The 72,089-nt window shown below is 36.6% G+C and overlaps 4 protein-coding genes across 4 annotated transcripts in view; 1 reads left to right on the top strand and 3 right to left on the bottom strand.

Annotated features, from left to right (window-relative positions):
* The window catches only part of LOC109156633, a 10,615-nt gene extending 9,511 nt beyond the window's left edge, over window positions 1–1,104 (top strand). The window contains exons 11-12 of the mRNA XM_019304487.1: window positions 1–180; window positions 545–1,104. The exon at window positions 1–180 is cut by the window's left edge and continues 348 nt beyond it. Of these exons, the coding sequence (XP_019160032.1) occupies window positions 1–180; window positions 545–769 (405 nt within the window). The 3' untranslated portion in view covers window positions 770–1,104. The remainder of the gene's footprint in view (window positions 181–544) is intronic.
* A 1,339-nt stretch (window positions 1,105–2,443) lies between these two features.
* On the bottom strand, window positions 2,444–2,824 carry LOC109155912. Its single transcript, XM_019303617.1, has one exon. It carries the CDS (start codon window positions 2,822–2,824, stop codon window positions 2,444–2,446), a length of 381 nt encoding a protein of 126 aa, XP_019159162.1.
* Window positions 2,825–24,081: 21,257 nt separating this feature from the next.
* On the bottom strand, window positions 24,082–26,411 carry LOC109155906 (glutamic acid-rich protein-like). The gene is made up of 3 exons (XM_019303604.1): window positions 26,280–26,411; window positions 25,465–26,123; window positions 24,082–25,153 (listed from the first exon to the last, which is right to left on the bottom strand). The coding sequence occupies exons 1-3, from the start codon at window positions 26,409–26,411 to the stop codon at window positions 24,082–24,084; spliced, it is 1,863 nt and encodes a 620-aa protein (XP_019159149.1).
* Window positions 26,412–29,126: 2,715 nt separating this feature from the next.
* Window positions 29,127–36,280, bottom strand: LOC109155899. Its single transcript, XM_019303591.1, has 4 exons — window positions 35,969–36,280; window positions 30,316–30,450; window positions 29,454–29,536; window positions 29,127–29,397 (listed from the first exon to the last, which is right to left on the bottom strand). Exons 1-4 carry the CDS (start codon window positions 36,278–36,280, stop codon window positions 29,127–29,129), a joined length of 801 nt encoding a protein of 266 aa, XP_019159136.1.
* Window positions 36,281–72,089: the final 35,809 nt, after the last annotated feature.

The following is a 72,089-nucleotide window of genomic DNA, read 5'->3' as shown; positions in this document are numbered from 1 at the left end:
TCTGATGGCAGCAGTAGTGGGAGAGTACAATTAAGTTCATATTTGTCATCTAGTCCAGTAGCTGTTGCACCTGCACGAACAACACAGGTTTCCGATGTGGAAAGGAACACTCCTCCCTGGGCTTCCTCTGGAACCTCTCCACTTTCTCGCCCATCTCTCAGGGACATCCAATTGCAGCAGGTATGCCAAAGATCCAACATTATTATGTGTGTTAGTCTCTACCAAAATTTGTCTTTGCTCAATAACACAGCGTTAGAGACTTAGAGTTGCAGCAGGGAGACACCAGAGACTTAGGGTTAGTATTAATGCAAGTCAAAGGAAACATTTGCATAAAAGATACTCAAAGCAGCTATAATCATGCTAATATCTGAGGTGTCTCCCTGTTGGATTCTATTTTTTGTTTCCAGAAGTTTATTTGTCTGCTGAAATCTTATTGCTGGGCATTAACATGTACGGCAGGCAATATTCACATCTTTATCCCAAAATCAGATAGCATATCTAGTTACACCTTAATGGCTTAATGTGTATTTCTCCTTTCTTACAGGTGAGACACTACCATGGCCTATCTCAAAGTCCAAAGGCAAAAATTGCAGGATTCTCCCTTATGAGTGGACAAGGCTCGCCATCAGACTCCAGTGGCCTGAACCGCTGGTTCAAGCCAGAGGTCGAGATGCCTTCCTCTATCCGTTCGATTCAGATAGAGGAAAGGGCAATAAAGGACCTGAAGCGCTTCTATAGCAGCGTCAAGGTCGTTAAGAACCAGTCATAAGAACATCATAACCATGTGATGGTCTTTCTGTAGTAGTTCCTAGGTTTCTTTTTAACCTTATGTGACCATATCAAGATTTCCATGTAAATTTCTGTACAGACGGCCCAACTTGTGCTCCAGAAGGCAGTTCGATTTGACCATATAGGCAGAACTAGATTTTATTGCTTCATTCTTCTTCCAACCCAATTTGATATGCATGAGATGGGATTTCATCTGCCTGTATTTATTTTCAATAAGGAGCCATTTCTGTACATAATTCTTTCTTGAATCTGCAGATTTAGTTATTCTAAACTCTGCAAATTAATAAAGATTCACCGGAGATAGATTAAACTTAACATGTATTTGCTATATGAACAGATTTGGGAACATTTGTTGCAAGCTGCAAAGACTGATGTCGCCTTTCATTTCAACTCTCTATTCAAAAAAAAAAAAAAAAAAATCACTCTTTATTAACATATTTGAATATCAGTCAGATGAAACTGCTGTTTTGTATTTTTAAATTTGGCATAAAAGCATATTCCAACTTTGGTTCTGGTGACTGTTGGTGGGAACTGGGAAGCCATTAGTATCGTTAATATCTGCTTAATGTATTTGCTTTTTCTATATATAAGTCCACATCACAGTTCACAATCATTCATTTAACAATGCAAGATTAAATAATCACTACCTTAATTACCAATTTAATTCTATGCATCAAATAATACAATGTTAGATTGTTAGATTAATATAAGATTTTCTCAAATTAGTAGGGATTAAGCTAGGGTACTTTATACTTGATGTATTTAAAAAAACCACCTTAAATCCTTGATGGTTGAAAGGAAGATTTGGGGGATTAAAGAGCATCACCCGTCCATATTTACAACTATCAATTTAGTACTTATTTTTAAATTTAAATAAATTTGGTCTTCGAATTGTTTAAAATTTTGTCAATAAAATGTCAAAAGGCATTATTTCGTCACATCACCATTAGGACGTAACCAAAAAGTGTCAGAAGCATCTCTCGGGCGTGTGATCGTGCAGTAAACATACCTTTCGATCACATGCGAGAGTTAACTTTTTGACCTAGTCGAGAAGTAAGTTTAGAAGTTTACATTTCGGTTGCCCTTATATGAGTGCATACTTTTGGGATGTAATTGAGAAGTAAATATATCTTCCGCTCATAGGCAAGAGTTTACTTTTTGGCTTAACCAAGAAGTAAAAGTCCTTATTTGAGTGTGCACTTTTCGGACGTAACTAATTAAGAAGTGTCAGAAGCACTTCTCGCTCTTTGTCCGAGAAGTAAACATACTTTCCAAACAAGAGTTCGAGAAGTAGGGAACTCAAATAAGGGCAACTAATGACTCAATGATGGAATAGTGTCAAATGTATTTAATTGACAAAATTTAAAACAATTTAAAAATCAAATTCGTTTAAATTAAAAAGTAAGAACTAAATTGACAACCGCAAAATAATTGAGAAACTAAAATAATGATTTTTCCTAAATATAATATGGAGTATATTCCAGCCCAAATATTTTTAGAAACAGAATACAGTTTCCCACGCCATAACGTATTTATTACATAAGCACAATTTAAAAAGTTCATGCTTATACGATGGACGTCACGCGGAAACTATTCCAACATACAAGTTTACATTATAAAAAGGGGGAAAAAAAGTTCAAACATCAGCAAACGTTTAAAGCCGTGGATCGGTACCGGGAGTGGATATGTCGGTGAAATCGGAAGCGAGCCTCGAAGCGATCGCGGAGTGGTACATGACGTCATGAAACGACGAAGTCTCCGTGGTGAGACGACGGAGCTGCTTGGCTTTCTCCTCTGTGAAAGCGCCGGGAGCGAACCGCGTCCTCGCCGGTTTCGGATCCGGATCTGTTTTGCTCTCAACGGTCCTCAGGTCGTCGGTATCAACGTAGTCCGGTTCGCCGGACAATCCGAAGAGCGGAGACCACCAGTTAGAGGAGCTACTGCTTTTCCTGCTGCTTGCGTCAGTCTTCCGGTTGCCGGAGCCAGCACGGGCGGCCACTACTGGTGGCCGTAACGGTAACATGCTCGTCGCCATATCTGCTAACGCTATACGTATTAATTGTGTATGTATTTGGAGAGAGAAAAGTTGGGGGTTTACCGAATTACTGGTTTAGATGGAAAAGTAGGGGGTTTAAGTCCCTAAATAGGGAGTAGCTTTGAGTTACTTATCGGGCCGGGCGATAAAAGATAAGATACCTCACGTGTTGAGGAAACTTTCACGTGCGGTGGGGGCCCATGCTTGGTATTTTAAAAATCATAAATATACTCTTATTACAAAAATGTTTATTATGTCAATTGAAATTACTATTAAAACTTTAAGGAAAAAATGTTATATAGGTGAACTTTTATATATTATGCAAATTAAATTATTGAACAAAAAAAGTATGTAATTCGATCATTAAAATTTAAAAATTGTGTAAATAACATTTTTTACAGACTACTTTTAATTTTTCTTAAATATGATATCATAATGTTAAATTATATATAAAAAATTATTTTAATAATTATTTTTAATAGCACTCAAACCAAAAAATAAAAAATTAAAAAAAAGATAAGCAAGCTATGTGCCCATGGGAAAATTATGTTGTGGAACCGTATCCATCTTGTAAAGTGGACACGGTTCTAAAACTGTTCATAATTATGAATATATAGTTCAAAAATTATGAACATATAGTTCTATAATTATGAACGTAAAGTTGTGAACATAATTATGAACATATAGTTCTGTAATTATAAATATAGAGATTCGCTAGTTGTAAATATGAAGTTCAAAAATTATGAATATATAACTTTATAATTATGAACATATAGTTCAGTAATTATGAACATAGAGTTCTGTAATTGTACATATAAAATTCAATAATTATGAATATGAAGTTCAAAAATTATATATAGCTTTATAATTATGAACAAATAGTTCAGTAATTATGAACATAGAACCGTGTCCACCTTGCAAGGTGGACACGGTTCCACAGCATAACGATTGATGCGCATGCTTGTTGGTTTGAGAAAGAAGAAATATTGAGAAGTTCATGCCACCATAAGGAATATAAGATTGCATTTGTTTATCACTACATGAGAGCGAAGCTTCTTTTAACCTATCTTGCTGTTCTTTGCTTTTGATGAAAGGATTTGAATGCCCAAATTTCATTGCTGCTTGCGTGAGTCGTTGTGCAGTCTATTGTGCTCTTTTTCTAGTGAAGTGCAAATTTTCCTCCTAAATGTTGCATGAGAATATCTGCTAACAAATTCATTTATTTAGATAACTCTCTCTCTCTCTCTCTCTCTATATATATATATATATATATATATATATATATATTGCTTTCAACATTTTTACTTTGTGTTAGTTTTTATTCTTATTTTTAATCATATGTATATCTGAATTCAATAGACGTAAATCCTGTTTGAGTCGAAGCAATCCATGTAGTCTAGAAAACCTTTGGGGAAGAAGTACCAGAAAGGGAAAAGAGTACCCAAATAAGGTCCATAGATGTTGTTAGGATTGTAGACGGAGAAATCCGGTAGTAGGTTAGGGGTGAAAAGGTGATGAGAGTTTTAGATAAAATATGATTAAATAGTAAGCATAAAAACTAACATGAACTGATAAGATTAAGAAAGATCATATCTGGCAGTAGTAAAGAGAAGAAGGAGCAAAGCTTTAAAAACTGTTTGAAAAAAGTAAAATTTTGCAATATAAATTCTCAAAACAATGCATGCGGAAAAGACAATTTGTAGAAAAAATTGAAAACATGGACAAAAAATTTATTCAAGACTATTTTGGAAACAATGAAAATTTTCAAGTTGAAAGAAATTTTGGAAACATATTTACTACATATTATTTAGATGAAAAATCTAAATAAAGAATTTATTGAATATACAATAAACATTCCAAATTTTAACGAAAAATTTATTATCTACTAAAAAAATTTCCCTACCCAGACTTCGTAAAACAAATTATCAAGTATTTAAAATTTTTTACATTCCAAGAAAATAGACAAATTAAAAGAACAATTGGAAATAGATTTTGAAGAAGAAAAATTAGAAAATTTGGTTGAAGAAATAATCGAATTAGTTTCTCAATCAAAACACATTAAAAATTTTGAAGCGGAATTTCATCAACAACATGCACACATAAATTATGAAATAGGAGAATCCTATAGACATTAAACTCCTGTTTATCCCGTAAATTACGACTCTGAAAATTATGAAAATTACTACAGTGGAGATGAAACTGAATAATTTTAGCAATTTTAAAATGTTTTCAACTATCATTTTTAATCCTTACACCTTAAATTTAATTTTTAACTCCTACACATATCCAAACTCTTCATCCAAATTTATTCCCGAACTAATAAATTCGAACAACATTTCTACTTTGTATTATTTTCTAACTAATCCAAAAAATATCAATGACATGTACTATATGTCATTGGTTAGTCATTTCAATTTCTACACACACCCAAACTCTTCATCAAAATTTATCTCCGAACTAATAAATTCAAAACACTATTCCACTTTGTATTATTTCCTAACTAATCCAAAAAATATTAATAACATGTACTACATGTCATTGGATAATCATTTCTCAAACTATTACATCATTTATTTTTCACAAATTACTATCCTAATTTTCATATCTTTTATTTTTCACAAACTAAACCTCTGCGGAGGCATACCACCCCCATATTTGGTATCAGAGCTTATTACGATTCTGAGAAATTAAAATGCTTCATCCATGGTTAAAATTTTTTGTTTGGAAACTTAGAATAATATATGAATATAATCTTCAAATTTTTATAGCAGAAATGCAAGAATATTGTCATTTACAAAATTGGGAACAATATCAACATTCTTATAATAATTATGAATTTTATCTTTGGAACATTTGGGAACTTAAAAGTTATATTACAGAAATTTCGGCATGAATTTTTCTGAAAAAATTTCACCTTTAAAATATTACCAAAAATGTTATAAAAATAGAGCATTAGAATCTAAAAAATGGTTAGACACTGAAGGGAAAAATTATGATCCAAATTCCTCTTTTTATAAAACAATGAGAAACACTTATGAATCCCACAAAAAATTTTTAGAAGAAATTGAAAATTGTATAGCAAAACTAATCTGTTAATATGAATCAGTCAAATGAAATAATTTTAAAACAAATTGATTATTTAAAAACTATGATAGAACAACAAGAAAAGAAAATTTCAAATTTATTAAAATTAATTGAAAAATTTAACACAAAATTTGACTTAGTAATTAGAGAAAAACAATAATTGAAAATCCAAAATTAATTGAGATAAATAATTCCATAGATTTGTTATCCAAAAAATTTTCTAATATTCAGATTTCTTCGCAAATTAAATCCAAAACAAAAAAATTTTTGACATACAATTTAGAAGAAGTCAAGAAAAATTTAAATAAATAATGAATCCTTTTTCGGGAAGGTCAAGGACATTAACTTCAGAATAACCTAGTTCTTCTAGAATTAGCACATTAAACCAAACCAACAGTCCCTCTTATTTAAACAGACTTTTAAAATTTAACTCAAACAAAAATTCTTTTAAATTAAAACAAATTGTTGACACAGAAAGAGATTTAGAAATTATGTCAAATGATTGCATTAATACATTAAGACCAAATATGTTATACAGAACTAGAGTTTTAGAAAACAATTCCAGTTTAATTAGAACACATAGATCCGAAATGTTAGAAATACCTGAAGGTAGGACTGAAACGATCGGATTATTAACAAATGAATGTATAAATCAAATTTCTTCCAAAAATTTAAATTATATACATTTAGGATTAATTACAATTGGAGTAAGAGGATTACTAATAAAACAAAACGGGACAAAAGTCTTAGTTGCTGTTTTAGATACTAGATATCAATCCTCACTAAATAAACAAATTATTGGGGTAATAGAAGTAGACATGAATAATAATATTGGAATTCATTATTTATGTCCAAATTATACTATTGCCTTAAAAGACATTAAGTATTTAAAAATTCAAGTCCAAACAAAGGGATTTGGAAATTTTAAGGGATCAAATATTGTGTTAGACGTAATCTTAATGGGAAGATTATCCACACAAGTTTGCCCAAGATTTAAAATTAAAATTGATAACATAATTAAGACAATTGAAAACTTAACCAGTGAAATTAAGACTTTAAAACCAACAGAGGTAGTAACTTATACCAATGAAAATGGATCTTTATTATTAAGATTCAAGAATTATGAAAACTCTAACCAACAAGATCCTGAAGAAGAATAGACTATGGATTCAAAAATTTTAGGAGCACTCACATTAGAAGAATTTCAAAAAATTAAAAATGATGAATTAATTATGGAAAAATTAAACCAAGAATTAGAAATGAGAAATTCAGAAAAATATAATTTACTGGAAAAATATCTAAATGATATCCACAAATTAAAACAAAATTTTGAAAAAATTGAAGAAGAAGAAAACATGAGTCTAGAAGAAAATTCAATAAAAATTTTTATGAATACATCAGAAACTAGTACAAACCAAAATACTGCCACATCTTCATATTATCCATCTGCTACTCCTGAACAGATGGCTTACCCAGTAGGACATCCTCCTAGACTACCTGTCACAATTTACAACCAAAATAATCCTAATAGGAGAACTTTAGGAAAAAAGAACTCTTCATGAAATTCAAATATTAGGAAAAGATCCTATAATTTTAAACATTGCTAATATTCATCCACAATTATTAGATAATTATTTAGAGCAATGGACTGCCATGATGATTAGAGACTTTGAAAGTAGACATTTCAATCTCAAAATGCTTTTTAATTCAATTTGAGCAAATTTTCTTCATACATGTCTGGCACTTCCATCTTTTGTTAAAAGCTGGATACCAGTTACATTTGTGACACATAATATTGTCACATCCTGATTTAAATTTCCAATTATGTATGCAATTTTCCATTTAGAAAATATTAAAATTATTTAATTTTTCTGAAAGGATTCCATTGTTTGGAAAATTATCTTCTTGAATTTCAACTTCTTCAGTTTCCATTCCTTCTAAGGAACAAATACTCCAAATTTCAGATCACTAGAAATATCAGATGTTATTTCTACCAAATCTTCATTTATTGTGGAAACTAAATTTGATTCCCTGGTAAATAAATTTTGTCTGTTTGGACAGACAGAAGATAAATGTCCAGGTTTGTTACAAGCAAAACAAGTAATTGTTCTCTTGTAAGTTTTATTAGGATTGTATTTCCTAACATGTCTTGTCTTGTTTATGTAAGGTTTTCTTGCATTTGATTTTCTCAAATAATTTCTCTTATCATAGTTTTTCTTTTGTTTGGTTTGTTTTTTTTGGCACCCATCATCAGGATGTTTTCCATACTGTTGAGGAGTGTAAATTTGTTTGCAAAAGCCTACATTCTTTTGTTTTAATTATTTTTGAATTTGAATGTAAGTGCATTTCTTTTTTTTTTTTTTTTTTTTTTTTTTTTTTTTTTGAAAAAACCAATCTGCCGATTGTATTAATTGATGAAAGCTATAATAGCGCCAGGTGGGATAGAATCCCAATACATAGAATGTTTTTGAGTAAAAGCTAACGAAGCTAAAATATAAGCATGTAAATTAAACTGTCTAGGCACATAGCTTAACGAAATAAAATTAAATAAAGACATCATTGTCTTGCACTGGTCAATTATCAACCCAGCATACGAGTAAATGAGTGTAATTTGGTGGTGTATGGTGGATCGCAGAACCATACAGTCCGTGAGCACACTGGCCGAATTAATATTCCTTTCAGCTAACCAGGACAGTGCCTCTTTAAAAGCCATAGCCTCCGCCATGAGTGGTGAAAAACAAACGGGTGATCTGCCATTTTTTGCTGCCACAAACAAGCCACCGGGCTCTAATAACACAACTCCATACGTAGCCTCCCCGGTTTCTTGTCGATACCCCGCATCTATATAGCATCGCATGTGATTGTCGGGCAATACCGGTTCGGATCGTGGCTGTAAATCTTCTCGCGTGGCCCGGCCGTGTACCGCACCATAAGCTTTCAGCAATGATGCCGCCCCCTTCACAACAGTCTGCGGCCGTGACATGGCCCCTTCCCACACGGCGCCATTGCGGCTTCTCCAAATATTGTATAGGACTCCCACCAAAAGCTGTGTTTGTTCCTCGGTTAGAATCGCCATAGCCTCAGCTAACCATGCTGCAAACGAATCTGTAATAATATTCGTGATAGGTAATTGTGTTATATTCAAAACTAATGCAGAATATTCACAATAACTAATGCATGCAACACATCTTCATTATTTAATCTGCACATAGGACAAGCCGGGTCAATCTCCACCCTCTTTTCAATTAGATTCGTGATAGTGGGTAAAATATCACATACTGCTCTCCATAAAAAAGTCTTCCATTTTGGTGGTACTTTCAATTTCCACATCTTAACCCATTTATCAAAATCACCTGGGTTATTCTCATAATCACCAACAATACGCCTGTAAGCATTCTTTACTGAATACATACCTTTTGGGTCACCTATCCAGTACCATGAGTCATCATAATCAGGGCTAACAGGAATCATAACTATTCTGCTCACATCCTCAGGGATAAATAAATCAGATAAAATATGTGGATCCCATGTTTGTGTTTGTGGGTCAATCAAACCTGCCACTCGTGCCTCTCTTAACTCCTCAGGCATAATTGTTTGTACCAAGGGACTTGGATTATCCTGGAGCCATGGGTGCCCCCAAATAAGAGTTGTCTCACCATTTCCAATCCTGCGTCTTATCCCAGCTACCACTATTGGATGTGCTGCCATTCTACTTCTCCAACAAAAACTTGGGCAATTACCAATAGTAGCATCAACAAAACTAGAAGTGGGGTAATACCTAGCTTTATATATTCTTGCCACCAGAGACTCTGGGTTTGTCAAAAATCGCCATGCCTGCTTGCCCAGCATAGCTAGATTAAAAGCTCTCAACTCCTTGAAACCCAAACCACCAAACTTCTTGGGGATACATAACTTATCCCATGCCTTCCAGTGAATTCCCTTATCCCTGCCACTTCCCCACCAGTATCTATTCATGGCTCTCTCAATTGATTGACAAAGTGTTTCAGGTAACAAAAAAACACTCATTGAAAAAGTTGGCGTAGATTGAGCCACACTTTTCAATAAAACTTCCTTACCAGCCTGAGATAATAACTTTGTGCTCCACGAACCAATCCTCTGCTTGATCTTTTCCTCCACATAGGAAAAAACTGCTCTTTTATTTCTGCCCACAAACGATGGGAGGCCTAGATATTTCCCAAAATTACTTGCCTGCACTACCGCGAGACAGTTTGCCACCTGCGTTCTGACCATGTGGTGGGTATTTCGGCTAAAACATATATTTGACTTGTTATAATTTACCACCTGACCAGATAATTTCTCATACCTCATCAAACATTCTTTAATCACCGTAGCCTCATGAATATTCGCTTTAAAGAAAAGCAGGCTGTCATCTGCAAAGAATAAATGAGACACCGGGGGAGCACCCCTGGCCACTCTACACCCATGTATAGATCCTGTCATCTGTTCCTTCTGCAACAACATTGAAAGTGCCTCAGCACAGATAATGAATAAAAAAGGGGAAAGAGGATCTCCCTGTCTGAGTCCACGAGTCGGTTTGACCCGTCCCCCCACCTCCCCATTCATCATTACAATATAGCTCACTGTTGTCACACACAACATTATCAAATTAACCCATTTATCACTAAAACCCAGAACCGTCAACATTTTTTCCAGAAAACCCCATTCCATTCTATCATATGCTTTTGACATGTCCAACTTCAGTGCACTCCAGCCTACTACACCACACTGCTTCCTGTTCAAGTAGTGACCCACCTCAGCTGCCACTAAAATATTATCTGTAATTAACCTGTCAGGAATAAATGCACTTTGGGATTCCGAAATGATATCTCCCATCAAAATTTTCATTCTGTTTGCCAACATCTTTGCCATTATCCTATATATGACATTGCTTAATGCAATCGGTCTCAAATATGCAACAGACTCCGGGGTCTCTTTTTTAGGAATCAATACTATGTTAGTATCATTCAGTCCTTCTGGAAATACCACAGAATTTAAAGCATGCAATATAAAACCTGACACATCATCCCCCACAATAGACCAAAAGTGCTGATAGAAACCCGGATTCATTCCATCCGGGCCTGGTGCTTTATCCGGGAACATAGAAAATAATGCTGTTTTTACCTCTTCTACCGAAAAAGACTGATTCAACATTTCATTATTCTCATTCGACACATGGGGGGCAAAATCATCAAAGAGGGGATCATCACAACTCAAATTATTGGATGCAAATATGTTCTTAAAATAATCCATAATGACCGAATGCATATCTGTATCCTCCACCCAATCCCCACCCTCATTCTTAATACTAGCAATAAAATTCTTCTTTTTACGGGCAGAAGCATACCTGTGATAGAACTTGGTGTTAGCATCTGCACCCCGGAGCCAGTGTTGTTTCGCCCGCTGCCTCCAAAATACATCCTCCTGGGCCTCCAATTACTTTAATTGATTCTCATTTTGCTGGAATTCGGCCAAAGCGACCGGATTCGTTACATCACAGAACTTCTCTTGCTGCTTCCGCAACTGCCCTATTCGGTGACCAAACTTATGGAATTGGTCCCCCCCCATCGCATCAACTTCATACCACAATACTGCTGACAGTGCAACAAGCCATTCGGCCTCCCCTCCTGCCAGGCTGTCTCCACCACCGCCTTGCACCCCTCATCTAATAACCATGCATTTTCAAATCTAAACCTCCTCGGTCCTCTTACTCTACGCATGCTGAGAGCATTTATACTGAGGAATAGAGCCGAGTGATCTGATTCTCTAGTTTGCAGATTCTCCACCCATGCATTCTCATTCATACCACCCCACTCATTCGTAATAAGCACCTTATCTAGCCTCTCCTGTATCCAATTCACCATTCCTTTACTCTTATCCCATGTGAATTGGCGGCCCCGCATCGGCATCTGCACCAACCCGCACACATCAATGGCTTCCCCAAACCCTCGTAAGAGGCTATTCGGGTATGAATTTCCTCCCCTCTTTTCATGTTGATAGAGAAGATTATTACAATTCCCTATCACCACCCAGGGTAATTCAGTTTTATTCCTCAACATACGCAGCAGCTCCCAGGTTTCCTCCCTCCTATTTCGATCCGGACATCCATATAAACATGTCATATGCCATAACTTACCATCCATACTAACCTCAATATCAATATGGTTGAGCGAGTATCTCAACAATCTAGCTGTGTTGTTCTTCTTCCAAAGGAGTGCCATACCCCCACTCAATCCTTCATTATTCACATAAAACAAACCATCATAACCAAGCCTGACATGGACTCTTTCCGCATGACTCCGTTCCACCTTGGTTTCCATCAAGAACACAAATTCTGGCTTCTTACGGGACACCAGGTCCACTACTTCTCGAACTGTGCATGGATTGCCCAAGCCACGACAGTTCCAGCTTATCGTACTCATGATGATGGGCGGGGCTGGACACCAGCTCCCGCCATGGACAAGTTTTTTGAAACATCAGTGTTCATTACCTCATCATTCCCACCTTCCTCTCCGGTCCCCGTACCATGCCTACGACGCTTTGCTGTAGCCACCATCACCTCATCCTCAGACATACTCGTGGGTGTGACTTCCCCACCTCCCCGACTCCCATCTACTGCCTTAAACAACCGTGGTTTTACTACCAATGGACGTGGTTTCCCGCCTACCGGGACGAGCCAGCTATCCCCAACCGCTCTAGGAGCGCTCCGGGACCCACCAGCCCGCATATCTGGACCGTACAGGTACCTTTCCACTGGAATTCCCGCTTCCCTAGCTTGTAAGCAGAAAGTATGCAAGTGACCCATATAACCACAAAAGTAGCAAAACTTATGCAGCCGTTCATACCTGAAATTAACCCATGTTGTAGTCCCGTCTCTTTTCATCAACCTCATCCTCCTCCTAAGCGGCCTATCAACCGAAATTGACACCCGAATGCGATGGAAGGTTAACCATGGCGCCCCTTCAAATCTCTCATCATGCTTAACAAAAGAGCCCAAAAAATTCCCTGCCTGTTCCAGAATTGTATGAGACGTGTACCCCTTTGGCATGTCATGCAGCTGTACCCACATATCAATCATATCCAACTCCACAGCCACTGGATTCACCCCATCTTTCACATCCCAACACACAAGTGCATTATTTTCGAAAGCCTAGGGACCCCCATTCAGTACATAATCCATATCTGTTTTGTGGAAAAAAACAAACAAGAACAAACCCCTTTGAATCTCCGTTACCTGTACCCCACGCACCGGTTGCCACTCTGATGCTAACACCTGCCTCATAAAATCCAGTTTTATCATCTTTTGCGTCAAAAATCGGCCGACAACCCTCCATGTCTCCTCCTCACCTTCTCCACGACCCTCTACACCGGCATCGTCTCCTTCCGGCATAAACACTGCACCCTCCTCCTCCAACAGTGCCCAACTCGCCCACCTATCTGTCAACTTCGCCACATCCACCCCCACCCCCACCCCCGGCTGGCATACAGCCCCCTCCTCCTCCCACCCTCGCTGCCCCCCACTGCCAATTCCCCTTCCACCCAAACCGCTCACACCCTCGCCATCCTTACTGCCCACACCGCCCACCCATCTGCCATCCATGTTACCCCCATCACCGCCCACTCTTCTACTTTCCATACTGCCCACACCGCCCACCCATCTTCCATCCACATTAGCCACATCACCGCCCACCCATCTTCCATCCACATTAGCCACATCACCGCCCACCCTTCTACACTCATCACCAGCCAACGCATCATGCAAACGCCGCCTCTCTCCATTACCCCTACCCCCTCCCTCGTGCTGCATGGTTTCCGTAGACACGCCATCGTAACCACCGAAAAACCTTCCTGCCAAATTCCCTTCGGCAGTTCGTTGCTTCTCCATCCTCCCCTCCATCGATCGGCACAACATAGGCCCCTCCGACAGCTCTTCACCGAATTGATCATCCTCGGCATTCGTCCTCCCCTCTCTCCCAATCAATCCGTCATCCATAGCTACGTTTCTGGCCATCGTCCAGACAAAAAGAACCGATCACCGTTGAAAACCTAGGAAAACCCTAGTAGGAATCGCAAAAACCCTAGAGAGAGAATTTGTTTTCGCCTTCATAAAAACGCATAGTGCATTTTTTCTTTAATTCACTAATAATGTGTTGAATTCTTATTCTTATATTGTCAAAAATATCATTGGCTTGTACCAATTTCCATGATTCATGGATTTCTTTACCCAATGGTCCGGGTAACTTGGTAAAAAGCCTTTCTCCTAATTCTGGAGAAAAATAATTTCCTGAAATACTTGCTAGAGCATAAAAGTCTTGGAGGAATTCTGTTACATGATTCCAATCAAATAATTGAATTTGTTCCAAGTCTCTCATAGCTTCTGCTTGTCTAATTGTTAGTCCAGTGTTGGCATCTCTGCATGTGATAATTCTATGTATCAAATAAGCAAAATTATGTATATTGCTCCCTTGAGCAATTAATTCCGCTAATATGTCTGGAAAATTTGTTTTAAAGGCTTCCCATGCAGCCCTAACAATATCTCCCAGATAATTTCAGCAATTTTAATCATTTCATCACCTTCTGTGATATTGAAATGTCTACTTTCAAAGTCTCTAATCATCATGGCAGTCCATTGCTCTAAATAATTATCTAATAATTGTGGATGAATATTAGCAATGTTTAAAATTATAGGATCTTTTCCTAATATTTGAATTTCATGAGGAGTTCTTTTTTCCTAAAGTTCTCCTATTAGGATTATTTTGGTTGTAAATTGTGACAGGTAGTCTAGGAGGATGTCCTACTAGGTAAGCCATCTGTTCAGGAGTAGCAGATGGATAATATGAAGATGTGGTAGTATTTTGGTTTGTACTAGTTTCTGCTGTATTCATAAAAATTTTTATTGAATTTTCTTCTAGACTCATGTTTTCTTCTTCTTCAATTTTTTCAAAATTTTGTTTTAATTTGTGGATATCATTTAGATATTTTTCCAGTAAATTATCTCATTTCCAATTCTTGGTTTAATTTTTCCATAATTAATTCATCATTTTTAATTTTTTGAAATTCTTCTAATGTGAGTGCTCTTGAAATTTTTGAATCCATAGTCTAGTCTTCTTCAGGATCTTGTTGGTTAGAGTTTCATAATTCTTGTATCTTAATAATAAAGATCCATTTTCATTGGTATAAGTTACTACCTCTGTTGGTTTTAAAGTCTCAATTTCAGTGGTTAAGTTTTCAATTTTCCATTCTTCTCCTGCCAAAAGAGAAGAACAGACTGGTTCTGGTCCAAAGAATTTGATTCCTTTAGACTCAGTTGTCTTAATTATGTTATCAATTTTAATTTTAAATCTTGGGCAAACTTGTGTCGATAATCTTCCCATTAAGATTACGTCCAACACAATATTTGATCCCTTAAAATTTCCAAATCCCTTTGTTTGGACTTGAATTTTTAAATACTTAATGTCTTTTAAGGCAAAAGTATAATTTGGACATAAATAATGAATTCCAATATTATTATTCATGTCTACTTCTATTACACCAATAATTTGTTTATTTAGTGAGGATTGATATCTAGTATCTAAAACAGCAACAAAGACTTTTGTCCCGTTTTGTTTTTATTAGTAGTCCTCTGACTCCAATTGTAATTAATCCTAAATGTATATAATTTAAATTTTTGGAAGAAATTTGGTTTATACTTTCATTTGTTAATAATCCGAACGTTTCAGTCCTACCTTCTGGTATTTCTAACATTTCGGATCTATGTGTTCTAATTAAACTGGAATTATTTTATAAAACTCCAGTTCTGTATAACATATTTGGTCTTAATGTATTAATGCAATCATTTGACATAATTTCTAAATCTCTTTCGGTGTTAACAATTTGTTTTAATTTATGGGAATTTTTGTTTGAGTTAAATTTTAAAAGTCTGTTTAAATAAGTGGGACTGTTGGTTTGGTTTAATGTGCTAATTCAAGAAGAACTAAGTTCTTCTGAGGTTAATGTTCTTGACCTTCCCGAAAAAGGATTCATTATTTATTTAAATTTTTCTTGACTTCTTCTAAATTGTATGTCAAAAAGTTTTTTGTTTTTGATTTAATTTGCGAAGAAATCTGGATATTAGAAATTTTTTTAGATAAAAAATCTATGGAATTATTTATCTCAATTAATTTTGGATTTTCAATTACTTGTTTTTCTCTTATTTTTAAGTCAAATTTTGTATTAAAATTTTCAATTAATTTTAATAAATTTGAAATTTTCTTTTCTTGCTGTTCTATCATAGTTTTTAAATAATCAATTTGTTTTAAAATTATTTCATTTGACTGATTCATATTAACAGATTAATTTTGCTATACAATTTTCAATTTCTTCTAAAATTTCTTTGTGAGATTCATAAGTGTTTCTCATTGTTTTATAAAAAGAGGAATTTGGATCATAATTTTTCCCTTCAGTGTCTAACCATTTTTTAGATTCTAATGCTCTATTTTTATAAAATTTTTGGTAATATTTAAAATGTGAAATTTTTTCAGAAAAATTCATGCCGAAATTTCTGTAATATAACTTTTAAGTTCCCAAATGTTCCAAAGATAAAATTCATAATTATTATAAGAATGTTAATATTGTTCCCAATTTTGTAAATTTGACAATATTCTTGCATTTCTGCTATAAAAATTTGAAGATTATATTCATATATTCTAAGTTTCCAAACAAAGAAATTTAACCATGGATGAAGCATTTTAATTTATCAGAATCGTAATAAGCTCTGATACCAAATATTGGGGGGGGGGGGGGGGGTATGCCTCCGCAGAGGTTTAGATTGTGAAAAATAAAAGATGTGAAAATTAGGATAGTAATTTGTGAAAAAGAAGTGATGTAGTAGTTTTTGAAATGACTATCCAATGGCATGTAGTACATGTTATTAATATTTTTTTGGATTAGTTAGGAAATAATACAAAGTGGAATAGTGTTTTGAATTTATTAGTTCGGAGATAAATATTAATGAAGAGTTTGGGTGTGTGTAGGAATTGAAATGACTAACCAATGACATATAGTACATGTCATTAATATTTTTTGGATTAGTTAAGAAATAATACAAAGTAGAAATGTTGTTTGAATTTATTAGTTCGGGAATGAATTTGGATGAAGAGTTTGGATATGTGTAGGAGTTGAATATTAGGATTAAAAATGATAGTTGAAAACATTTTAAAATTGCTAAAATTATTCAGTTTCAGCTCCCCTGTTGTAATTTTCATAATTTTCAGAGTCGTAATTTATGGGATAAACAGGAGTTGAATGTCTGTAGGATTCTCCTATTTCATAATTTATGTGTGCATGTTGGTAATGAAATTCCGCTTCAAAATTTTTAATGTGTTTGATTGAGAAACTAATTCGATTATTTCTTCAACCAAATTTTCTAATTTTTCTTCTTCAAAATCTATTTCCAATTGTTCTTTTAATTTGTCTATTTTCTTGGAATGTAAAAAATTTTAAATACTTGATAATTTGTTTTACGAAGTCTGGGTAGGGAAATTTTTTTAGTAGATAATAAATTTTTCGTTAAAATTTGGAATATTTATTGTATATTCAATAAATTCTTTATTTAGATTTTTCATCTAAATAATATGTAGTAAATATGTTTCCAAAATTTCTTTCAACTTGAAAATTTTCATTGTTTCCAAAATAGTCTTGAATAAATATTTTGTCCATGTTTTCAATTTTTTCTACAAATTGTCTTTTCCGCACGCATTGTTTTGAAAATTCCTACACACACCCAAACTCTTCATCAAAATTTATCTCCAAACTAATAAATTCAAAACACTATTCCACTTTGTATTATTTCCTAACTAATCCAAAAAAATATTAATAACATGTACTACATGCCATTGGATAGTCATTTCAAAAACTACTACATCACTTATTTTTCACAAATTACTATCCTAATTTTCACATCTTTTATTTTTCACAAACTAAATAGTCTTGAATGCCTATGGGGGGGTTTTCATTAGGATGCATAAGGTAGATGATTGTTGTGTGTGTCTTCGGAGAGATCATCACACCTATTTATACAACAGACTGAAGGTTCTAGTATGTACAGCTAACTACTATCTACAGGATGGAGATAAGAACGAATCTTATCTCATCAGCTACTTTGTACATATACTACATTTTTCACATGTTGTAATAAAGATGAAGATAAGAACGAATCTTATCTTATCTTTTTACAACTCAGAGATAAATTGGATTTATCTCTTGGAAGGGGCAGACTCCCATTCCTTAGCCATTAAGTCTTTAATTTTGTCTGAAAGTTGGGACCCATGTATGGATACCAATTTTCAATAGTAACTGTCTTTTCAAATTTTCACCAATAGCCTTTTTTCCAAAATTACTGCTGTAGGAAAACTTCCTTGGCGGGTCCTGAATTTGTTTTCTTTATCATTTTTAGAGTGACAAATCTGATGAAGAATTTCTTGAAATAGCAGCTTGCACTGAAACTTCTGAGTACTTCTTTGTGCTTCCTGTAAGTTTGAACCAGCTTTGGTCTTGGGTGCTCAACTTGAAATGGGAAGAAGAACTTGGATGCTATTGAAGATTCACAATAGATCTTTCCTTGTTTATCTTCTCTTAAAATATTCATTGTAGCAAATTTTGTCTTGGACCATCCAAAATCATTTGCCAGAATTTTTGCCCTGACAATTTCCAACTGTCTTTCCATAGGGTCTTCAATTTTAATCATTTTAATTTCAGAATTTTCTTTACAAAATTCTTGATATTCATCATCAATGTCTTGGAAGAAGATTTCCAGTAAATGATATGCTGGAATTTTTCTTTCAAAATCTGGATAGATAGAATTGAATTTTATCAAGAAATTTTTTCTCACTTATGGGATTATGGTTTCAAATATATCAGATAAAAGTGAGACAAAAAAAGGGTGAATAATCTGGAAGTGGTGGAGAATTTATAGAGTTTACCAGACCATGGTTGATAAGTGATGGAATTGTGACTGGATAATCTCTAAATTTGAAAGATTTAAAATTTGGAATCAACAAATTTGCCTTTCTAATGGCAGAATCTAATTTACAAAAACATTCATTTTCAGGACAATTTGGGTATTGACTTTGACAAATTTTGAAAATATCATAAGTAAATTCTCAAGTGGTGGAAATTCATTTGGATAGAACTTGGTTATTGGTAATTTGGGCTAAGCAGTCTTGAAGAAGGATGAATGTCTTTAAATTTACTTCTTCAGCAGAAAGAAAAGGCTGCTTTGGTGGAGAAATTGGTTGAATTTTTGGTTTTTCCAAAATAAGTAAATTTTTCTGTTTTGGAGTAGAAGTTAATTGTTCTCTAAGGGTGTCTGCAAAAGTAGGTGTAGAGAACGGTAGAAATTTTCCCGTCTCAGGAGGAGTCTGTAATTTTTCATTCTTCTGATAAGAAGATGATGTGCCAATTTCGGGGTCTGAAATTTCTTTGAGGAATTCTGGATCCTCAAAATTCTCCAAATGTTTCAAATATTTCTGATATTTAAGAACTTTTAGAGAAATATAAGATTTTTCTCTGTAGTTCTCAATAACAGAGTTAATTGCTTCCTGAATATCGAAAAATCCCATGAAAAGGAGTATTCCGAATTTAGGAAATAATTTAATTTCTTCAATTAAATGTACCATTTCTTCCGATTTTAGATATACTCCAGCCTTAGGGCCGTTGTATAAAACATAACAGGTAAATGGTTTTTTCTTAAATTGTTTTCCAGAATGGAAATATTCTGCTAAGGCATTGAGAATAGCAACCTTTTTAGGGTTAGCTTGCCTTTCAGTAGCCAAGTTCCAAATATTATCTAGAAGACATGTCTCCTTGTCATGAAGCCTGCTTCTGAGAGGTGTCTTAAATTGATTTTTCTCCGGAAATGTCTTTAATTCCGTCTTGTCAAATGTGAAAATTTTCTCCATGTTCAGAGTCTGGAATTTACTGCTGAGAGTCTAAAAGTTTGTTCTACGTGTCTCAAATTTTCTGCACAACTTAGCAAAGACAGATTAGTCGCACAATAATTTTCTTGATAATAAATCTGAAATCTTATTATCTTTTCCTTTAATATGTTCCCATTTAATTTTAAATCCTCTATTAAGGACAAATTCTCTAAATTTTAGCCATCTATTAGAAGTTAATTTTCTTTCATTTTTAGTATCTGCAAATTTAACACTTGATTCGCAATCTGTTCTGATAGTAATTTGCCTTTTTGATAAAATAAACAGTGCGAATTTCTCAAGTACATAAATTATTGCAAGTAATTCAAAGTCCAAGGATGTTAAATATCCTTTTTCTTTGAATACTCCAGATGTATATCTACAAATTCTCTCTGTAGATTTTAAAGCAAATTCATTTGGTTTTTTAATCAAAATTCCTCCCCAACCCATTTCACTACCATCAGTTTCTATTATCAAATAGTCTGATTCAAGAGGTAATGCAAGGGGTTCAAGTAATTTAATCTTTTCCTTAATTTGTTGGATAATTTTAATGTCTTAGTCATTAAACTTTCTTACTCCTTTACTTTGAGCTTTATTGTATAATGGAGTAGTTAATTTTGCTAAATTTTGGAAGTAAGGTCTTACATAATTTACTAATCCTAAAAAGGATTGTAATTGTTTTAATTCTTCTGATTTGTCAGGAAATTCCAACATTTTTCTAGAGATGTGGGGTTGTAATTTAATACTCCTCTCTCCAATTTCAGCTCCTAGGAAGGAAATATAATTTTTTCCTATTTCCATTCTCTTTTTGGATATTATTAATCCATGTTTTTCAAAAATTGTGAAAATAGTGTATAAGTGTGCTTTGTGTTCATTTTCTGTTTTTGAAAAGACTAAAATATCATCAATGTAAATACAAGTAAAATTGTAGCAATCTTTAAAAATTTCATCCGTCATTCTTTGAAAAATTTGTGGTGCATTTTTCAATCCAAATGGCATTACTAGCCATTCAAAATGTCCTAATGTGCATGAAAATGCAGTCCATTCTATACTATTTGGATGCATTTTGACTTGCCAAAAACCAGATTTTAAATCAAAATTTGAAAACCAATTATTTCCTTGAATTTTGTTAATTAGAGTGTCTTTATCTGGAATGCAATACCCATCTTCATAAGTATTGTCATTAAGTTTTCTATAATCAAATACCATTCTAGATTGACCTCCTTTCTTTTCTACTTCTTTTTGGACAATAAAAGCAGGAGTTCTATGTCTTGAACTTGATTTTCTAATTATGCCTAATTTTAATAATTGTTCAATATGCATTTTAAATTCTTCTTGTTCCCAATTTCCATATATAAAATTTGGTGATTTTATTGTGATGTCTGGGTTGATAATTTCTAATTTACAAATTGTTTTATTTCTTTCCCAGAATTTAGTAGTATTTTCTCCTATAATTTCTTCTTTTTCTAATTCCTTTATTAATTGGTTTAAGTCATTGTTTTTTAATTTTCTTTTAAAATCATTTGTATCTATTAACTGTAGATTTAGTTCAATCCCTTCTTTTAAATTTAGATTCTTAAGAATTTCTTCCTTGATTTGTGAATTTTCTTCAATTTTTAGAGAATTGCAACTGCACTTTTTGTTGGTCCCGGTAGTGTTAGAACGAGAGTCTAGAGGGGGGGGGGGGGGGGAGGTGAATAGACTCTTCTCAATTTTTGGCAGATAGCAACCTTTCAGGGTTGTAGCGCAGCGGATAAGTTAAGTTGGTTTTAGTTGCTTTGCACAGTTTGAGGTTTTAAGATAAATTTCGGTTTGGACGAATGATAATGCAATGCAAAAAAGTAAAACACGAAAGTAAAAAGATAGAGAGACGAGAGTTTTTATAGTGGTTCGGCCAACTTTGCCTACTCCACTCTTCTTCCACAACTTATGGAAGGTTTGCACTATCACTCGTTAGTACAAATACACACGAAAGCTTCCTTGATCACTAAGCCGGACAGCTTCCTGTAGGTTTTTCAACTCTGCGAGTTTACTCTGCCTCTATCAACGTCTTCTTCAGAGTTGAGGTTGGTAGAAAGTATTTTCTGATTTCTCCAACACGGTGAAGTTTTGACTGAAGTGGGATGACTGCTTCGTACAAGATGCAAGACTTCTTCAAGGTGGAAGATGAAGATTGATGAGTTTCTTTAAGAAATCTTCACGCCTTGAAAACTGGTTCGCAAAAGCTTGGTAAGAGAGTTAGCTTATACAAGAGCTTTTGGTTGAGAGTAATGATCGAGTGAAAAGAACCAGCACCTTCTAACTTGATGAAGGTGGGTATTTATAGGTTTAGAAACTTTCATCCGTTGGAGGGAGATGAAATTTCAAACCTATTATCCAGTGGGTAAGAACTGGAGAGCTTGGCGCAATAAATGCTCTATTAATGCAGTTTGTACCATGTAGCCGTTGTAGACATGAACAACCTTAGGGTTTTTGTCTTTTAGCTTCTGAAGAGTAGTACAGCTTCATTAAATGCTCCTAGGTATATGTGTCCCACACTTTAAGGTCCTTTTTGCCCCTATGATGGTTAATCAACTCAGACAGTTGAGACATTCTTCTCGTTATGGGAGAGAATGAGTGTCTTGATAAATCTTCATAAAGGTTACTGTCTTGTCGAGAGGGTTGATAACCTGAGTTGATCTTTCGTTGTTGAAACCTTTGATTTTGTGCTCTTTGTCTCTTTTCGCTTTGGCAGACCTAACTAATAAACATAACTCGTTTTTCGTGTGTTTGTCTAACTTAACACGAATTACAGGATGAGTTATGGCAACTTTTGTCTAGAACAAAAGCAGCGATGGAAATAACGAAAGTTAGGGGTCTACATTCTAAGTTACATTGGTATCATCAAAATCCTAATACAAGAGTTCCTAACAATTTCCCCCTTTTTGATGATGCCAAAACCTATACTCTTCTCATAAGGCTGGTAAATATCCCATAAAGGATTCTTTATTTCAAAACAGCGATTATCGAGAGTTTACAAGTCATTTCTAAAGACAATACAAATTATTGACAAGACACTGACAAGTAACTTAGACAAAAGACACGAAAGATGTAACAACGAAGAATTCATATATAGATAAAGCACTTACAAAAAGTTTAAGGGGAGCAGAATGTAAAGTATTTTACATTTCTAACAGTTTCGCCTTCTGCAGCTTGGCCTCCTTTAGTTCACGGTTATCTCTTTCTCTTTGCTCCCTGAGCATTCTGTCACAATCAATATCTTCATTGATACGATCTCTGAAAACCTTGATTGGGTTCGTCTTGACTAGATCTTCATATTTTTCATTGATGTTGAGGCTTATATAGTTGTTGTAAGCCTCGAGAATGTTTTCTCCTTCTACAATGCCTAATTTCCACCAAGAGATGAGCTCGAAAGATTGCATTCCTTCTGTGTAGCTTTTTCTAGATTCGGCATGAATTTTAAAAGCTGCATTGTATATGACTCCTGGTTCAGATTTCTTGGTCACTTTCGTGACATCTTTGATTAGCTCCTTTACTCGTTCTCTTTCCCGAAGTTCGCGCTCTCTTTCTATTGCTTCCTTTTCATGCTTGTCCCATAACTCTCTGATAGTTCTCTTGATCCTTTCGTTTTGAGAGCTTATGTGGTATTGCCTTGTATGGTTATCTTTTGTCTTCATCCAGACAGGAACATTGCATCCTTCGAAACGTTTTTCGCTTCCTTCTTCATAAGGCTTAAAATCAACAAAATTTCCCACACCGTCCATTGTTACAGTTTTATCTCTCATAAGCTTTTGCCTGAGGTTCTTCCTTTCCCTCTTACAAAGTCCACTGAATATGTATTTAGATTCAGAACCGAAAGATTGGCGAGGCTTGATAGAGTAATGTCGGGATTGTGACGGTTGATGATCACGAGACGAGTGATGTCTTGATTGTGAAGGTTGGTGATCACGAGACTTGGAAGCTAGAGGTGGAGGCAGAGACTTTATGCTTCTTCTATCAGAGTCTCTTTGTGTATCCCTATGATGATCATCAGGATTCCTCTTTTCCCCCTTTTTGGCATCATCAGCACACGTAGTAGGAGCTGGGGGAGACAAATTGCTAATAGCAATCAGGATGCCTTGCACATAGCCAAGGATTTGGAGCGAATATTGTCCCATTTGATATGAGTTATCGTGCGCAGTCTCAATCTTCGTGCATGCTAAATCAACTCTCTCCTTGAGAGTTGAGACTGTAGTGAGAGTGCTTGATTTCATGCTGTTGACGTGCCACCTTGTTCACAGCAGTTTGAAGCTCATGAAGTTCTTTCGCCAGCTGAGCTTTATAAGATCTTTTCGGTTGAGCTGACGGTTGTGGTTGAGGTTGAGCTTGAGGTGGAGGATGAGATTGAGCTTGAGCAGTCATAAGTTGGTCTACCTTCTTGGATAATTCTTCCAAGGTTTGAGAATTCTTGTTGCGAAGGGACATGTATTCTTGGTGAATAAGTTCGGATGTGTGAACTGTGCCCATCATCATGTGCATGATACGACGTGGAGACATAGGTGGAGAATCGGCTTCAATGTTGGTGGGTGAAGTGTCCATTGGTTCCTCTCGAGGTGGTGCATCCTTTTTGCCACCACTGGCTGAGCTGATAAGAATAGGTGAGGCATCCATTTTTCCCTCACGAATTGTAGCATCTTCTCGCTTGATTGGTGATTCGTCCATGTGATCAACATGGGGGACGATAGCACGAGATAAGTCTTCAATAGGTGCATTTGAAATTTCTTCAGCATGAGGAATTCCAATTCGAGGGGAGGCTTCAACCATTCCACTTGCTGATGAGTTCTCAGGCCTAAGTGATGCTTCCCTTTTGCCATCACTTTTGGAAGATGAATTTTGAGATGAGGTTATTTCGAGTAAAGGATCATCAGTAACTAAGAGAGGAGATTCACTGTCATAGTTCGGGTTACCCTTATTGTTGTCATCATCATCATTATCATCATCTTCATCATCGTCCTCATTATCATTTTCATCATCAGCATCTTCTTCCTGATTCTGTTCATCTTCTGGATCAATTTCCCGTCCTTCATCATCTTTCGATTCGCTGGCATTGCATCCCGGATCATTTTGATGAGTTCTTTCCAATTCTGTCTTAATCTTGGATAGGAGAAGTGCATAACGAAGTTCCTTCATCTCTTCAACGAAGGCTGGATCCAAAGGTGGCTTGTTAAGCTCTATGCAAATGGGTGCCTTATCTTTCCCGAGAGTGCGATTGGTCACTTTGTAGGAGTACACTCGTCTAATCGTTTCAAGACGCAGTGCTTCATATACATCTTTCGTGCCGATCCACTCTTAGGCAAATGATTCCTCATCCTTCATTGCTTCAGATGTTTCAAGAAGAGTATCTAATGGAGATGTGCGCCACTTTTGCCATTGCATGACCCTATTGAAATTATTCTCCATAGATTCCCGAAGTAGCTGATCTCTTGATGGAGGGATTGGTGCAGCTTATGGTACTGTCATAATTGCTTTCGGGTCAGCAGCTTTTGCAGCTCTCAAATTTTCGTCCTCAACTACCGATGCAGGTTCTTATGTCAGAATATTAGGTACCTGCTCTGCAAAGGTAGGTTCTTGTGGGAGGGAACTTTCTGTGGGAAGAACATCAGCAACAATCGGGTTGGCATCACTTCTCTCGTCTCTTCTGGCAAGCCAGGTTCTTGTGGGAGACTTAAGTGATTGACCTCTGTTTCCATAACAGCAGGTTCTTGTGTCGAACATTGAGAAAGTCGCTCTGCTGAGATGGGTTCTTGTGGATGGAGGGTTTTTGGAGGATTTTCGTCTGAGGAAGATCTATCCTTCCTTTTCTTGGATGTTCTCGACTTATCATCCCCCTTAGAAGATGCTTCTTTCGCCTTATCTTCCCCCTGAGAAGATACTTCTTTCGTCTTTTCATCCAACTTCAACGAGGGAGGAGGAACATATTTTGCTTTCACAGGAGAGCGAAATCTTCCTGTTGATTTTTGTCCGAGAGTGGAGAGAACGATATTGTCATCATCATCTGAAGAATCCCCCACAACGACTGGATTCTTTGATGGAACAGATGGTGTTTGAGTCGTCTTTTCGGCTGGAAGCTCCGTTGTTGACTTTGGTGGTGTAGGTATCGGCTGCTCTTCAGGTACTTCCTTCGTCTTGATATGAGACGAAGTCTTCTCTTTCTTTCGTCTTTTAGGCTTTGGTTGGTCATCGTCTAAATCTTTCGCCTTCTTAGACTTTCATTCAGATTTGACCAATTCCAGTGGTATCTCCAACTCCAATGCTTTCTGCTTGTCATAACTCGTGGGCTTATACTTCATGTGGCACGCCTTCGGTCCAGGCCTAACTCCTGCTCTGAGGGGGACATTTTTCGTGGTAAGGAGATGACTTACCAAAAATCCAAACCCCATCTTCTTTGATATATCTCCAGGAGATGTTCTACCAAATGTGATAACATGGATGAGATTGTTGAAGATGACTTTTGACCAATCGACTTTGTGTTCATTGAGAAATGCGTGCAGCATTTTTAACTTGTCCTTTGTCACGTCGTCTGTGCCCTACGTCTTGTGCTCTACAATCTTGTTAAAGATATCCACTGTGAACTCGTAGTCCAAGCGGAACCATTTTTTCTTTAAGGGCCACGAGATTACACTGGGAGCCTGCTTGTTCTTGATAAATCTATAGAAGTCATTTTGATCATAATGGTAGAAAGCAAAGTTCGGCTTGTATGACTCATCTCGATGAGGAAATTCGTAGGCTGCTCGAATATCCTCCGATGTGATTGTCACATCAGTTTGGTTGACTCTCGAAGATATGGTGAGTCCATCCGGGGATACACTTGCATTCAGATAAAACTGAGCAACATTTGTGGGAAACCAAAATGTATAGAGATGAACTGCAAACCTGTACAAACCGGTTTCTTGTAGTAGGGCGATTACTTTATCACCAAAGCTTCGATCGATGACATATTCTAAGAAATCATGTGCATCCCACATACTGCCACCAGCGATGAAGTCAGTCCGTGACTCAATGAAGTTGACGTCGTCTGTTGGGAAGGTGGGTATCTCCATTGTAGATGGTGCTTCAGGTTCGACATCAGAGGGTGTGGTTTTGGATTTCTTAGCCATTGGAGAGAAGTTTGAGAGAGTTTTGGTGATAGGATGGATTTGAGGGTGAGGATGAAGGAAAAAGATGAAAGATGGTAGAAGGCGGGTTTATGTAGGGTTGATGTGAGTCTAGGGTATAGGGAAAACCGGGTGACCCATGTGAATTGTGGATGATTTGAATTTCGAAATTCAATCGGTTCCAATTCCACTAAAGGGGTAACTGATCTGGTGATAAAGATCTGATAAGATCAATTGCAGATCAATTTTGATCATTCTTCATTAAAGAGGAGAGAGAAAACCACTTGAGTGCCTTTAGGTGCATTAAATGCAGGTCAGATCAACTAACAGAGATCATGGGGTAGTGGACCGGTTTTCTCGGCCACACGATGTCCACTTAAAATATGTATCAACGGTTCAGATGATCTAGATAAGGAGTATCTTCTTGAGCACGCCTCACAACCGAAACATAACACATTTTACTTATCATGAAGAAACGAGTTCAAGAAACAAATAAAGTTTCGTGAACTTAAACAGGACATATAACAAAACCACATGATAAAGCCCAAGAGATGATTATTACACGAAACATAGAGATATTAAAAACTTGATTGCATCTCTCGTGATCCAGGCTATTTGAGCTTTTACTCTCTGTCTTCCTTCATCTTTCGAGCATTCTCAGCATGTTCCTTCTTGATGATCTTGAGAGTGAACATTTCATCCACGATCTTTTCGTGATCAGTTCCCATAGCATCTCTGGAGAGTCCTCTCTTTTCCATGGCATCCATTTCAGCCTTGACTCTTGCTTGAGCTGCAGCGTACATTGCTGTGTATTTCTCCCCAATTTTGAGTTGAGGTGCTAGTTCCACAAGAGTGTAAAAATGAGAGGGGCTCGAGACTTTGGCAAATCCTTCACCAGAGGATGATCATTCTTTTGGAGAATTGTTGAGTTCATGAGATGGATTAATCTCAAAGGGAACTTTCTTTGTCAGATCCTTGGTTGGAAAGCACATTTTCTTCCCTTTGTCCATAACGATAGGTAGAACTCCGAACTTGATGGATTATGGGAGAGTGACTTCTATTTTGCACGAGAGATCCCTTTTTATAGGAGATGGATTCATCAAAAGGTGTAGCCATGAAAGACCAGTCACTGAGATAATTTTCACGCTTCATCGAGAGTAGAGGGAATATAATCATTTCCAAGAGAATAAAGCTCGGTTAGAGATATTCGTTTGGAGACGAGATTTGTGAATGCAAACAAAACAAATAAAGTTTCGTTCAGCACTAATATAAACTCGGATAAGAACCATTTAAACAAAGATGATATTATTATTCCGAAAGGAATATTAGTACAGGATAGGAAATACATAGTAAATAGATCAAATTTTCTTCCTTCCTTCTTCCTTTTGCTCGCTTGGCTCAACTTTTGGCTTCATAAGCTCTCCCCACATTTTCTTGTACCACTTTTCGGTTCTCAAAAAGTTTGAATCTGATGACGAAACAGGTCCATCTTCGTCAGAGTTTTCTTCAGACTTGGGTTTTTCGTTCAGATATTTGAGATAGTCTTTGTCAATATGCTTGTTAGGCACCTCTGTGGGGATTTCCTCCTTTTGAGGGGTTTCTTCCGGTTCTTTGACTATGTAACCAGCCATTTCATCATAGAGATGAGAGGATTCACTGTCAGAGGAGATTTCCAGCGGAGCTATGAGGCTATTCCCAAGGTAGAGATCACCTTGCTCTTCCCTGATTTTTCGAACCATTTCCTTTCTCTTTTGTGAGTCTCCTCTGGCGAAAGGCTTTTTAGGATACATTTTGAGATAGGAGATAATAGATTAGAGAAGAATAGGTTCTCCTTTTATAGCCACGAAGCATAGAGATGTTAAAGCAAAAATCCATGACGCATTGAATGCTGTAATTAATGGCCATCAATTTCTTCAACTGACCATTAATTTCGTAGAAGACTTTGAATTGATATTTTCAAAGACAATGATGATTCCAAGATCATAGATATTTAGAAAACTTAGATTCCCAAACGCATAGACAACAGGCTGATACAGTTTCGTGACAAAGAATAATCATCATTATTTTCTCTGAAATAGACTAATAATAAAGTCACGAAACAAGTAGATTCTTGAATTAGTCCAATTTCTCCTTGCGTTTGACGATCTCCCCGAGTGAATACTCAGCCAACTCACATGTGAGGAGAGTAGGTTTGACCGAGAGATCAACACGAGACTTCATGATTTGAAGTTCAGCATGGTCCACACAGGAAGCTGGATCATTGCTTCCTTTCCGAGATAGACGCATGATGCGTTCCTTCGCATGTTTTTCGGCTTCTTTTAGATAGAACTTCCCCCTAGCTTGAGAGATTTCGTCCAGATCTTCACTAGGGTAGTCTCGGTTTTCTCTTTATTTCGGGTTGAAAGAGATGTGGAAACCTTCAGCTTCATGTTTTATGGTTACAATCCTTGCATTGCATAGCATATCTGGATCATCCTGCTTTTCCAGTTTGACTGTTTTCTCCTTTCCTTTGTTGTTTGCCATACCTGCACAATCAGAAACAAGAACTAGATTTCTATTCAAAAGGTAGGTTAGTGTGGATTTGGTGACGAGAGGTTTTCCCTTTTTATAGGGACTTTGCGTGTAAGGGTGGTCAAAATCTTCATGATGTATATATCGAGGAGATTTTATTGGAATATTGTGAGAATCTTTGCAGATTTGATTCCCAATCTTCATGCCATTTCAATCATCCCGATTTCATGTCTCAGGAGAGAGAATCTTGCTTCACTTAAAGGTTTCGTAAGAATATCTGCAAGCTGATCATCAGTGTTAACATATTCAAGAGATATATTTTTTCTTTCAACATGATCACGAACGAAATGATATTTGATATCAATATGCTTGGTTCGTGAGTGTAGAACAGAATTGTGTGTAATGGCAATGGCACTTGTATTATCGCATTTAATGCTTACTTCTCATGCATTGATGCCATAATCTTTTAACTGATGAGTCATCCAGAGAATTTGAGCACAACAACTCCCAGCTGCTATATATATTCGGCTTCAGCCGTGCTGGTAGCAATAGAATGTTGCTTTTTACTAAACCAAGAAACAAGCCTTCCCCCTAGGAACTGGCAGGTTCCCGAGGTGCTTTTATGATCAATTAGACATCCAGCAAAATCAGCATCTGAATACCCAACAAGTTCGAATGATCCTTCTTTCGGGTACCAAAGTCCAACGCTTTGTGTCCCTTTAAGGTATCTTAAGATCTTTTTGGTTGCACTCAGATGACTTTCTTTCGGTTTAGATTGAAATCTAGCACATACCCCAACAGCAAACGAAATGTCAGGTCTGCTTGCTGTTAGATATAGAAGGGATCCAATAATACCACGAAAGTTCTTTTGATCCACATCTTTTCCTTCGTTATCAATGTCCATTCTAAGAGATGTGCTCATAGGAATCTTGACAGAAGTTTTTCCATCAATGCCAAACTTTCGGATTAAGTCTTTCGTGTACTTGGCTTGGTTTATAAAGATTCCATCCACTACAAGAAAAATCGCGATTCGCGACGGAATTTTTCCGTTGCGAAAACGCGAAATTCCGTCGCAAATCACGTTTTGCGACAGAAATTTACATTTTTGTGACGGAATTCATTCCGTAGTCTCTAGGCTTGTCGTATTTCATTTTGCAACGGAAATAATCCGTCGCGAGCAGTGGCGACGAAAAAAAGCAACGGAATTTTCCGTCGCGAAGTTGGCGACGAAAATCATTCCGTCGCGAGTCCGTTACGATTTTGGCAACAGAAATGTTTCCTTCCATCGCCATCGTATGAAAAAATATTCCATCGCGAAACTCAATCTTCCGTTGCATATTGTAGTCGTGAAATATAACGACGAAAATAATTATCGTCGTGATTCCGTCGCTAACATTTCCGTTGCAAATTCCGTATTCCATCTCAACATTCCATCGTAATAAAATGACGGAACAAATCTCCATCGCAACTCCATCACTTATATTCCGTCGCAAAGTTTGTTAAAATTCTAGCGTTTGTATGTAAAATCTTAATATACAATTGTATTTATAAATAAAAACAATATTAAAACTAAAATCTTAATATAACTTGTAATATAAAAGTAATACTACTTTATAGTTCAAAAAATTGAATGTTGTACTTAATACCAAATCTATGTCTTAACAACAACATAATAATTCATAAAGAAAAAAAAAACAATATCAAGTTTAATCCAGTTGTGATAAAGGTGATGATGAAGTACAAGCCCTCTTACTCTCAAGAGCATCTAATCTTTGATGCATAAGAAGTATAGAAGCCTTCAAATTCTCAATCTCGTCTTGTATATTTGCAGAATTAACATTGTCTAATGACCGCGATGTTGATGTTATATATGTATTAGCATTTATTGGACCACGAAGGAAGCTACCATATGAGTCAAGTCCATAAACTCTTCTTTTCTTATCATGCCCGCCAACCGCATCATAGTACGATTGACTCTCATCTACTTCCTCTCCATTATGTGTTAATACCTCCCGTTGCACTTGCTCTTACAAAAGTTTGGGTAATAAATCATAGTGCATTTTACTCATCAAGCTCCTGAAGATTCAAACTGCAAATATTATTAGGATTGCAGGATGCGCAAGTATAAATTGAGCACCTAAAGGTTTAAAGTACAAGTTACAAAGAAATAGAAGATATTGAGCATCAATGAACTATTATAATATAATTTATTCCACACTTATAACTATTAAGCTTAAAAAGATGACAAACATCATGCATTGCTACTCTTACAACTTTCTCTACTGCATCACTGAAACATTAGAATAAAATAAAAACAAAGAAATATAGTATAGGAGTTTCATACAGAAGTATAGGTTAATTGATGAGCCAAATTCATAGAGTGGAAATAACTGATACAAGGAATTCAATTATTACCTTCTCAGTACTCAGCAAGTGGATCAAGGTAGGAACCAACAAAAGAACTTATCATAATCTTCCTGGCCACGTGCCCGTGGATCAAGGTAGGAACCAACCAAAGAATTTATCATAATCTTCCTGGCCACATGCCCATCAAGCTGCAGTGGGAAATAGAACCTTAGGAAGGGACTTAAATTTAAGTAAGAAAAGCAAGAGAAACAAAATTCATACCCAATCACTTGCACTAGAGATGGCTAGCCCAATAAATGCAGGAAGATACATAACTCGTGTGATCATCCTGCAAAGCATTTTTTAAGAAAATTTCAATACAACTAACTGACCAATAGGGCATAAGTTGTTTGCAAATTATGAAATTAGGAATACCAAAGATTTGGATCAAAGAAATACCTAATTATGCTTGTTTCGTCGTCGGCAAGAGAGGACAGGAGGCGGCGGCGGTCTTGGCTTCTGCTTGCTTCGTTGCCGGCAGGGGACGATAATACGTCGCAGAATCACAGGGGAGGGCTTGGCTTCATCATCGACTGCCGATTCGCAAGGTGTCGGCGTCGGCTTTGGAGGATCGGCGACGTCGTCGACCACAGAACTGTCGTCGGTGTGTACTGTTGGAGGAGCGGCGACATCGTAGATTGGAGGAGCAGCAACTTCGACTTCTTTAGAAAATAGGATTTAGGACATTAGTCCTTAGGGATTAGGGCAAATTATTGTATAGCCTACGTAGTGTTATATGGATCATAAAATAAAATATATTTTTATTAAATTAAAATTATATTATTTGTGTATTGAATATATATTATATAAAATATAATGTACTTTTAGTATTCAAATATTAGGGCCTTGTTTGGTAAAATAATTAGCTGGTTAATTTTGTTTTATTTGACCGCTATTAGTTGTTGACTTGATTTAAAAATCAATATAAGTATTTAGTTAATTAGCTTTTTGTACTCCAAAATGCTAAAATTCAAAAAGTTACTCAAAACAACTTTTTTAATTAGCTTTTTGATAAAAGAAATTATATCAAACAACTCTTAGATATCAGCTAATTTACCAAACATCTTTCTACAATTAGCTAATGTTATCAATTAGTTATATCTTTTAATTAACTAGCTTTTTGCACGGTTTTGTTACTAACTTTTCAATTTTGTCCTTAAAAAGTAGGTGTTGTTTGTACAAAGTACAATTGTACTTACCTCTATAAATTTGAAAAGTAAAAAAGGTAAATTGGGAAATGTAGAGTGATAGTTATGTTCAATTTTAGAAAGATGACACTATTTTGGGACAAACTAAAAAGGAAAGTAAGACAGGTAAAATAGGACGGAGGGAGTATCAGCTAACAGTCATTTACCAAACAGGGCCTAGATATAAAAAAAAAATGATTTAATTGTAATTATTATAGAAATAAATCCGACCCATGGTTAGCTTAATTAACATAATTATTATTAGACAATTATTACTTGACAATTATATTAATATCTGTACAATTATACTTTCACACATTAAGTATATTTCTATTCAGCATATAGCCTTTACTTTTTTCTCAATCCTCCATATCTGAATAAATTAATTGTAATTATCATTAAAAAATCAAACGACTCATGTTTAATTATAATTATACTAATATTTACGTAATTATTAGCTTAATTAACATAATAATTATTAGTCTATTATACTAATATTTGTGAAATTAATTTCTTAATTATCATAATAATTATTAAATTAGATAATTATACTAAAATTGTGCAAATTATAATTTTATACCTTCAGTAATATATATATATATATATATATATATATATATATATATATATATATATATATATATATATATATATAATCAAAAAGTTAATTGTAATAATTATAAAAAAAATTCAACGACTTATGCTTAATTATAATTATACTATTATTATGGGAATTATTAATTTAATTATCATAAATATTATTACTCAATTATACTAATATCTATATAATTAATTCCTTAATTAACAAAATAATTATTAGGTAAATATACTACTATTATGCAGTTATACTATTATACCTTAAATAAAAAAATATATATAGATGTATTAGCATAAATTTACCATAGTAATTACATGAAAGAATAAGAATGATAATTTATTTTTTTTCTCATATTATTATACCTTAAGAATGATAAGAATGATAATTTATACCTTAATTGTAATTATAAAGAAAATTCAACGGCTAATGTTTAATTGTAAATATGCTAATATTCATTAATTATTAGCTTAATTAATATAATATTGTTAGTCAATTATACTAATATCTGTGCTATTAATTTCTTAATTATTATAATAATTATTAAGTAATTGTACTAATATTGTTTAATTATATTTTTATACATTTAGTATAAAAAATATATATAAATACAAATTACCATATAGCATTTACACGAAAAAATATGAATGATAATTTATTTTATTCTCATAGTATTACTCTCTCTCTCTCTCTCTCTCTCTCTATATATATATATATATATATATATATATATATATATATATATATATTTATATAATCAAAAAATTAATTGTAATAATTATTTAAAAATCCAACATCTTATTTTTAAATGTAATTATATTATTATTATTATTATTAAGGTAATTATTAGTTTAATTACTATAATAATTATTAATCAATTGCACTAATATTCGTGTAATTATTAATTTAATTACCATAAAACTTATTATATTTTATATAGTAATAGTTTAGGAGGTAGTTTAGGAGGGAAGTTGTAAATGTAAAATTTTGTTTTTATTAGTAGTTTTAATTAATTGTTAAAGGGTTAGTTTTTTAGATTACAACATTATATATATCCTAATATAGATTTGACGAATTAGGAATTGGGTTTGATTTTTAATTTTTAATTGTTAAACTATTAGTTTTTAAAAAATAATTATAATTTTCAATTTTTAAAGGGTTTAGTTTTTTAAATTACAATATTATATATATATATATATATATATATATATATATATATATATATATATATATATATATATATATATATATATATATATATATCCTAAAATAGGTTTTATGAATTAGGAATTGGGTTTCATTTTTAATTTTTAATTTTTACCTTTTAAAAGTTAGTAAAAAGTTAAATATTTTAGTGACGGAAAGAGCAATCGTCGCAAGTTCCATCGCCAACCTCAAACGTAATTTATCTTCGCACTAAACATCGCAGCATAATTAATTTTCATTATTGATTCCGTCGTCATAGCGCGACACACATGTAGGGCGTCGCATTTTCTATCGCCAATATGTTAACATATTGGAGACGGAATTGGTTTTGTTGTTCATTCTGTAGTAAAAATAAACTATATTTCAAAAATAAAATATTTTCGCGACAGAAAAAATACCCGTCGCAATTTCCGTCGTTAGCCTCCGTCGTCAATTCCTTGGTGCAAAGATTGCGGGGGAATATTTTTCACTTTGCGCCAAATATCACAACGGAATCTATTCTCGTCGCCGATTCTGTCGCAAAACCGCAACGGAATCAACGACTGTTGCCTTTTCCGTCGCCATTGTGGTGACAGAACATAATTCTCTCACAAAATCCGTCACAAGAATGTTGGCGCCAAAGTTTCCCACGTTTTTTTCTCACTTTGCGCCAAAAATCGCTACAGAAATGAATTCTATCACCATTTCCGACGCAAAATCGTGACGAAACATGTTCCGTCGCAAAAACCATCGCGAATTGACAACAGATTATGCTTTGTCGCGATTTTTCCGTTGCGATTTGTGATTTTTCTTGTAGTGATCTGAGCATTGCTTCACTTGCAATCCCAGAAAGTAGTTTATTCTCCCATCATGCTCATTTCAAATTTGCCTTGCATGAGATTTGAGAATTTTTCACATAAAGTAGGATTCGTGCTCCCGAAAATGATGTCATCAACATAGATTTGTACCAAGAGGATGTGATCATTATTTTTGATACGAAAGAGCGTCTTATCTACGGCTCCTTTCGTGAAACCACAATTTAAGAGAAAGAAAGATAGAGTGTCATACCTTACCCTTGGAGCTTGTTTAAGGCCATATAGAGCTTTCTGTAGATGATATACCTTTTTATTCTCACACTCGATAGCGAAACCTGGTAGTTGTTCAATATATACTTCTTTTTCCAAAAGACCATTCAGGAAAGCACTTTTCACATCCATTTGATATACTTTGAAATTCTTGTGTGCTGCGTAGGCTAGAAATATTCTTATTGCTTCAAACCTTGCCACATGAGCGAAGGTTTCATCAAAATCAATACCTTCTTCTTGGCAGTAGCCTTTAGCAACGAGACGAGCTTTGTTCCTAAAAATTAAGCCGTCTTCACTCATCTTGTTTCTGAATACCCACTTCGTACCGATAACATTTTGATGGGTGGGTCTGTCAACCAATTCCCAGACTTTGTTCCTTTCGAATTGGTGAAGTTCTTCCTACATGCCCTCACCCAGTCAGGATCACATAGAGCTTCTTTTATAGATTTTGGTTCTATTTGAGATAGGAAGCATGCCATCATATTCTCATGAACGTTAGCCCGAGTTCTTACTCCTTCTTGGATATTTCCTATGACTTGATCAGGAGGATGGTCTCTTAACCATCTAAGATCGGGTTCAAACGAACTTTGCTGATTCTGTACATCCATTTCAGGAATATAAGGCAGCTCAACATAGATCATAGGTTCGGATGGTGTTTGAATATCAAGAACATTTTGTTGCAAGCCATCACCTTCTTGAGCTAAAACTTCGGGTTCAGGGGGCTTCAACTGATATCTCGTGTAGGAGGATAGAATATCTTCATCATCTGAATTTTCTTCTTCATTTGGTTCTTGAGAGCTTTGATTCGGATTGATAGATGTTTTAATGCCAATAGGACTTTTCTCAGATTGCTCATCGAACTTGACATGTATGGATTCCTCGATGACCATTGTTCTTTTGTTTAGAATTCTGAAGGCCTTACTTACTGAGGAGTAACCCATGAACAATCCTTCGTCAGCTCTTTCGTTGAAAGCTTTCAGATGATTTTTCCCATTGTTGTGAATAAAACATCTGCAACCAAAGATATGAAAATAGCCAATACTAGGTGTCTTACCTTTCCATAGTTCGTATGGGGTTTTATTGTGTGACTTGTTGATCAAGGATCGATTCTGTGTGTAGCATTCTGTGTTTACAGCTTCAGCCCAAAATCGCTTTGGTAAACCCGAATGTGCAATCATTGTTCGTGCGGCTTCTTTCAAAGTTTTGTTTCTTTTTTTTGGCTACTCCGTTTTGTTGAGGAGTTCGTGCTGCCGATAGTTGATGAAAAATTCCGTTTTGTCCACAGAATTCTTTGATAACTTTGTTGACGAATTCAGTCCCTTAATCTGATCTTATTCGGATAATCTTGACTTCCTTTTCTGTTTGAAGCTGTCTCAAGAGATTTGGTAAAACAATCTCTGTTTCATTCTTTTTCTTCAAGAAGATTACCCAAGTATATCTCGTGTGATCATCTACTACAACGAGAGTATACTTTCTCCCACTTAGACTTGCTGGATCAATTGGTCCGAAGAGATCCATATGCAGAAGATTTAAAGGTCGAGAGTTTGCATCCATGTCTTTGGATTTGAAGGGTGATTTGATTTGTTTCCCTTTTTGACATGCTTCACATATCTTGTCTTTCACATAAGGTGCTTTCGGTAAGCCTTTCACGAGATCTTTCTTGGCAAGCTTGTTAATTGTCTTTAGATTTAGATAACTCAACTTGTTGTGCCATTCTTGGCTTAAATCTGCATTATTCTTAGCAACAAGACAAACGTTAGTGTTAGATGAATTCCAGGAGACTACATACATGTTTTTCTTTCGCTGACCTGTTATAACAGTTTCACCATCTCTCGTGCTGATTATACTGCATTTGTCTTTTGAGAATTCGACTTTGTAGCCTTTATCACAAAATTGACTTGTGCTTAGAAGATTGAATTTTAACCCTTCGACGTACGATACATCTTGGATAGTTATTCCCTTTTTGATAATGTCTCCTGTTCCACGAGTTTTGGCACTCGTTTCGCCTCCAAAGATGACTTTAGGTCCGTCAACTTCTTTAAAGTTGCTCAACATTTCTTTGTCACCAGTCATGTGTCTTGAGCATCCACTATCAACATACCATATGACTTGTTTATCCTACAAGAAAGGTTATACATTTTTAGGTACCCCTTGAGTTACGGGTCCTTGAGGGTTAGATGTCAACTTTGGGATCCACATGAACCTAGAGTTTCCTTGACTCATCCTTGGTCCTCTATATCCATTAGATGTACGATAATCATAGCTGATCTTGGCAAAGGTTTTAGCATTGTATCTCTCTCGAAAATATTCTGCAGGAGGATTATGATACTGCTTGAAATAATTAGTTTGTTTACGCAGATGTATTTTTTCAAATTGTTCTCTTGATAGAGGTTCTGGGTAAACAAACCAATCTTCCTCTGATGGCCCAGTCCATCCATTGCCATATCCAGATCTTTTGAAAGATCTTTCGTTTTGTCTGATTTGTCCATTTCTCGGGATTCCTTTAATAGGATTATTCTGTTTAGATTTTGGACGATATTGCCTCTGATTAACATTCGACATTTTCCTAGATTGAATATCTTTATAAGGCTGACCCTTTTTATGGTGTAGATTTTGTCCATTGCCATTTGGTCCATTCCTTTTGACATATCTATGTCTAGTATTGCCTTTGAAGGATTTTTCAATTCTAGGTTCCACAATTCGTTGTGCAGCCTTTCCTTTCGGTTGACTTGTTGATTGTGGCGTAGCGATACTGTTATCTTTCGTCATAGGCTCAGACATCTGGGTAGGGCCTTGAACAAATGCTGATTGAAAACTCTCCCGAGAGTAAGCATTGGTGGATTTGTTCAAGCTGGTTTGTGAAGAGGAGCTGGGGTCAAAACCAATTCCCGTTCTTTCCCCGGTCAATCTTGATCCGTTCACCATTCGGTCCATTAGATTGGACGAATTGTTGAATGAATTCAAGGTTTCACGTAATTGTTGCTCCCTCTTTTCTCTTTCTTTTAGAGAGAGAACATGATTCTCAAGTTGATCTTTAGCAATGGCTAGCTTTATGTTCTTAATTCGAACTTGCCTCAGCGCATTGTAGCTGATCATAAGCCGAGAGTTGTCCTCTTTTAATTTAGAGTATGTGTTTTTTATTATCTTGAACTCCCTCATCATTTCGGTAACTGATTCATTGGAAGCTTGACTTCTCATAAAACTAGACTCTGCTAAATAACAAGAGGATGATTGTGAAGTTACCTCATCATCATCGGCCATAAGGCATAGTTCATCTGACTCTTGGCTAAATAGACATAGCAGTCTTTTCTCTTCTTCAGTACTATCATCATCCGAACTTGAACTTGAGGAACTGCTTTCGGCTTTGATAGTGTCAGATGTTTCTTTCACTACCATAGCTTTCCTTCTTCTTTCGTTTCTGGAGTTCGATGATTCTGGCTTGTCATTTCTCTTGTAGCTTTCTCTTGTTTCTTTGGATGAGCTTTTGATAGCATTGCCGTCTTGGTGCTTATTCACAATTAGATGCGGACAGTTTGCCTTGAAATGTCCTGGCTTCCGACAATTGTAGCATAGCAGTTGCGAGTCTGATGTCTCTTGCTTTGAGGTTTGAGGTGAGCTCTCGTGTTTTCTTCGGTGTCCCGATCGTTGAAAATCTTGGAAGTTGTTCTTCCTCATAAACCTCTTCATTTTCCTAACAAATAGAGCATATTGTTCATCAGATAGAAATTCACAAGAGTTAGACTTTGACATGTTTGATGTTGATGCTTGTTGGTTGGCCAAAAGAGCTACATTTCTTGTTTCGGGTTCATCAGCATCCTTTGGTTCATGCTCAAACTCGTAAGCCTTAAGATCACTAAAGATCTTGGTTGTGCTTGTGGTCTTCATGTCTCGGTGATCTCTCATTGCTGTGACCTTCATCTTCCAAGACTTCGGTAGGCCACGAAGGATCTTCAGGTTTTTTTCCTTTTCGGACAATTCCTTCCTGAGATCAGACAGATCACCCATTAGCCTGGCGAACCTCAGTTCCATGTCTGTGACAGCTTCATTCGGCAACATCTTGAAGTCCTCGAACTTCTTCATGGCCACTGTCAATTTGTTGTCATTCTCCTATTTGTCTCCTTCACCCAGGTTCATTAGAACATTCCAGATCTCCATAGCGTTTTTTCATTTTCGGACTCTAGGGAACAAGGAGTCGTCGAGAGAGTTGTAGAGAATGTTTCGTGCTACATTATCCAGGTTCGCTCTTGTTCTTTCCTCCGAGGTGAGTTGACACTTCGGCTTTGGTATCATCTGATCAGCACCTGCTCCTTGTGCTGCAGCTTGTGTATTCGCCATCATGATGGTTATTGGTCCTGTGGTTATTACATCCCACATTTCGTCATGTATTGCTGAGAGAAGAGCCTGCATCCTGATTTTCCAGTTATCAAACTTGGAGAGGTTAAAGGCAAGCTTCTTCGTATGGTGAGCATGATCTTTTTCCATTTTTACGAAAAATGTGCAAAGCTGAAAATATGCAACTTTTCAGAAAACTTTTGATAAGGGATCTACCAGGCAGTAAATGCAAAGCCTTTACCGATCAAGGTATTGGCTCTGATACCACTTGTTGGTCCTGGTAGTGTTAGAACGAGAGTCTAGAGGGGGGGGGGGGTTGAATAGACTCTTCTCAATTTTTGGCAGATAGCAACCTTTCGGGGTTGTAGCAGCGGATAAGTTAAGTTGGTTTTAGTTGCTTTGCATAGTTTGAGGTTTTAAGATAAATTTCGATTTAGACGAATGATAATGCAATGCAGAAAAGTAAAACATGAAAGTAAAAAGATAGAGAGAGGAGAGTTTTTATAGTGGTTCGGTCAACTTTGCCTACTCCACTCTTCTTCCACAACTTATGGAAGGTTTGCACTATCACTCGTTAGTACAAATACATACGAAAGCTTCCTTGATCACTAAGCCGGACAACTTCCTGTAGGTTTTTCAACTCCGCGAGTTTACTCCGCCTCTATCAACGTCTTCTTTAGAGTTGAGGTTGGTAGAAAGTATTTTTTGATCTCTCTAACACGGTGAAGTCTTGACTGAAGAGGGATGACTGCTTCGTATAAGATGCAAGACTTCTTCAAGGTGGAAGATGAAGATTGATGAGTTTCTTTAAGAAATCTTCATGCCTTGAAAACTGGTTCGCAAAAACTTGGTAAGAGAGTTAGCTTATACAAGAGCTTTTGCTTGAGAGTAATGATCGAGTGAAAAGAACCAGCACCTTCTAATTTGATGAAGGTGGGTATTTATAGGTGTAGAAAATTTCATCCGTTGGAGGGAGATGAAATTTCAAACCTATTATCCAGTGGGTAAGGACCGGAGAGCTTGGCGCAATAAATGCTCCATTAATGCGATTTGTACCATGTAGCCGTTGTAGACATGAACAACCTTAGGGTTTTTGTCTTTTAGCTTCTGAAGAGTAGTACAGCTTCATTAAATGCTCTTAGGTATATGTGTCCCACACTTTAAGGTCCTTTTTGCCCCTGTGATGGTTAATCAACTCAGACTATTGAGACATTCTTCTCGTTATGGGAGAGAATGAGTGTCTTGATAAATCTTCATAAAGGTTACTGTCTTGTCGAGATGGTTGATAACCTGAGTTGATCTTTCGTTGTTGAAGCCTTTGATTTCGTGCTCTTTGTCTCTTTTCGCTTTGGCAGACCTAACTAATAAACATAACTCGTTTTTCGTGTGTTTGTCTAACTTAACACGAATTACAGGATGAGTTATGGCAACTTTCATCTAGAACGAAAGCAGCGACGGAAATAACGAAAGTTAGGGGTCTACATTCTAAGTTACATTGGTATAATCAAAATCCTAATACAAGAGTTCCTAACACTTTTCTTGGTTGGTAATACATTTGCAGTCTTCTAATTTTTTAAATTTCTTTTGTTCTGGGATTCTAGGTTTGAAATTTGAAATTATAGGTATTAAAGAGCAGTTTTTATTAATAGTCAAATAATCTTTATTTATGATTATTTGTCCATTGTTGTGAAGAATAAAGTCTAATCCCATGATTATAGGGATTTTGTGGTTGTTTAAATTTTTAACCCAGATTTTGGGCCAGTGATATATATCAGACCAAGTATTACAATTGGTTTGAAACCTTAATTGTAAATTTTTTAATTGTGAGTCTATAGCAATTTTAGTACCATCAAATTGAGTTGAGAAAATAGGTGGCACTTTAACTATTTTTTGTTTAATTTCTTCAGGTAAGATTCCCAAGTCTATAGTAGATGAGGTTGCTCCTGAGTCTACTAAGATTGGTAAAATACATATTAATCTATGTATTATTATCTTTCCAGGAATTACAATTTGAATTAGTTTTTCAGCGTTACAAATTAAAGGTATGGGAGCAGTACATGTTTCTGCTTCCTTTGTGTTGATAATGTTTAGTTCTTCTTGGGATAATTGGGTGAATTTAAAAATTCTTGTAACACCCCTGATTTTTTTGACATTTAAAACTTAATAATAAAGGTAACATCTCATTAAATTCCAAAGCGTAACATAAGTGTACGGGGTGCTATGCCACACCGGGGCTAGAGAACCCAGGTGCACAGGCTGTCTAACTACTATCCTCCGAAATATAAAAGCATAACATGGCACGCAGGCCAAAAGGGAAACTATACTACTTCTACGCTCCAGTTCTAGCGCGCTCCAGTGCTCTAATCCTCTGTGCCTGAAAGCCAAATATATCTGTTCAGCGAGAGATGCTGGTAACCCACTCCAACGTGTTGAAATACAATACATATAGCAATATATATATAGATATACGAAAACCATTTTGAGCATGAGAATATATCCTACGAACTCTAGCTTTAAAACCGGGAATGACTCGACAGATAAGGTCAGACACAAGCAACAGTTATAACGAGCATATGCAGTTCACGACAGATAAGGCAGATAAGGCAGAGCATAAACACTGATCATAACCCAACATGAACAATCCCCAATATAAATCCCATAGTCACATCCCCCAAGACACTCATAATCACAACTCGTCCACGTCACAACACATAACGCACGTTGTTGGCGCCACAAGACCACTCGCATGCCCATACATGCGGGTCAGCGCATATAGCTCTGACACGGCCCCACAGCACCATGCCCCGTATCGCAACACGGGGAGGTCGATCGCAACCGACCGATGAACCGCAGCTCATCATAATGTTTGATCGCAACCAAACAGTGGACCGCAGCCCAAGAGAGTGTGTCATCTGACTGTAGCCAGGAATTCCCATCTGACTACAGCCAGCCTCTGAACCGCAGCTCAGGAAAGATGTCACCTGATTGCAGCCAGGAATTCCTATCTGACTACAACCAGCTTCTGGACCGCAGCCCAGGATACCGTCATCCGACTGCAGCCAGGAATTCCCATCTGACTGTAGCCGGCTTCTGAACCGCAGCTCAGGATAACCAATCCGATCGCAACCGAATTGGGGCAACACGCACACATAACACATAGCAAGCACATGCAACCCACATTACACATTGGGAAGGGGGATAAAGCGTATAACAACCTTATGCGTGATCCATCACGTACTAAGAATAGTCCTAAGGGGTTCATACTTCTTCCACCTAGGTCAACGGGATACCAATTCAACTAGCATGCAATATAATAGACTCATAAACCTACGAACGGTACCCGAAATATCAAACTAGACATAGGCACGACAAACGGGGTCCGTTGGGACACCACGGGGATCGGGGAAACATCAAACGGGGAAGCCGGGGTCCCGAGGGGGGGAAAATTCCAGCGGGTAGCCGGTGGGTGGGGGTCCACCCGCCGGCTGCCCGCCGGTAACACTGTTCCGGGCAGCGGGTGCCCGGCGGGCAGCTGCCCGCCCGCCGGCTGCCCGTGAATGCCGCGGGTAGGTGGCGGGTCCCCTACCCCCACCTACCCCCCACTGACTCTTTTCATCACTTTTCGCCCCGGGAACCGATGTGGAACCCGAAACCATGCTTAGACACTTTGCAACGCAATTAACGACAACACATAGACCATTAACGGATCAAATACGATAAACGAACGGCACATAATCTAACATGCTTTCCTAATCATAATCAACACCCAAACATGCGATTTCCCACCCAATAATCCGAGAATAAGATCATACGATACAACCTAGGGTTCTAATCACTTTTATATCAACAAGAATGCGGTTCGTCTTCTAATTGCAAAATTCGGTAGGAACAACACATAATCATCAAGGATACCAATTAATCATCAAGAATATCATAATCATCAAGAACAACACATAATCATCAAAACCCCAATTAATCATCAAGAACATCATAATTATCAAGAAACTCCCAATATCAAGATTATCAAGATTCCTCATGGAATCATTATATCGACATCAACAATAATCATCATCAATCGCCATTTACAACAATATGGGGGAAACCCTAAGGGGAAATCATAGCTATGAAAATAGGTTTTGTTGAGACATGGGTTACCTCTTAGCCTTAATTAATTCCTTGGCTATGAAGGATCTTTCTTTAAGCTTTCTTGATTTCTTCTAAGGGAATTCTTGGAGCTCTCCTGGGGTGATGGGGCGTCTAGGCGTGTGGGGGGTTCCGGGTGTCTCCTAAGTTCCCTATTTATATATTTAAGACTCCTAATTAGGGCCTGAATGGTATGGGTTTACTAATTCTATTCCTTATAGGACTCAGGGACTTGCTTTAGGGATAAGGGTCCATATTAATTAAAGCGGATCCTAATCACAAAAAGGCCTACTTCCTTTATTCCTAATAGATAACTAGGTCTAGGATTCCTAATTAGGATCTGAATAGTAAAAGGTTTACTATCTTTATTCCTAATAGGCTTAAGCCTCTAATTTAGGCAAGGGTCCACGGTTCATGGTGGACCCTACTAATTAATTAAAGGGGAACTTAACATAATTAATCATATTTAATTATTATTAGCGGGATTAATTAAATAATTAATCCAGGATTAAAGGCCGTAACACGGGGTGTTACACTCTCCCTCCCTTACAAGGGGCTTCGTCCCCGAAGCCCGGTGTCATAGTCCACCCTTTCACCCCTAGACATCCCGTAGTTCGGCCTCCTGGGTAGGAGTGTGGCCCTACGTTTGTCTTAGTTTGGGATAGGCTGTACTTTTGGTGGCGTTGTGATAGAGAAGTTATGGGTGTACCTCGGTTTCCTGCGCTGGAACTGGGCGCCCCACGAGTGCCCAAGGCGGCCTCGATTGCTGCCACCCTCTGATCGAGTGCGCGTGTGGTGCGAATCAAGGATGAGAACCCTTCTTCCATGATTTAGTTTTGCCGGTTGAGCTGTGCGAGAATGCGCTCATTGATCGAGCTCTCGTTTTGATCCCTCGGGTCCCTTCCGGATTGTGGTTGCACTGTCGGGTCGGGCCCGTCATCCTCCTCCTGTTCCTCATTTTCTTCCGTGCCTCCGCAATCTTGCATGGCCCGCTTGAGCTTTTTGTTGGAGATGTCCAACCGATCAACCAATTCTCCACGTTCCTCCTCGGGTTTTTGGCAAATTTCTTCGAGGGTGAGATAGTGTCCTCCCTCGGTGTAGTAGATGTCGTTGCGGCGGAGGTTTTGGGCATTGAAAACCATGCCATTGGCGGTCTTGACTTCGGTGTGGCTTAGGTCTACCCCCTTCTTCTCCATGATCCAACTTAGGATCATCCCGTAAGGTAGGCTAAGCCGGTTGCTTGTTTTGCAGAACTCTATGTGCTTTAGCATGAGTGCCGGCAGGTTGAACTTGATTTTATGTTTTAGGAGATACGCAAAGGTGCACTCCAAGCTCCCTACATCCTTGCTCTTGTTATTGGTGGGCAAGAGGCTATCGGTTATAACCATAACCAATATCTTTTGCTCCGCCGATAGCCACTTCCGGTTGGGTCGAGTAGCCGAGGTGAACCCGTCCTCTTTCCCGAGTAAGTACCCGAGATAGTCCTTGTATCCCGTAGTTTGGGTATCAATCCACCCCTTTCGGTCATAGTTAGACACACCCGTGGTGGTCAATTTCAAGAGCTTGGCCAACCGGCCTTCAGAAAGCACAATTTCCTTGCCACGGACCTTGGTGGTCACTTCTACTTTGTCGCCCCGTTTGGTGGCCACAAGGTGTTGATAGAATTCCTTCACCAATTCGGGGTACGTATCCCCTTTGATGGTGAGGTATGTATCTAGAAGGCCTTGGTATTTAAGCATATCAACCAATTCCGGAGAAAATTGGTCGGGTTCAAGTGCTTTACCTCCGATTACGGTGTAATCGGCGTTGTTCCATTCCGGGGTGCGGATTGGCATCGTGATACTCGTTTGACGGGCGTGTCTGCCGGCGATCTTTCCGGTGAGGCAGTACGGTTCCCGGCGGGTTTTCCGGCGAGGCGGCGCGGTTTTCCGGCGAGTTCTCCGGCGAGGCGGCGGCGGGACTTCGGTGTATTCTTCACTTGCGAGGCCGACGACGGTGAGGTGGGGACCGATTCTGGTGCGGTGGGGGTGCGGTGGCGCTGTGGGGTCGGCTGGGCAGCGGGTTGTGGCCGGGCGACGCTCGGGTGGACGGCGGGTGATCTCCGGCGGCTTGGTCTGGACGGCGGCGAGGCGGGGCGGTGGCGGCGTCCGTTCGGTGGTGATGGGAGGTGGCTGCTATGGTGGGGCAGTGGGGTGTGCGAGAGGGAGGAGGAGAGGGTGTGGGGAGGAAGAAGGAGAAGAAGAAGAAGAAGAAGAGGAAGAAGGGTTTTTGATTTGGGGATTTTGTGGGTTTTAAGGATTTGGAGAGGTTTTAACAAGGGAGTATCCCCTTAAAGTTTCAAGAAACATTCATGGGCTAGTGGTTAAGGCTTTAACTTGTAAGTGAGAGGTCCATGGTTCCAATCCCAATGGTAACATTAGGTATTTCTTGGTGAGGTGGTTTTTGTCCTTTTCCTTGTTTCGTCCTTTAGTGAGGAAGGGTTGGGTGGATGGCATAACTTGTGTTTTACTCTCGTAGTGGAATCGGAATTTGAATGAAAAGGAATCTTTATTTATAATACTTTCCAAGTAGCTAGGTTAAGTAGACATAATGCTCCCGAAGTCATTAAACTAAATAAGTCGTCTATACAATGTAGAGGGTGGTTACAAGGGGGTGATGGCTTATCCCAGACAGAATTCGCTTTCGGGGTTTTCTTCGGCGGGGTCCGTATGGTCCTCGTCTTCAGGGATTGGGTTTTCCCTTCCTAGGCCTTCTTCGTTCCCGAGGTCGGCTTGCGTTTGGCTCATGACGAATATTTTTCCGGGGGCGCTGTAGCCCCTTTGGTGACCGGTACCCCCGTGTTGGCCCGTGGTGGTGGGACGCAGTCTTTGGGGCCGAGTGCATTGGAAGGCCTTGTGTCCTTCCTCCCCGCAGTTGAAGCATCGCCAGGGGTTGCTTGCGCAGTCCTTGCCTTTGTGACTTTTGTTGCATCTCGGGCAAGGAAAGTTTCTTGGGTTCGCTTCGTTGCTTCCCGGGGGCGGTCTTGGATTAGTCGGGTTGCTTGGTCTTGTGCCGATGTCGTTCCTTGTTCTTTTCATCGGTGGTGCCCCACTCCCGGTGTTCCTTCTTCGCATTTGTTCCTGAGCTCCGCGTTGAAGTAGTTGGATCCGATAGAGGTTCGCGGCACTGACGTAAGCCTCGTTGAGGGTCCGGGGCCTACTTACTACTAGCGCCTTCCGGGCTTCGAAGTTGAGGCCCGATACGAATCTTTCTACCTTGGTCACCTCGGTGGGGACAAGTTCGGGTGCGAAGCGCGCCAGTTCGAGGAATCGTTTATGGTACTCCACGACGGTGGCCGTTCCTTGCTTTAGATGGAGGAACTCTTCATACATGGATGCTTTTATGTGGGTTGGGTAGAACCGTTCACGTAATCGTGCCTTGAGGCTTTCCCAGTTGAACCCTGGTTCTTGTCGATGGGTGGGTCCTTCGTGGATCCACCAGAGGTCGGCCTCGTGCCCGAAGTAGAACGAGGCTATTTCTACACGACGCTCTTCCGGGCATTCTACTACCCCTAGAATCTTGTCAAGAGTCCGAATCCATTCCTCCAGGACTGCGGGGTCCTCTTCTCCGAAGAACGTGGGTGGTCGGTGATTCGAGACTTGTCGAGCGACGTCAGAGTTTGCATTCACCGGAGGCGGTGGGGGTCTGGTGTTGCGAAGGGCCGCGTCGCTTAACGCCTGCGCGACTTGTGTTAGTTGCTGTAGGGTTTGAGTCAAGGGGTCGCTGGTGGCGGGTTCCGGAGTCCTTGATTGCCTTCTGTTCGGTGTCATGCTATCGTTTTTCTGGTCAGTGTTTACAAGAATATTAAGTTAGGGTTCGACGCACTTCTGGTGAAGTGATAAGTGGGGAAGGGTTTTAGAATGGGAAAGGGCAACGTGTAGGGAAGTTATGTGTAGGTTTCACAATCTCACCGCGTGTCCTAAGGTTCTTGAGTCCTATGTTCCTAGGTACTTAGAGTTTAAGCCTAACGTCCTAAAGTCCGGTCTTAAGAGTCTTTTCCTAGGGTCAAACTTAGGCTCTGATACCAACTGTAACACCCCTGATTTTTTTGACATTTAAAACTTAATAATAAAGGTAACATCTCATTAAATTCCAAAGCGTAACATAAGTGTACGGGGTGCTATGCCACACCGGGGCTAGAGAACCCAGGTGCACAGGCTGTCTAACTACTATCCTCCGAAATATAAAAGCATAACATGACACGCAGGCCGAAAGGGAAACTATACTACTTCTACGCTCCAGTTCTAGCGCGCTCCAGTGCTCTAATCCTCTGTGCCTGAAAGCCAAATATATCTGTTCAGCGAGAGATGCTGGTAACCCACTCCAACGTGTTGAAATACAATACATATAGCAATATATATATAGATATACGAAAACCATTTTGAGCATGAGAATATATCCTACGAACTCTAGCTTTAAAACCGGGAATGACTCGACAGATAAGGTCAGACACAAGCAACAGTTATAACGAGCATATGCAGTTCACGACAGATAAGGCAGATAAGGCAGAGCATAAACACTGATCATAACCCAACATGAACAATCCCCAATATAAATCCCATAGTCACATCCCCCAAGACACTCATAATCACAACTCGTCCACGTCACAACACATAACGCACGTTGTTGGCGCCACAGGACCACTCGCATGCCCATACATGCGGGTCAGCGCATATAGCTCTGACACGGCCCCACAGCACCATGCCCCGTATCGCAACACGGGGAGGTCGATCGCAACCGACCGATGAACCGCAGCTCATCATAATGTTTGATCGCAACCAAACAGTGGACCGCAGCCCAAGAGAGTGTGTCATCTGACTGTAGCCAGGAATTCCCATCTGACTACAGCCAACCTCTGAACCGCAGCTCAGGAAAGATGTCACCTGATTGCAGCCAGGAATTCCCATCTGACTACAACCAGCTTCTGGACCGCAGCCCAGGATACCGTCATCCGACTGCAGCCAGGAATTCCCATCTGACTGTAGCCGGCTTCTGAACCGCAGCTCAGGATAACCAATCCGATCGCAACCGAATTGGGGCAACACGCACACATAACACATAGCAAGCACATGCAACCCACATTACACATTGGGAAGGGGGATAAAGCGTATAACAACCTTATGCGTGATCCATCACGTACTAAGAATAGTCCTAAGGGGTTCATACTTCTTCCACCTAGGTCAACGGGATACCAATTCAACTAGCATGCAATATAATAGACTCATAAACCTACGAACGGTACCCGAAATATCAAACTAGACATAGGCACGACAAACGGGGTCCGTTGGGACACCACGGGGATCGGGGAAACATCAAACGGGGAAGCCGGGGTCCCGAGGGGGGGAAAATTCCAGCGGGTAGCCGGTGGGTGGGGGTCCACCCGCCGGCTGCCCGCCGGTAACACTGTTCCGGGCAGCGGGTGCCCGGCGGGCAGCTGCCCGCCCGCCGGCTGCCCGTGAATGCCGCGGGTAGGTGGCGGGTCCCCTACCCCCACCTACCCCCCACTGACTCTTTTCATCACTTTTCGCTCCGGGAACCGATGTGGAACCCGAAACCATGCTTAGACACTTTGCAACGCAATTAACGACAACACATAGACCATTAACGGATCAAATACGATAAACGAACGGCACATAATCTAACATGCTTTCCTAATCATAATCAACACCCAAACATGCGATTTCCCACCCAATAATCCGAGAATAAGATCATACGATACAACCTAGGGTTCTAATCACTTTTATATCAACAAGAATGCGGTTCGTCTTCTAATTGCAAAATTCGGTAGGAACAACACATAATCATCAAGGATACCAATTAATCATCAAGAACATCATAATCATCAAGAACAACACATAATCATCAAAACCCCAATTAATCATCAAGAACATCATAATTATCAAGAAACTCCCAATATCAAGATTATCAAGATTCCTCATGGAATCATTATATCGACATCAACAATAATCATCATCAATCGCCATTTACAACAATATGGGGGAAACCCTAAGGGGAAATCATAGCTATGAAAATTGGTTTTGTTGAGACATGGGTTACCTCTTAGCCTTAATTAATTCCTTGGCTATGAAGGATCTTTCTTTAAGCTTTCTTGCTTTCTTGATTTCTTCTAAGGGAATTCTTGGAGCTCTCCTGGGGTGATGGGGCGTCTAGGCGTGTGGGGGGTTCCGGGTGTCTCCTAAGTTCCCTATTTATATATTTAAGACTCCTAATTAGGGCCTGAATGGTATGGGTTTACTAATTCTATTCCTTATAGGACTCAGGGACTTGCTTTAGGGATAAGGGTCCATATTAATTAAAGCGGATCCTAATCACAAAAAGGCCTACTTCCTTTATTCCTAATAGATAACTAGGTCTAGGATTCCTAATTAGGATCTGAATAGTAAAAGGTTTACTATCTTTATTCCTAATAGGCTTATGCCTCTAATTTAGGCAAGGGTCCACGGTTCATGGTGGACCCTACTAATTAATTAAAGGGGAACTTAACATAATTAATCATATTTAATTATTATTAGCGGGCTTAATTAAATAATTAATCCAGGATTAAAGGCCGTAACACGGGGTGTTACAATTCTTTCTTCTGATATTTGTTTCCCTCTTTTTACCAAAATTATTAGTAGTTTATGTAGTTTTTCTTCCACAATATCTAGTCTTTTTTCTAAATTAGTCACTCTAGTTTCTAATTGATCAATTTTATTTTCAGGATTTTTTATTGGGTTAATTTGTTCTAAATTCGGAATTTCAATCCCAAAATGCTTTTTAATACAATTTGAGCAAATTTGCTTCATACATGTCTGGCACTTCCACCTTTTGTTAAAAGCTGGATACCAGTTACATTTGTGACACATAATATTGTCACTTCCTGATTTAAATTTCCAATTATGTATGTAATTTTCCATTTAGAAAAGATTAAAATTATTTAATTTTTCTAAAAAGATTCCATTGTTTGGAAAATTATCTTCTTGAATTTCAACTTCTTCAGTTTCCATTCCTTCTAAGGAACAAATACTCCAAATTTCAGATTCACTAGAAATATCAGATGTTATTTCTACCAAATCTTCATTTATTGTGGAAACTAAATTTGATTCCCTGGTAAATAAATTTTGTCTGTTTGGACAGACAGAAGATAAATGTCCAGGTTTGTTATAAGCAAAACAAATAATTGCTTTCTTGTAAGTTTTATTAGGATTGTATTTCCTAACATGTCTTGTCTTGTTTCAAATAATTTCTCTTAACATAATATTTCTTTTGTTTAGTTTGTTTTCTTTGGCACCCATCATCAGGATGTTTTCCGTACTGTTGAGGAGTGTAGATTTGTTTGCAAAAGCCTACATTCTTTTGTTTTAATTCTTTTTGAATTTGAATGTAAGTGCATTTTTTCTTTAATTCACTAATAATGTGTTGAATTCTTATTCTTATATTGTCAAAAATATCATTGACTTGTACCAATTTCCATGATTCATGGATTTCTTTACCCAATGGTCCGAGTAACTTGGTAAAAAGCCTTTCTCCTAATTCTGGAGAAAAATAATTTCCTGAAATACTTGCTAGAGCATAAAAGTCTTGGAGGAATTCTATTACATGATTCCAATCAAATAATTGAATTTGTTCCAAGTCTCTCATAGCTTCTGCTTGTCTAATTGTTAGTCCAGTGTTGGCATCTCTGCCTGTGATAATTCTATGTATCAAATAAGCAAAATTATGTATATTGCTCCCTTGAGCAATTAATTCCGCTAATTTGTCTGGAAAATTTGTTTTAAAGGCTTCTCATGCAGCCCTAACAATATCTCCCAGATAATTTTCAGCAATTTTAATCATTTCATCACCTTCTGTGATATTGAAATGTCTACTTTCAAAGTCTCTAATCATCATGGCAGTCCATTGCTCTAAATAATTATCTAATAATTGTGAATGAATATTAGCAATGTTTAAAATTATAGGATCTTTTCCTAATATTTGAATTTCATGAGGAGTTCTTTTTCCTAAAGTTCTCCTATTAGGATTATTTTTGGTTGTAAATCGTGACAGGTAATCTAGGAGGATGTCCTACTGGGTAAGCCATCTGTTCAGGAGTAGCAGATGGATAATATGAAGATGTGGCAGTATTTTGGTTTGTACTAGTTTCTGCTGTATTCATAAAATTTTTTATTGAATTTTCTTCTAGACTCATGTTTTCTTCTTCTTCTTCAATTTTTTCAAAATTTTGTTTTAATTTGTGGATATCATTTAGATATTTTCCAGTAAATTATATTTTTCTGAATTTCTCATTTCCAATTCTTGGTTTAATTTTTCCATAATTAATTCATCATTTTTAATTTAGTTATTAAAAATTAATAACAAAGTGATGCTGAAACTGAAATGACTACTTTCAAGGCAAAATAGATTTTGAAGTATTTTAGCAAGCAGAATACCAAGAATCTTTGCAATGAAGTTCCGTCATTTCTTAGGATTCAATGAAGTTCTGTCATTCCGTAGGATTCAATGATTTGCAATGAAGTTGGATGAAGATAGAGAAAACGATGACAATCTCTTTATCACTTTTCATACGTTTTCCTGAGCTTTATAAACTAATTTATTAGGTTCAGATATTAATTAATATAATTAGTAAATAAGAAAAACATTACTTAAAAAATCACATGACAGCCATGTTAGCAAAATATCCGATTACAAACCTGTAAATATATATTGATAGTCATGTGAAACTAAATATATAATGAAATTGTGGTTCACGTCATAAAATGAATTAAGAAAAAAACATTACTTAAAGAATCACATGACAGCCATGTTAGCAAAATATCCGATTATATTCCTGTAAATATTGATAGTCATGCTAAAATAAATATATAATGAAATTGTGGTTCACGTCATAAAATGAAAGACTTAAAAATATTTAAAAACAATTTAAAATGATAAAATCAAAGAATTATTCTCAGAATTTATTGAAAAAAATATTTCTTTCTTTAGCAATATGAAATTGTTTATTTATAAATATTGAATATCACAACATACAATCAGTATATATTATAAAACATTGTCTTATTCAATAGCATACAAAATCTGAAAAATATAATTCAAATAAATTAAATGTACTTACAATATAAACATATTTATAGATATTACACATACAAAAAGATTAATATTTATAATCCAAATAGATTACAACATACTGAAATTTTAAATCGAAGTGAACCATTAACCCAAAAGATATTTATGTATAATGACTAATCATGGTTAAATACAAATTTTATTTTTTAAAGTCAAACATGCGTCAAAATTTGTAAATTATTATAAATATAAAACAAAAAAAAATAATTTTGTATAAATATAAAACTAAAAAAATAAGATGGAATAATTACATAAATTATTAATTATGTAAATACAAAATTAAAAAGATAAAAAGAATAATTAAATGTTAGTGTAAATTTATGTAATCAAACCCAACTCGTTTAATAAACATTGTAATAATCAACTCTATTATTCAGCTCATTTATTTAACTCTCAAAATCAAAATCATTATTCATATTGTCAAAATTCAGCCCAAAAACAAAATTAAAAACAAAGCTCAACCCATTATATATATATATATATATATATATATATATATATATATATATATATATATATATATAACCTGCAATCCCTAACCGTAATCAATTGCGCAGCTCTATACTAAAACACTCCTGCAAATAATCTCTATCCGTTCTCCGACCGTGATCCTCCGGCTCTCGTTCGGCATCGGCTACTCCAGCTATGGTTCGCCCGAGTTCACCCTCGGCTACTCCGGTTCGCCGCCCTCTTTACCTAGTGCAGTTCGCCGCCGTCTCTGCCTACTGCTGTTTGCAGCCCTCGGCTACGGATCCTCTGGTTCTTGTTGGAAAAAAAGTGCTTGTAAACTGTAATACATTTGAAATACAACAAAATACAGAAAACAACAGGGAACAAAAACTGGATCATTTGATATCTTCAGGCGTGTAATCACTTTCCTATAAGCTTTAAATCTCCCTCTATAAAAGCAACAAGGTTAAAGATTTAATCTTATGGGATACAAGGAGATGAATGAAATTCTCAAGTTGCTTTGTTTGAGAATTTCCTGTTTAGATGTAGAACTGTGAAATATCACAGTGTACTGCAATTTTGCTTTTGCATATCTCTTTTTCAGATGATTCTCCAAATATTTATAGATGCAAATAAATCAGTTTGGAGAAATTGCCTGGAAGTTAATTATTTGAATTTAAAACTTAACTTGCATAAAATATATCATCTTGAATGATATATTTATCATAGGAGAATATTAATTACATAAATCATGTTCAACATGAATATATATGTAATTATGAACCTTGGTAAGGTTGTGAACCACATGCAAATAACTGTGCAAATTATAATATATATATATATATATATATATATATATATATATATATATATATATATATATATATATTAATTTTCTAGCACACTTTTGCATATAAGTTTGGGAAAATTGGAAGCTCATGTGTTGAGCAATCATTTTTCAATTGAAACAAACAATTCCCCTATATTGCGGAAGAATCCCCAATGTTGGGGAATAATTCCCAATGTTGGGGAATAGACAAAGCCTTCCACCAAACTCATTCTCCAATTAACTTTCTACCAAACTAAAATAATATTTATAACTCCACAACTCCAAATATTATTTAAGCTTTCATGGTAGTCCATCTGAACCATTAATCTCCATTACTATATAAATTTCCAACATTCCTCCTCCTTTTATATAGTAAGAAATTAATACTGTACCAAGATAGATCCAAAACTTATGCATAAATGAAAGTGTCTTAGAGATTGAACTTTCACATAGTATTATATGCGGTACATAAATTCGGATTGTAGTGATGGACGAACCTTGAATCACGCAGTCTCTTTGAATAAACGTAGATATAATACACACAAGTTTTACAGTCATTACAACTCACTGTAACTTGACACTATTATGGCCATGTGTCCGTATCCATTAATGAGCACGTACCAAGTAAAGCCCAAACTTGTTTGAAGCGGCCACACTTCATGCTCATAGAGGCTAATCTTTTATATCATGCACTGCACTTTGCATTTTTTCAAAAGATCAGTTAAGAGTAAAAACTCATCCCTACAACAATGCAGAACCAAGCATCACTTTTCCTTGGGATATAATTTTTAATTTATACTTTTGATGCTTGCAATCACAAAATGAAGTACTCATCTACATTGAACTCAAGGTCTAACGTAATAGCTTAGACGTGAGTTGAGCTTTCCTTCACTTGCAATTAAATAATTAGGCTTTCCATATCCCTTCCGATGTACCATGTCCCTTGCAAGGACTCTTGCAAACGGATCCATTAAAACCGGGACTGTACCAAGTCCAGTGCTACAACACTATTACCTAGGATTTCCCACATAGCTAAGTCTCAAGCCCATGTGCCTTCACTTGCCATTATAAACACTCGTTTATATGATATGGCCAGTGTAGTAGCATTGTCATAATATACTAAACTGGTGACATCGGTTTTGGCCAAACCGGAATCTAAATAATTAAATTCCTGAGCTAATCAACTTCTTGCATGTCAAAACCAACATAAGAATTGAAATTCAGATGCCATAGTTGAAAAGACAACTTTGCTCTTAGAAACCCATAAAACAACACCTCCTCCAAGCAAAAATATCCACCTACTAACTGAGGAACAAGTTTCATGATTAGACATTCAACTGGCATTAGAATATCTTTCCAGGATAGAAATTTCTATTAAATATACTAAACCATAATTAATGGTTTTATTCAAGTATATCAAAATTCCTTTTAATCTCATCCACTTAGCCAACTGAACATGATGATAGATAGAATTTTAATATTCTATTAATGGACTTGTGAAATAAAATATTCAATTGATTATACCGGAACCCCCTTTATAGGTTCCTAGTCAATAAATATTTATTTCTTGCAAATTCTATAACCAAGAATTTCAATCATCAAGTTGAACTTATTAGTAGTGAGGACTCCTTAAAATAAAAATTCAACCTCCTCCATTTGAGTCATTCAACTTTGGAGAATAAACCTCCTCCATTCAGAGAACATCAACTTTGGAGAATAAACCATTTTGATTTTAAGCTTTTAACTTTTCATGTTTCTTCCAAACTGAAGAATCATGACATCTTAAATCATAATCCATGATTTAAATTTAAACTTTCTTTTCACTACTAATTGCTAGCCATACTAGATAAACTAGTAAACTTGTTGGCTTTCAAAATTTTAACACATTCTCAATATGAGAAACTGTGTGTTAAATACATTCATAAATTTTTATGAATTTCATTATGCATACTTCATGCATAAAAGTTTCTGTATGCCTTTATAAGAAATATAACCGAATATTTCTTGGGCTTTCTGCCTTTATCAGAAATATAACAAATATTTCAAAGGCTTCCTTCCTTAATTGGAAATATATATAACATAATATTTCACAATTTCACAAGGATAAAATTATCTGTGTGCTAAAATAATCAATAATTTCATGCATAACCCATTGAAAGTAATTCCAACTTACAATCATTAAACATTGTAACCATGCATAAGAAAACAACAAATTGATAACACCAAATTAATTCAAATTTGGCAGATTTATAGCACCTCAAGATCCAACATATTATATATGTATCTTGTATACTATGCATGCAACCGAGACAAAGTGTCAATATCAAAATATTTATACACATGCATAAACATATCCTTGTATTTAACAGGCTTTGCAAAATTCAAAAAGGTCTCATGCAAATCTTCTAGACATAATCCAGAACTAAACCAGTAAGTAAAATAACACTTACAATCCTGCCAAGACCGAGACAACTAAAAGTAATGTACCGATCACATCCCGTAACGTGTATCTGCCTCGATAATCCATCCCTTCCGGCCTTTGATACGCTAAAACCACTCACCCCACTGTGGAGAGAACATCTCTTCTCATTCCAAATAAATCATGGCTAATAAAATGATTTATTTATATAAAATCATTTTCACATCTCTTTAATCATCTTGGCATAATTTGATATGCCCATGATTTTGAGTGAAAACAGAAATGAAACTTCATAGCATATATTCAAACCACATGTACAACATGTACATAGCATGCCATGAACACCATGCAAACATCTACACAGAAATCTTCTTGTACAATAAACAATGACAAACCCAAAAGTGATTTATGTCATCCTCTCATCAACAAATCGGAATCTCATTCCGAAAATATTACCGTGATGAGAACTTATTCTTCCATGCCTGACATCTTGCCTTCAAAACTTTCAAGGCAAGACCAATGATCACAAGTTTATAAACTTTAAAGCTTATAGATTGTTGGAAATAAATTGCTTGTAAACTGTAATACATTTGAAATACAACAAAATACAGAAAACAACAGGGAACAAAAACTGGATCATTTGATATCTTCAGGCGTGTAATCACTTTCCTATAAGCTTTAAATCTCCCTCTATAAAAGCAACAAGGTTAAAGATTTAATCTTATGGGATACAAGAAGATGAATGAAATTCTCAAGTTACTTTGTTTGAGAATTTCCTGTTGAGATGTAGAACTGTGAAATATCACAGTGTACTGCAATTTTGCTTTTGCATATCTCTTTTTCAGATGATTCTCCAAATATTTATAGATGCAAATAAATCAGTTTGGAGAAATTGCCTGGAAGTTAATTATTTGAATTTAAAACTTAACTTGCATAAAATATATCATCTTAAATGATATATTTATTATAGGAGAATATTAATTACATAAATCATGTTCAACATGAATATATATGTAATTATGAACCTTGGTAAGGTTGTGAACCACATGCAAATAACTGTGCAAATTAATATATATATATATATATATATATATATATATATATATATATATATATATATATATATATTAATTTTCTAGCACACTTTTGCATATAAGTTTGGGAAAATTGGAAGCTCATATGTTGAGCAATCATTTTTCAATTGAAACAAACAATTCCCCTATATTGGGGAAGAATCCCCAATGTTGGGGAATAATTCCCAATGTTGGGGAATAGACAAAGCCTTCCACCAAACTCATTCTCCAATTAACTTTCTACCAAACTAAAATAATATTTATAATTCCACAACTCCAAATATTATTTAAGCTTTCATGGTAGTCCATTTGGACCATTAATCTCCATTACTATATAAATTTCCAACAGTTCTACGCCCTCGACATCTCCAGCACTTGGCGTCAGTTATCCTGCTCACCTCAAGGTTAGACTAAGTATTTATTCTTCTTACCAGGTATAAAATCTCCCTTTCATATTAATATTTTTCTTATATGTTTAAATTAGTTCTTGAAATCAACTATTTTGCAATAGGGTAATCTCCAGTTTTATACATATTTCTGGACTTCAAATTGAGCGGGAATTTTTGCCTAATTGTTGTTTCCTAGGTGTGTGGCTTTTTTATATAGTAAGATATATATATGGAAGGGTTCAGGTGTGGATATAGCTTCCCGTGCGGTTGTATGGTTGATTAAAAAAGACACACCTTAATAACACAAACCACACACCTAAAGTTTTAAAATGGCGCACCATAAATTTCACACACCTTAAGAACAAAAACTAATGAAGGAAAACCACGCACCTAAAGCGTTAGGCCCACGCACCTTAAGTACACTAACCACGCACCTTAACTACAAAAAAAAAAAAAAAAAACACAAACCACGCACCTAAGGTTTTAAAATGACGCACCTTAAGTTTCAACAACTGACGCACCTTAAGCATACAAATCACACACCTTAATAAGGAAAACCACGCACCTTAAGAAAAAAAATCACGCACCTTAAAAATGAAAATCACGCACCTAAAGCAACAGCACAATCGCACTTGAGAAGGCCAACCGCACGGGAACCCTATATATATATATATATATATATATATATATATATATATATATATATATATATGGTAGAGTTCCAATGAGAACATGTGCTTAGGTGAGAACGTGAGAACACATCATGTGCATCCATCTAATATTTTTTAATGGTCTAGATTAGATTAAGTGTGTGCGAACACGCATTAAATGTGTGCAAACGAGATTTAGTGTGTTTGCACACATTTAATGCGCGTTAGCACACACTTAATCTAATCTAGACCATTAAAAAATATTAGATGCATGCACATGATGTGTTCTCACGTTCTCACCTAAACACATGTTCTCATATGATCCTAACTATATATATATATATATATATATATATATATATATATATATATATATATATATATATATATATATAATTTCGTTCATGTGCGGTGGGGTGTCTCCTGTACGGTTGTGCGGTTAAATCTGAGTCATTGATCTTGTCTAAATCAACGTCCAGGATTAACAATGCTTAAAAACACACGATGACAATTTGGTCATTTTGCATCTAGGTCAAATTGAAGGTGCGTGATTTTCCTTCTTAAAGTGCGTAGTTTTCCTTCTTAAGGTGCGTGGTTTTTGTGCTTAAGGTACATGATTCTTGTACTGTGTGGCATAAGGTGCGTCAATTGTTAAAAATATTAAGTGCGTCGATCTAAAGTTTAAGGTGCGTGGTTTTCCTTCTTAAGGTGCGTGATTTGTGCGTTTAAGGTGCGTCAGTTGTTAAAACTTAAGGTGTGACGCCCTAAAGCTTTAGGTGTGTGGTTTTCCTTCTTAAGGTGCGTAAGTTGTTGAAACTTAAGGTGCGCCATTTTAAAACTTTAGGTGCGCGGTTTGTGTTCTTAAAGTGCTTTGTTTGTGTGCTTAAGGTGCGTGGTTTGTGTACTTAAGGTGCGTCATTTTAAAACTTTATGTGCGTGGTTTGCGTTCTTAATGTGCTTTGTTTGTGTTTAAGGTGCGTTATCTGTATACTTATGGTGCGTGATCTGTATACTTAAGGTGCGTCGTTTTGTGTTAACCACACAACTGCACGGGAAGCTATCTCCGCAACAAAACTCATCCATATATATATATATATATATACACTAGTCTTTTCTATGCGCGATGCGCAGAAACATATACCCAATATTTATATTTTTAAAAATAGCTAACAAATTTTTACTAATTATAATCTAAGTGAAATAAAATTTATTTATTATATTAATCTAATATATAATGAATATATAATATTTTACAAATATTGTTATAATTAAAGAATATAAGAAAAGATATGGTAGATGCATGTGCATGGTAAAAGTAATGGAAAAGATAATGGAAGTTATAACGGGGTAAGGATATTTTTGTCCAAAAAATTGTATAGTACAACTCTAAAAGCACAATGTACAAAATATTTAGCATTAAAAACATGGACATAAATGAGGGGTATAACTTTGATTGAGACTTATTATGTTTATATATATATATATATATATATATATATATATATATATATATATATATATATATATATATATATATATATATATATATATATATATATATATATATATATATATATATATATATATATATATATATATATATATATATATAGGGAAAATGGCACTTTTTCCCCCTGAGTTATATACCTATAGCATTTTTTCCCCCTAAATGATTGAAGTGGCTGTTTTTTCCCCTGAAATGTTAATTGGACATATTTACCCTTAAACTAAATATTTAATTTATTTTTTTTCTCCAACAAATTATGACCATAATTTGGTTCAAACTAAACAAACACTATAGCAACCAAACCGAAATATTCCAATTACAATTTAGAATCGAAATTCGATATTTAGAGTTTGTTAAAATCGTGAACCGGAACGGACGGTTCATGTTCCGAACTGAAAAAATATGATAGGAATATTTTTGTAAGTTTTGATGAGCCAAATGTATCTTTAGATCCCCTTAGTTTTTAGGTCTTTAGTACAATCATCATAAATCAGAATATTGAAATCAGAAGGAATCTACCATAGGAAGAACAAAATTAATTTGAGAAATTAATTTTGGTCCTACGAGTATTCATCCGTGAAAGAAGCATAAAGCAATGGCGTTGCAAGAAATGACTAGATGAGCCTAATGGCGAAATGGTTGAGGTCTTTACTTTAAACGATCACACTCGAGATCGATTCCCCCCAAGGACCTATATTTTTAATAAGGCAGATTTTTGAAGGAGCTCGATGTGTGTCAGAAGAGCACAATGTGTGCCAAAGGAGCACAATGTGACCAAATCTGAAAAGAGCACAATGCAGCTACAATGTGACCAAATCTGAAAAGAGCACAATGTGTCCGAAGGAGCACGATGCTCACCAAAGGAGCACAATGTGACCAAATCTGAAAAGAGCACAATGCAGCTAAGGAGCACAATGTGTCCGAAGGAGCACGATGCTCACCAAAGGAGCACAATGTTGCCTAAAAAGCACAATGTTGTCAGAAGAGCACAATGCATCAAAAGAAAGAACGATGTTCAAGTCAGAGGAGCACAATGTGGCAAAAGAGCAAGATGATCAGAAATTGGATAAATTCGAAGGAATTTACTCCAAGTCCACCCACATGCCACAAAACTCCAAAGTTTCCTGAAAGACATTTGATCAGAACGGAAAAATATTTATGAAGGCTTGAATATAAAAACTTATCCTAGAAATAAATTCTATCAGATGAATTTATTTCAAAGATTCGTTGGATATTCAAATTGACAATTAAAGTAATATTTTTAGAAACAACTAGAAAATCAAAGTTGTGCTAAAAATAATTACTTTGTCAGGCAAGTTGACAAATCAAATCAAAATTGAAGATCTACTACTGTCAACAATATCAGGCTATGAAGATTCAAAATTCAAATATCAAATTATCCCACTCCAACGGATATATTTGATTGAGTATAAAAAGCCATGAAGACTTGAAGACAAAGAGCGTGAGAAGAACAGAGAAAAACGAGATAGAATACAAGTGCAAAATTCAAAAGTGCTAGTGCTCAAAATATTCTAAGAGACTTAGTCTGAATAGTCTCAAAATCTAGTTGGAGAGAGAAATACAAATCCTTGTATTTGTAAATTGTAGAAAGAGTATAGCTGTGTGCAAAATACTCTAGTGAGTGTAGCTGTGTGCAAAACACTCGTAGTTGCTAAGTGTAGCTGTGTGCAAGACACTTAGTTGGTGTTGAGTATAGCTGTGTGCGAAATACTCGGAGTTGAGTGCAGCTGTGTGCGAGACACTCGGAGCAGGGTGTAGCTGTGTGCAAGACATCCGGAGGAAGTGCCTGTGTAGCACTTGTTCACTATTGTAACTGTGTGTGGAAAATAGTGAATTTCTCCTAGAAGTGAAAGGAGAAAAGTGGACTAGGAAGATTACGCCACTTCCGAACCACTATAAATTGCCTCTCTCATTTACATACCGCACTTACATTATTTGCTATATCTATCTATCTCATCCGACTAACCCGTTTACTATTCACGATTAATCTTTATCATCCGGGTTTAGTGTGTTCTCACGTATGCATGTGACTCAAACTTCTCGAGCTTAAATAGTGATTTATTCTAAGCAAGTTTGACGTGTTGCATGTAACATTCGTCACACGTTCGACGTGATACGATATTTATTTACAATCTTGAATATTGTTATTATATATTGAGTGAACCATCTCCTTTATATATTCAAGATATCTCTGTCACTTTACATATCATTTGTACCTAACTTATCTTATACATGCACACTTAATTTACTAGTTGGGCATAACTCTTTACTATTATTCCGCTGTGCAGTACAAACTTGCTCTATTTACTTGTTACTTAGAGTTGAAGTTACCAAAGAGTTATTTAATTTGAAAAAGCTTGAAAGTCTATTTACCCCCCCCCCCCCCCTCTAGACTTTCACCACCCTATCGGGACCAACAATTGGTATCAGAGCGGTTGTCTATTTGAGTCAATTTTGACTGCTAGACAGATCTCGAAAAATCAAGATGATGAAAAGAGATAATGCTCTTGCCCAAAATTTATTATTTTCTCTAGAAAAATTTGACGATTGGAAAATTCGCATGCAGGTACATTTATCCGCATTACATGATGAAATGTGGGAAGTGGTTACGAGTGGTCCTATTGAGATTTTACAAGTCAACACTTCATCCGAACAAACGAGTGAAACTCCACAATACATTCCAAAACCAAAAGTGGAATGGTCTCGTGAAGATAGAACAAGAAATAACTTGGACAATATTGCCAAGGATATTTTGTTTAAATCTATCGATGACACGATATTTCCAAAAGTTCGAAAGTGTCAATCCGCGAAGGAAGTTTGGGAAACGCTCATTCAAATTGGTGAAGGAGACGAACAAGAAAAAGATAATAAGCTCACTATAGCATTAAAGAAATTCGAGGATTTCAAAATGCTAAACGACGAGAATATTACCGACATGGAAACGAGATTTGCCAAAATCTTAGGAGAGATTAATGATCTTGGAAAAGATATTAATCAAAAAGAAATCTCACTCAAAATTCTACGTGGTTTACCATCTACATGGGACATGAAGGTCACGGCCATGAGAGATCATAGGGATCTAAAAACCCTATCAACCGATAAGCTCTTTAGTGATCTAAAAGCTTATGAATTTGAGATGAAATCAAGATTAGAGGAAGATCATGAAGAAAAGAACAACGCGCTTATAGCCGAGCAACCATCAACCTCAAGGTCAGTACAAAATATTGAATTATTGCCTAATGATCAATTTGCTCTCCTTGTCAAGAAATTCAGGAAATTCATGAAGAGAAGCAACTACAAGAAAAATCCACAAGGGAAATCATGGAATACAACGAAGAATTCGAAGAAAGAAATTATTGAGGAAGATTCAAATTTGTGTTACAACTGTAGAAAACCGGGACACTTTGCAGCAAGTTGTCCATATCCCAAGGTAAGTAAAAGTCAGTATACAAATGTTACTAACCCTCAACAGGAAGAATTCAAGCCCAAAGATAAAAGATTAAAAGAAAGAAGAAAAGCACTCATCAGTGACCCACTTGAAATAAGTGAGTCAGAAGAATCTTCAAGTGATGAAAGTGACACCTCAAAGGATGACAATGCAATGTTTTGCATGAGCATCTCCAACAATGCACCACACGAGGACATGTGTCTTATGGCTAATGGACATGAAGAAAATGAGGTAACATCTAAATCTTATGACTCTGTCAATTCTTCATTTTCTAGAGAGTCCTTCTTTCACTTAATGGAAGAATGTCAAACCGTAATGGACACTCACTCTCAACTCAAAGAGCGCAATAATCATCTGATTCTTGAAAAGGATCAATTAAATGAAAAATTGCAAAATGCTCTACTTGAAGTGAAAGACTTGAAAGATAAAATTATTTGTCTTCAAGAAGAGTGTAAATCAAGGGAAGTGAGAGAACACAACCTCAGGGAGGTTATAGCTACATTTACACATTCATCCAAAATAATGGACAAAATGGTAAATATGCAAAAACCCTCAAGTGATAAAACCGGACTTGGTTATGATCCATCGTGTTCTCAAGCCTCCGAAAAATTGACCAATTCTACTACTACTTTAAGTAATAAAGTTCAAGTAGTAAAATTTGTAAAAGGTCAAGAAAGCACAGTGAGACAAGGAATTGGTTACCAAACTGATGTCAAAATTAACACTGTTGGACTAAAGCATCAAAGAAACAATACTTCGTCCAAACAGTACATTAAAAGACAAAAGTTTGTTCCTAAATGGAAATATACCAATGAGTTTAGTGCACAAAGTCCTCATAGGAAAATGGGAAATCCGAGGATTGGGGCAGGGAGATTCTATCCCTCTAAACAAGATTGGTTTGGAAATATTAAACCATGGACTAAGTCCAGATTTAATGCTAATCACAGGCCCAAACAATCTATATCCCACGTGTCAAGAAATCAAGTCAATTTTCAAAAACCGACACAAAAAATGTTTTCAAAAATTAAATATGATTATAATGTGTTTAATGGTTACCAATCACCTAAACTTAGATCAGTGAGTACAAGGTGGATTTGGGTACCAAAAATGACTAACACCCAAGGACCCAAGTCAAGTTGGGTACCTAAAAATGTTTAATTTGTTTACAGGAAGTTTGGTACTTCGATAGTGGATGTTCTAGACACATGACTGGGAATAAATCAAGTCTTGTGAATCTTAAAAATATCGAAGGACCAAAAGTCGTATTCGGTGGAAATGAACGATACGGCATAACAAAAGGAATCGGCACAATATCTAGAAATGGTTTGAAAATCGAAGATGTATCCTTTGTTGAAGGTCTAAAATTCAACTTGTTAAGTACAAGTGAATTTTGTGACAAAGGATATCTAGTAGAGTTCTTCAAAGAGAAGTGCCAAGTGAAAAATAATTCCACAGGAGAAGTTGTTCTCGAAGGAATAAGAAAGAAAAACATGTACGTTGTGGATTGGAACACAACAAAAGAATCAGTGTGTCTACTAGCAAACAACTCACACGCAACAAGTTGGGAATGGCACAAGAAGTTGAATCATCTAAACTTCAAAACCATCAACAAGCTAGCAAGAAACAAATTAGTTGAAGGTCTGCCAGACATTGTCTACAAGAAAGATCAAATATGTGATGCTTGCCAAAGAGGAAAGCAAGTCAAGACATCTTTCAAATCCAAAGCTCAAGAATCTACAACAAGACCGCTAAGTCTACTACACATGGATCTATTTGGTCCAGTAGACCCAGCAAGTCTAAGTGGTAAGAAATATACACTAGTTGTTGTTGATGACTTTTCCAGGTACACATGGACAATATTTCTCAAAAAGAAAAATGAAGTGGAGCAAAAGTTGCCAGAGCTACTGAAGCTGCTACAAAATGAGAAAGACTTGAAAATTGCAAAAATCCGAACGGATCGTGGAACTGAGTTTGTGAATCAAGTGATTGAAGCCTACTGCAATTCCCAAGGAATTCTACATCAACTATCTGCCGCACGTACACCTCAACAAAACGGTGTAGCCGAAAGAAGAAATAGAACGCTAAAAGAAGCCGCACGAGTGATGATTACGTCAGCCGAGCTACCTAAAAGATATTGGGCTGAAGCAATCAACACCGCTTGCTACACATAAAATCGGAGCTTGATACATAAGTCTTACAATAAGACTCTGTACGAATTATGGAAAGGGAGAAAACCTAACCTCAACTATTTCCATACTTTTGGTATCAAATGCTTTATTCTTAATAATGGTAAAACATATCTAAAGACTTTTGATGAGCGTGCAGATGAAGGAATATTTTTGGGATATTCATCTACCAGTAAAGCATTCAGAGTATTGAACAAGAAATCAATGGTGGTAGAAGAATCAATTCATGTCACATTTGATGAAGCTCATATGAAGGAAACCCGAAGCAACAAAAATGATCAGGAGATTTGTCAAGTTGAAAAATCATTTAATGATGCTGACATATCTTTTAAAGATCAAATTGTACAGGGTATGGAGCAATTGGACATTGATTGCAATAGTGAAGAACACGTGGAAGCCAATGAAGATGCACACGTTGAAAATCAAAACTCTCAAGTCAATACACAAATTGGAGATCAATCTGATGAGCAAAATGTGTCTACCTCCAATTTACCTATTGAACAAGGAAACGTGGAAAGCCCATGCAATCTACAACCTGACTTGAGATGGCTCAAAAATCACCCTCCAGAGCTAGTAATTGGAAATCCACGAGAAGGAGTAAAAACAAGGTCCTCAAGTATAAATTCTTTATTCTCTTGTTTTCTTTCTCAGGTGGAGCCCACAAGCATTGAAGAAGCACTAAGTGATCCAGATTGGATCAATGCAATGCAAGAAGAGCTTGAACAGTTTAAGAGAAATGACGTATGGGAATTAGTTCCAAGACCTGAAAATTACAACGTAATTGGAACAAAATGGGTCTTTCGGAATAAAGCTAATGAGGATGGAATCGTCATTCGAAACAAAGCACGTTTAGTGGCAAAAGGATATTCACAAGAAGAAGGCATAGATTTCGATGAAACATTTGCACCCGTGGCAAGACTAGAAGCCATCAGAATATTTCTAGCTTATGCCGCATACAAGAATTTCACTGTCTATCAAATGGACGTGAAAAGTGCATTTTTAAACGGATTACTTGAAGAGGAAGTCTACGTTGAGCAACCTCCCGGTTTCGAGGTAAAAGGTGATATTAATAAGGTCTACAGATTAAAGAAGGCGTTATATGGGCTAAAACAAGCACCGAGAGCTTGGTATGACACCCTATCAACGTTCCTAATTAACTGTGGTTTCACAAAAGGCCTTGTTGATAAAACCTTATTTAGAATTCAAGAAAATGATCACATTTTATTAGTACAAATTTATGTTGATGATATTATCTTTGGAAGTACTAATAAAATTCTTTGTGAGAAATTTTCTAAGCTCATGCAGAATAAGTTTGAGATGAGCATGATGGGAGAATTGAATTACTTTCTTGGACTACAAGTAAAGCAACTCAGCGAAGGAATATTCATCAATCAGGCCAAGTACACAAAAGATCTGATAAGGAAATTTGGTCAAGATGGAAAACCCTCAATCAAGATCCCGATGAGCACATCTTTACGATTAGATAAAGATGATGAAGGCAAGGATGTTGACGAAACAAAATATCGAGGAATGATTGGATCATTACTATACCTCACTGCAAGTCGACCAGACATATCTTACTCAGTGGGAGTATGTGCTAGGTTCCAGTCAAAGCCAAAAGAGAGTCATCTTCTTGCTACCAAGAAAATCATCCGATACTTAAAAGGAACAGTCAATGTGGGATTATGGTATCCCAAAGAAGGTAATTTTACACTAACTGGTTTCTCAGATGCAGATTTTACAGGATGTAAAATCGATCGCAAAAGTACCTCAGGAACGTGCCAGTTCTTAGGGGGAAGGTTGGTTTCATGGTTCAGCAAAAAGCAAAACTCCATAGCTACAAGTACAACCGAAGCTGAATATATAGCTGCTGGAAGTTGTTGTGCGCAAATTCTTTGGATGAAACAACAGCTGAAAGATTATGGCGTGAACTGTGAAAATGTCAATATATTGTGTGACAATACAAGTGCTATTGCCATAACACATAATCCCGTGTTACATTCAAGAACAAAACACATTGATGTGAGACATCATTTTATCCGGGATCATGTTGAAAAGAAGGAATTATCAATCGAATATATCCCGACCGAGAATCAATTAGCTGATATTCTCACAAAGCCTCTGTGTGAATCAAGATTTTCGAAATTGAGACACGAAATGGGCATGATTGAATTGAGCTAAGTTTCTAAAATCTATTTTATCTATAAGCTCAATTTTTTCATCTGATATTTTGACACTTTATCTGATTCAAATTTTCGTGCCTATGTGTCACACATGCAAAAAATGTCACATCTTTTTAATTTCCACCTATATCTATTAAATGGTGATAAAGCACATAATGCTTATATGTCTTTCTAACCGTATATATATACATATGTACAAGTAGAAATCATCTAGATATGCCAAATCTTACCATTTAAGAGTGATAAGATGGTGTGATGATAAAATGTCTTAAATGAGAACACCTTTTTATGGTAGTTGTGCACAATAAATAGTCTAGAAAGAATAAACTTCTCTCCCTTCCATCTACATAAAAACGTGTAGATACATACATATTATTTTCGAACAGATTTAGTGCTCTTTGAATTTTATTTCAGGTAAAATCAGTCCGAGTATCTAAATTTTTGGCGCCACATCAGCAGACAAATTGGATGGAGAATATATAACCTAAAACTAACTATCAGTTAGGTCAAAGGTTGGAAGCTATTGGAATATCAAAAATACCCCTCACTTATTAAAAGTCAACATTTAATTGTGAGGATATTTGTGTAAAGACACCTCATTTCTACCCAATCGGTTGGAGAAGCCACCATTACACTCAAATTTTCAAAAGCTTTTCATCTTCCATAGCCGAAACACAAACCTCTTCTTCCAAAAATTCTCAATCCCTCAAATCTCCTAAAAATATCAATCGCATTATGGCCACCATTGGAGATACAAGCTCACAACCGAATGAAGAACACACCACACAACTCAACCTTGCAAAGCTAGCAGTGGGAATCAAGGCCGGAGGAAGTTTTGACCCTCAAGGATTCCTCAAGGAAGCCGAGAACTCTCCTCTTGCACAAAGAATCATCAATGCACTTCAACAAAGCAATCTAATGAGGTTATGTTCTTACTCATATTCTGGATTTTATGATGAAGATGTAGCAGAGTTTTATATGAATGCCAAGGTTGTTGGATGGACCATTGAGTCCACCGTGAATGAAACTCTCATCACCATTGATGAACACGAGTTACACACAACCTTTGGACTGCCCATATCTAGTCCAGAACAACCACTGTTGGACTTAGATGTTCATTTGTATGATCATACGGAAATTTGGACAGAAATTCGGAATGAGAATGCTTCTCTCGAACCAAATCTTTCCGGTCAAAAAATCTGAGTTGAAGTTGGAATATGAAATGCTTGTTAAAATTCTCTACAAATGTGTGTTGTGCAAATTAAATAGCATGGAAGATATTTCACCCGTAAGAATTGGTTATGTACATGCTATCATGAATGTGGTTAGGGGTGATTGGAGTAAGCTTGTCTTGAGCCGAATTGCTCACTTTGTGAAAGGTGCAAAAATAAGGAATGGGAAGTTCAACCGTATATTAGGGTTCGGTTTGCTCATTGGAGAGATTATCAAAAGAAAAGGGTTGACTATGAGGTCAAAGAAACCTTTTGGGAGTAATAGAATCCTGTTTAAAGATCATGAAGCAGTTAGTGATCTAAACTCCAAAAGAAAGAGGAAGCCGAGAGGTATCCCAGCTAGAAAGAGACCAGTTGCAGAAATTCTTGGTCTACCCTCTCAATCCCATGAAAACCCCACATCAAGCCAAAATCTAAACACAAGCCATAACCCCACCTCAAGCCTAAACCCTACCACAAACCAAAATCCTACCACATATCTTAACCCAAATGCAAGCCAAAGTCTCTTAAATCCTTTTTCCCAAATTGCCGAATTGGAAACAATGTTGAATGAGGAGATTCATCAAGTTGAAGGATTAGATTGTGTATTAGTGAATGAATACCGTAGAGTCCTAAAGTGGAGAAAATGGAGACTTGGTCCTTATGATGAGTTGATGACTAAGGGACCAAGCATGCATGAAGAAGAATTGTTTTCACTAAATTGGATTGGCAATTTTGATGTTTGCCATGCAACCTTGTTGTCTACGGTAAATGGAGCATTTGTGAACAAATTGAAAGCCAAATTGGCCGAAGGTACTGTTGACTGCACTGTTCAAGATGATTTGCCTACTGAAGAAAATTTCTTAGTTGATATGGCCGAATTTGTGACAAGGGATGTTGAAGAAAATGTCACGTATGGTGTACACTTGATGGATAGTGGCTTATATGATGTGAGTGTGTTAAATCTCACTGAAATAAGTCAAGACCAAAATGCCATGCAAGCTAGTCAACATACGGAGGAAATTCAATCTATTAATGCAGAAAGTGCCCATGGTGACACTCACGTGTTACTAACTCCGGAAAGGGAAGGAAATATAGTGGAAAATCAAGCTCAATCTCACATGCTTGAAGCCGATTTTGTTCAAGAAGGAGCAAGGTGTTTTCCCTCATCCCGAGAAGAGCAAGAACTTGATGGCACACCTACAAATGAGAAATTAGAAAATCTGGAGAAAGTTGTCTTAAGCCTTGTTGACCGAATGGAGAACATGTTTCAAGGGATCTACACTCATGTGGATCAAGTTGTCAATATTCAAGGTGGAAAATTCGAAGCATCTTTTGATGAAAATCGGAGAAGTCAACAACATTTGATTGATACCCACCAAGCACTTGAAAGACAAGTTGGAAGTTTGAATAACAATGTCAAAGGGCAACTCAATGAGTTCTATATTCAACTTTCACAAATCCTCAAGAATTCTGGAAAGGCAAATGAAGCAATTGCCGTGAGCCAAAGCCAAGGTATTCTCAATGTTGTTCATCAACATGAAAAGCAGATTAGTGATGTCCACACGGATCTCATCTCAGTTAACACCAAAGTGGGCTGTCTTCGGGGTTCTTATGAGAATATTTCTGAATCCATTTCATCTCTTCGTGAATCGGTTCACATACTTCTTGATTACGCCAAAAAGGGGGAAGAGAGATTCAGTCATTTGGAAAGCATGATTGAGATGATGATGACTGCCATGTCTAGCAGAAATGTTGGCACAAGCAGTAGCAGAGGTGGAGGAGGCAGATCTGCTGGAAGAAATGCACCAAGAAAAGGAGGATTGGAGTATTGGTTCGGTGGTGGTGAAGCTAGCAGTCCAGGAGGATCAAGCAGTGCAAATACCACTAACCGTTCTTTTCGTGATATTGTGTGTGCAGGGGGAAACATTGAGCAAATAAATTGGTACAACCGTGCAGCTCTTTATTTGGAATCCACACCGAGAGATGGTAGAGTTGAAATGCCAAAATTGGTGACTTTGAATGATCTACCAAAAGGAATGAAGAAAAGTGGTCCTAGTGATCAAAACATGTGGGTTTCAAGTGAAAATTTCAGAAGAATTCAAA

Source organism: Ipomoea nil, unplaced genomic scaffold (assembly GCF_001879475.1).
Source record: "Ipomoea nil cultivar Tokyo-kokei standard unplaced genomic scaffold, Asagao_1.1 scaffold0276, whole genome shotgun sequence".
Lineage (NCBI taxonomy): Eukaryota > Viridiplantae > Streptophyta > Magnoliopsida > Solanales > Convolvulaceae > Ipomoea > Ipomoea nil.
This window is presented reverse-complemented; position numbering and strand designations above follow the sequence as displayed.

Excerpts from the sequence above, each read along its gene's own strand:
- LOC109155912 (XM_019303617.1), bottom strand. The coding sequence starts at position 2,824 with ATGGCGACGAGCATGTTACCGTTACGGCCACCAGTAGTGGCCGCCCGT.
- LOC109155906 (XM_019303604.1), bottom strand. The coding sequence starts at position 26,411 with ATGCTGCACGCATTTCTCAATGAACACAAAGTCGATTGGTCAAAAGTC. Across the intron at positions 26,124-26,279 it reads AGATGGGGTTTGGATTTTTG|TCTAAGAAGGCGAAAGATTT; the intron begins GTAAGTCATCTC and ends TCTGAATGAAAG. Across the intron at positions 25,154-25,464 it reads AACCTACCTTTGCAGAGCAG|ACGAGTGTACTCCTACAAAG; the intron begins GTACCTAATATT and ends TGAAACGATTAG.
- LOC109155899 (XM_019303591.1), bottom strand. The coding sequence starts at position 36,280 with ATGAGTGAAGACGGCTTAATTTTTAGGAACAAAGCTCGTCTCGTTGCT. Across the intron at positions 29,537-30,315 it reads ACATTTCGTTTGCTGTTGGG|GTATGGCAAACAACAAAGGA; the intron begins GTATGTGCTAGA and ends CTGATTGTGCAG. Across the intron at positions 29,398-29,453 it reads TGCTATGCAATGCAAGGATT|AGAAAACCGAGACTACCCTA; the intron begins GTAACCATAAAA and ends CCCGAAATAAAG.